Source organism: Panthera onca, chromosome F1 (genome assembly GCF_046562875.1).
Source record: "Panthera onca isolate mPanOnc1 chromosome F1, mPanOnc1 haplotype 2, whole genome shotgun sequence".
Taxonomy (NCBI): Eukaryota; Metazoa; Chordata; class Mammalia; order Carnivora; family Felidae; genus Panthera; species Panthera onca.
In genome coordinates, this window is record NC_138355.1 from 46,266,554 (window position 1) to 46,322,741 (window position 56,188).

Below are 56,188 nucleotides of genomic sequence, written 5' to 3' on the forward strand. Positions count from 1 at the left end.
GTTTCTGCACCGGGCAAACGCCCACCTTGGCCCTAATCCATTGATGGCAGGTTTCCTCCCTCTGGGGTGGGGGTGGGGGGCTGTGGGCAAAAGGCACCGGTGGTGGGGTGACCTTTTTGTGCCCCAAATAGCCACCCATACATACCTTTGCCTTTCCATGCTTGGATGGGGCATCAGCGTTCAGAGAGGGTAAGCACCTCCCTCAGAAACACTCAGCATCGTTCTACCAGGTCAGGCTGAACCCTTCAGGGCAGTTTGGATCACTTTGCTTGGAGGGATGGCTCACAGAAGTTTCTTAGATGAAAAGTCCAGTATTTCAAGGGATAAAAAAAACAAGGCTGTCTTTTAAGCCTGGCTTCCCCTGTCCATGAAGTTAAGCAGAACGTCTAGACTAGAGAGAAAGCAGGCGAGCAGGGCTGACACAGACGTGGTACATGTGCTTCTCCTTTCTAGGACTTTGAGTCGGGGTGGGGGGGGGGGGTTGGGGGGATGGGGGCTGGGGGGGATGGGAGGGCGATCGTCTCTCTGGAGGAAAAGAGGATCTAACGAGGGGAACATTTTTGTATTCTCTGAACAGGTACTGTTGGGGTAAGAATGTAAACCGAACACCAGATATCCACTCCCCCAACTCTTTAGCTGTGAAACCAGGGGCAAGTTTCTTCGTCTGTAACATGGGACCAGTGAGGTTTCGGAGAGGGTTAAAGGGGGGAATGTGTGATGCTCTTAGAACAGCGCCCGGCATATAGTGACGGCCATTGTTATTGCTGTTTTCAGTCTTCCTGGTCCTCTGTTTCCTCAGCGATAACACTGAGATAGTAACACCAGTCTGTCTCATGGGAGTTAAATGTGAGGATTAATTATGAGATCATACTTGATGGGGTGGCTCTAAGGGTATAAACGTTTGTCAAAAACCATCCAACTGTGGATTTGACTGTATATAAATGACACCCAGATTTTTACATGAGTTTAGGTAACTAGGTTTGCCAGTCATGAACATTTCAATGCTCACTCCCTTATTTTATTTTTATTTTTAAGTTTATGTATGTATTTTGAGAGAGAGAGAGAGAGCAGGGGAGGGGCAAAGAGAGAGGGAGAGAGAGAATCCCAAGCAGACACCACTCAGTCAGTGCAGAGCCAGGCACGGGGCTGGAACTCACGAGCTGTAAGAGCAGGACCTGAGCTGAGATCAAGACGCAGACGCTTGACCGACTGAGCTGCCCAGGCACCCCCATACTCACTCCCTTCTTAGGCACTGGCCCTCTCCCCATAAAGAGAGGAAGGAGAGTGAGTGATAGAAGTTGAAGAGAAGGGTTGCCTAGGGAGGGGGTGCTTATGCACAGGCCATATTGATGATGTAGGTGACGGGCCGCCTGTGGAGACTCAAAATATTCTGGATGTTTCCTGTGGCTTGGACATCAATTTCTCAGCTGCCGAGGCAACATCTGGGTAGCTGAGTTGCCTTTAGTGACGCGGCTCCTCATTTCATAACCTCGTATGAGAGAGCGAATGGCACTCTGGTTTGCTTTAAACATCTGTCCCAGGAGCCACATCATCACCACGGCCCCTCTGCAATAACTACCCCTTTGTCTCCCAGACTCCCCTCTGAGCTGCTCTTTGGCCCCTGAACAAAGTGGCATGGTGACCATTGGCTGCAGGGGCTGTCACACCTAATGAAGCGTTGGCCCGGGGTGACAGCTGTCCATCAGAACTGTGTGCCACATTAGAAACGCCTGAGAGATCGCTACAGCCCAATTAAAGAGAAGGGGTGTGCATGTGCGTGCGTGCGTGTGTGTGTGTGTGTGTGTGTGTGTGTGTGTGTAAGGTGACTGAAGGGGGAGGAAAGTAGAATGTAATTAAGAATCAAGTGAAACTGATCCCTGGAGACAGATTACAGACCACAGGCAAACCGCTTGCCTAAAGGAGAGCTGCTTGGGTGAGGCTGGAGATTGGTGCCATGCTGCCGAACGGCCCCAAACCAAAGGGAAGCGTGCCGATCCCTGTTTGTCCTGTGGGGCGATGCCTATCAATAAATGAGTTCCACAATCCATGATCTGAGAATAATGTGAGACTCAATTTGTGATGATCCGTTCTAAGCAAATATTTGGAGGCTCTGGCATGATGTTCACCTCCGGGGGCAGGGAAGAGAAGGGGAAGAGGCGGGACCGTGGAGCACAGGTGGCCATTAAGAGGACTGCCCTAAATGACAGTTCCCCGTGTGAAATCCTGGGGACCAGGAGGCCTGATGCTCAGCCCAGAACCTTTCCGATGATGAAAACGACTCTTTTGGCAGTGGTCTGATATTAGGTGATGAAATTAAGAAAGCGTGTTCCGGTTGAAATTAGCAAGCTGGGGTCCAGGTTAAAAAGCAAACAAAGGAAGGCAGCCCGGAGTCAGCTGGGGTGCTGGGATACAGATAAGTCACAAAGCTGGCTTTATCCGCAGGTGTCAGGATTGATCAGCCCAGGGTCTATTTCCAAGGCTCTTCTCTACTCAGCCACCTCCCCTCCCAAAAGAAAGAGGCCCAAGCTGAAATAAGAAAAAGGTGCGGGATCTGAAATCCTGCCTAATTTAAGCTCTGCTCACAAAGAAGGCCAGAGAGCACAGGGAGGGGTGGAAATCAAGTAAGTAAATGTCAGCCCTGTAGTTGGGTAGAAGCCATTAGCCAGGCAGAGCATCCAATTAGAAGGCATTGAATTAGAGCAGTAAAAGAGGGGGCCTGACATCAGAGGGCACGGCGGGGAGGGCCGGGCGAAGTGGGCAGGAGGGAGCACGAGGCAAGGCAGCAGTCGGTAGAGGATTAGCGTAAGATGTGCAAATGGCGGGAGCAGATGCCTCCCAAACGACAGAGCCCCCATCCAGACACCCTTCATAAGATGCCCACACGATTCCTTTGTCCTCCCCCAAATCCTGTCTCAGGGAGCCCCGCCATCTCACGGCCTCTTTTGGAAAAGATTTCTCCCTTCAGCCTGAGCCCAGAGACAAAATGGGTAGCTTTCAGCCACTCCAGGGTTCGCACAACAGACAAAGGAAGGGAGCAAATCCCTTGGCAAATAGTGCCCGGGAGATTTCATTTTTCCACTTTTCAATCCAAACCTACTCAAAGAGATTCAGAAATACAGCTGTCTGCTGCACACGCGAGAAACGGGAACTTTGTTCGCATGGAGGCGTTTTCGTTTAATGCTGTAATAATTCTTTTGTAACGTGTTTGCCAAATTTAAGTCTTTTTTTTTTTCTTTTGCGTAAGCTCTGTTCCTTTGTCCAGGGGAGGAAAAGATGAACATCTCTCCCTTTTCTCCTAAATTGGAAGATTTCAGATTAAGTCTCTTAAAAGCCACATATGCCCACGTGCCACTGATTTCCAGGATTGAAGTGGGGGGAAACCCACTCTGAAAATGAAAAGAGAAAGTAGCTCTGATTTAGGATAATCGAGTCTCATATTTTTCACTTAACAAATAGCTAACGGGCACCTCACAAGCACAAAGAAGGAATGGTCTACCAGAGGTCAGGGATGGTCTGTGTGCTTAGGAAGCTTCTAGGCTCCCGAGGGTATAAAACACAGGACTTAGGGGCACCTGGGTGGCTCAGTCAGTCAGGCGTCTGATGTGGACTCAGGTCACGATCTCATGGTTCGTGAGTTTGAGCCCCGCGTTGGGCTCCGTGCTGACCGTGCGGAGCCTGCTTCAGATTCTCTGTCTCCCTCTCTCTCTGCCGCTCTCTCTCTCTCAAAAGTAAATAAACAAACATTTTAAAAAACAACAGACCGGCAAACAACATAGGACATACATCTCCAGAGTGGAAGGAGGCATGTGTTAAGTGACACATGATTGGTCTGCTCTTCGGGAGTGGAACGGAAGAAGAAATCATAGTTATCTGAGAATGCCAGAGAACACCTAGTAAGAGAGGTGGTCTTTGACCCAGGTCCTCAAAGGGGTGTCAGATTTGGGCAAAGAAGAGTGGAGGGCATTCAGGCAGAGACAAAGTAGATCCACGTTTGCAGACTGACCATAGATTTTCAGATGAAATACAGGACACCTGGTTAAATTTGAATATTTACATACGCATACTAAAAATTTATTTGTCATTAATCAGAAATTCTGATTTACCTAAGGGCATCCTGTATTTTTTATTTACTAAATCTGGTAATCCTGTGACAGGAGCAAACGACCACTCTCACAGGTCAAGTCCCTGCAATATTCCAGGTGCTTAAATGTGTTATTTGTTACCCACTGCAACTATCTCTACAAAGGCAGCGCCCATTGTACAGGTGGGGAAACGAAGGTTTACAGGGCTTCAGCAACTTGTGACTCTGCTCAAACAGCCAGTGGCAGAGACGATTTCACCCTCAGCTGGGCCAGCTCCCAAGATGCCTTGCGAGTACCGAAAGGCCAGGGGAGGGGAGGGGAGGGGAGGGGAGGGGAGGCGGGGGAGGCAGAGCTCTCCTCTGAGCAAGGGAGTGAAATGATCAGAGCAGTGTTTGGAATACTGATCTGGCAGCAGACTGCAAAATGGGTTTGGGCCAGGTGGGGGGGATGGGAGAGAAGGACGCCATGCAGTTTTCCTTTCTATGGTGCTTTGCGGAGCACCCGCTAGGCACCAAGGGCATGTTGATGAAAAGGAACAGCAAAGTCTTTGCCTTATAGCCTAACAGATTGACAAGCAACTGATTTCGATAAAGAGTGATGGGTTCTTTTTTTTTTTTTTTTTTAAGTTTATTTATTTTGAGAGCGAGAGAGGACATGGGGTGGGGTGCAGGGAGAGAGGGAGAGAGGGAGAATCCCAATCAGGCTCTGTACTGTTTGCACAGAGCTTGATGCAGAGCCTGATGTGGGGCTTGAACCCACGAACCTCGAGATCATGACCCGAGCCGAAACCAAGGGTTGGAGGCTTAACCAACTGAGCCACCCAGGCGCCCCAAGGGTGAGGGGTTCTATGAACGAGGAAGTTGGCCTACTTTGAAGATTGTCCAAGCAGCATACTTGAGGGGACAGGAGGGTTGAATTAGAGTCATGGAAACGGGCATGTACGTTGCTTTTGTAAACCAAGATTTTAAAATATATTTAGGACATGACCAAGTGATTTAATTCTTAATTATAAGGATAGTTGGAGGGGAGTGCCTGGCTGGTTCAGTCGGAAGGGTGTGCAACTCTTGATCACAGGGCTGTGAGTTCAAGCCCCACGTTGGGTGTAGAGATAGCTTAAATAAATTTTTTTTTTTTTAAAGGAGAAACAGGGGTGCCTGGGTGGCGCAGTCCGTTAAGCGTCCGACTTCAGCTCAGGTCACGATCTCGCAGTCCGTGAGTTCGAGCCCCGCGTCGGGCTCTGGGCTGATGGCTCAGAGCCTGGAGCCTGCTTCTGATTCTGTGTCTCCCTCTCTCTCTGCCCCTCCCCCATTCATGCTCTGTCTCTCTCTGTCTCAAAAATAAATAAACGTTAAAAAAAAATTTTTTTTAATAAAAAAAATAAAATAAATAAAAGGAGAAACATAGATCATTAAAATCCAGTGATCACTCCAAGTTCTAATTACATGCTCCCCCCTCCTCCATGGGCTGTGGACGTATTTGTGTCTATTCAGACACCAAACAGTAAAGCATAGTGGCTAAGAGTAAAAGCTCCAAAGACTTAAATGTAAGAGCTGCAATTATAAAACTCTTAGACGAAAACAGAGGGATAAATCTTCGTGACCTTGGATTAAGCAATTTTTTTCAGATTTATTGAGATACAATTGACATACAACATATGTAAGTGTCACATGTATAAGTGATGATATATATATATATATATATATATATATATATTGCCAACTGATTACCACAGGAAGATTAATTAACACCTCCATCACTTCACGTAATTACCATTTGTTTTGGTGGTGATAACATTTAAGATCTATTCCGTTAGCAACGTTTTTTAAAGACTTTATTTACTTAAAAAAATTTTTTTAATGTTTATTTGTTTTTGAAGGAGAGAGAGAGAGAGCATGAGCAGGGCAGGGGCAGACAGAGAGGGAGACACAGAATCGGAAGCAGGCTCCAGGCTCTGAGCTGTCAGCACAGAGCCCAAAGCGGGGCTCGAACTCACAAACCATGAGATCATGACCTGAGCTGAAGTAGGATGCCCAACAGACTGAGCCACCCAGGCCCCGCTCCTAAAGATTTTACTTTTTTTTTTTTAAGTACTCTCTACCCCCAACGTGGGACTTGAACTCACAACCCTGAGACTGAGAGTTGCAGGCTCCACTGACTGAGCCCGCCAGGCGCCTCATCTTAGCAACTTTTAAGTATGTCATGAGGTACCGCTAACTATAGTCATATAGCGGTTTCGTGGCTATGACACCAGAAACAGAAGCAACAAAAGAAAAAAAATCATTTGTTCGGTACTTTATTTCTTTTTCCTTTTCTTTTCTTTTTCTTTTTTCTTTCTTTCTTTTCTTTTTTTTTTTTTTTTGCCTTATAATATTCCATTGTATTGGAAGAATATTTCATTCCATTGACACATCTTTTTATCTGTTCATCGATTGACAGACGGGGTTTCTTCTGGGGGTGATGAGAATGTTCCCACACTGACTGTGGTCAGGAGTGCACAGCTCTGTTTGGTAAAAGCCACTGAATTGTACGCTGTAAATAGCTGAATTGGATGGCATGTTAATTGTTTCTCTAAAGTTTTCGTTTTTGTTTTTTATTTTTCTTGTTTTTTAAGAGCAAAGCTGTGGCGCGCCTGGGTGGCTCAGCAGGTTGGGCATCCGACTCTTGATTTCGGCTCAGGTCTCCCGGTCCCCCGGTTTGTGGGATCGAGCCCCATATGGGGCTCCGTGCTGACAGCTCTCTCTTTGGAATTCTTTCTTTCCCTCTCTGCCCCTCTCCCGCTCTCTCTAAACAAACAAACCTAAAAAAAAAAAAAAAAAAAAAAAAAGCAAAGCCAGTAGCATCATGTAGATATGGGTTTTTGTATCCAAGTTCTTCATTTGATCTTGAGTAAATCAACTTTCTGGGTCTCAATTTTTCTTCATCTGTACACTCAGGATTATTATAGTACCTATTTCACAGGGTTGCTGAGAGAAGTACATGAAATAATGCATGTGAAACACTTAGCACAGTTCTGGGCATACGATAAGCTTTTAATTAGTGTTAACTTAGGCTGCTAAATTTGGGTCAGTACCAACTTGTTGTGTGACCACGGACCACGCTTCATTCTAGCACCTTAACTTGTCCAAAAGTATGCTTCGGAAGCTTCATGGGACTGTGCGTACCTTTAAGGGAGTTAACAGCTGTATCATTCCATACAGCATTTCAAAATCAGGAAGTATATCTCTCAGTTGTCGAAATGCAATCCTCAAAATTAAAAACAAAACCAGAAAACACCCGTGGTTCAACTTTGGTTAAAGGTCTCATGGCAAACTCAGCATGGGGTATTTATATTAACGTCCTACCCTTTGGGTGGAATGCTATGAAGACATCGTTGGTAGGTGTGGGACCGAGGAAAAGACGGTATAAAGGGGTAACCGGGACCAGAACGGCAAGAAAAATTTCTTTAGCTTCCACATAGGGGTTTTTTTTCCATCGTTTAAATGCGAACCCCTGAACATGAAGCGCTTGTATTTTTACACGTGCAAGTGATGCTGTGAGAACACAATTGCTTGTGCACATATGCGAGGATTGGAAAATACTGTAAAAAAAAAAAAAAAAAGCATAGAGCAAAAAAGAAATCATTCAGAGTAGCAACTTTAACAGTTGAAATTTCTTCTCATCCTCTTGTCTGACTTAAACGGAGAAAGGCTTACCGGTGCCGAGAAGACAACCAACTAAAGGGCTCACAATTTGGGCAAAAGAAACACTACCTGCGTTAATAAGACACACTACTTTTTGAATACGTGCCATGTACAAAGTATTTCTCATATATTATCTACCGCACAGAGCCCACGCAGGGGAGGGGGACTTATTTGAACTCCCATTTTAAAGGTGAGAAAATGGTGTTGGGGGGGGGGGCACCTGGATGGCTCAGTCGGTTAAGCGGCCGACTTCAGCTCAGGTCATGATCTCGCGGTTCGTGAGTTCGAGCCCCGCGTCGGGCTCTGGGCTGACAGCGCAGAGCCTGGAGCCTGCTTCGGATCCTGTGTCTCCCTGTCTCTCCGCCCCACCCCCGCTGGCATTCTCTCTCTCTCTCTCTCTCTAAACTTTAAAGATAAAAGAAAACAAAAGCTCTTTAAGCAATTGTTTTGTTTGTTTTTTGCTTTTGCCCCCAGCTTCTTTATGGACAGGAAGATCCCTAGATTATTTTTTAGAGAGAACGACAACTTTCCCAGGCATAGTCTTTCTATGTCTCAAACGTGGATGCCTTGTTCTTTGAACCACGGATTCGTCCCTGGCTCTTATTTATTATTTTTGTGTCTTCACGTGATTCTAATGGGGAGCCAGACTGAGGACCACTGGATCAGGGGAACCTGTGTGGGAATGATTCTGAACCTTCAGTCCAAACTTGCGTCGTGCTGGCCTCCGAGGACATGCTCCGTCTCCACTAGCGTGGCCAGATCAGATCTGCCCAGAAGCTGCTGGGCCTTTAAGATAAAGAAGAAAACTGCCCCCTTACTAGGACTCAAGGCAGCCCAGCCAAGACTCTTGCATGGGAGGCTCCTGTTAGATAGATAAGAAGACCAAACCCGGGCTCTCAGCCAGCAATCCCGGGGTCAGGCAGTTGTTTAACCAGTTCAATAGTTGTGTGAACAAAATGTACCACTGCGAGCAGTTTGTGGAATTTGATCCCAGGAAAACCAGCCCTCCTCCTGCCCCCGCCTGGCGGCCTGGACCGTAAACACGGCTGATTAAGCATCCTAGCTCTCGCATCTGACTGCTTGTTCTTGGAGCATCGGATGGCTTGGGAGGATTCGACCCCAGACAAGCTGGGAGAATCTGTGTCACTTTGGGAAACAGAGGAGAGAAACATCCAAGGAGAACAACAGGAGGGCAATCAGCAGCTACAGAGTCTCTTTCCACTCATCCCCAAGGTGACGCTCATGGTTATGAGGTCAGAGACACATACGAGTTGGCAGGGAGGCCCTCGTTTTACCGAGGAGGAGACAAAAGGGAAAACCTTTCCATATACGCAAAATTATATTTAAGATTCTTTGCTTAAAAAGGCAAAGAGGTATGGGGCGCCTGAGAGGCTCAGACTTCAGCTCAGGCCATGATCCCATGCTTCGTGGGTTTGAGCCCCGTGCTGGGCTCTGCGCTGACAGCTCAGAGCCTGGAGCCTGCTTATGATTCTGTGTCTCCCTCTCTCTCTGCCCCTCCCCTGCTTGTGCTCTGTCTCTCTGTCTCCCCAAAATAAATAAACATTAAAACTTTTTTTTTAAAAAAGGCAAAGAATTATATAACATTTCAGGAAGATTCTACCGAATATGGGTCCCCATAACACTGCCACGGGCCGGGTTCCCTAGGAGCCGAGCCTGAGATAGGCACTTGGGGCCTATGACTTTTTAAGAAGCGTTCTTCAGAAAGGTCTGTAAGGTTCTAAAGCAGGATGAAGGGGAAAAGCCAGGCAAAATCCAGCCTCGGCCTGATTCCCGGTGGATGTGTGGGCGGGTGGGGTCCTCTGGGTCATAAATAAAATTGTAGAGTTGTCCTCTCCCCACCTTGACGCCACGGGGCCAGCCTTTCGTTTTTCCATGTCAGTTAGTCTTTGGCTGCGGGCTGCCCAGGGTGGGTATAAACTGAGCAGGAAAAGTGGCCCTAAGCAGCTGAGGGCAACTCTCAGGAAGAGGGGTCATGAGATTTCAGCAGCCAGCCCACCCAGCAGAGGAGGGGGCAGAGAGGGTGGCAGGGGGCACACTGGGCCATGGAAGGAAATCTGGGCCGAGCACCAAAACAGCATCCATGGACACACTCTGGACAAGGTATACTCCTCTGTCTGTGTCTTTGGTTTCCCCACTGGGTCATGGGCTTCTGTGTCATTATAGCCCAGTTTGTAGCACAGGGCTTGGCAACTAATAGGCTCTCTGTAAATTTCAGCAGAATGATTCACTGGAGGCAAATTGCCCCTGCTTTCAAAGAGGCAGACGATAGTTTATCTCAAAAAAAAAAAATGGCTAGCTAAGTGAGGTATCACTGGGCTTAAGGTCACGCTGGACCACAAGGGAAGACAGACAGAAGACTCGTTGAATACAAGGCGGCAAACTTCCATCATGAGCCAGGTTTGCTGAGGATGCAGATCTATTCATCTGAGCAGTACTGCTCCCCCACTTTGGGAGGGCATATCACATCAAAAAGAACCTTTTGATGGCTTCTCAGAAGCAGGAGCCATATGTGCTGTCACTGAGAATTAATTGTAGAAATCCTAGCCTAAGGAAATGCCCACATTTCTCCTTTTTGCTACCGGATTTGATATAAGCAAGAAGTAGACTGGCAGATGATTAGTGATGTGTTTCCTACACCTCTCCAAATGGCCTACTTTTGCAGGCAACGTCCCACCTTTAAATAAAGCTGCTGGCAAATGCAGAAAGCCGCCTGTGTTCTTTTGCCAAGTTGCAGTACTGGAGTTATAAGTGAAATACAGTACAGGAAATCTCTAGAATCTGCATGGCCGCCACTACTCCGATAAAGAGAAACCCCTTGACCCTGGGATCTCACATCCTGGGATGCACTTTCACTTTGCACACCTGTCAAAAGTCAAGCAAGATGCATGATACTGTCTGACTCCTAAATACGGCTACGAGAATGGATGCCGGAGACCGTGGGCAAGTTGATTGGTTTCGAAACAAAAATCAAGAGATAGAAGCATTGAGAAGGGAACTGTTAAGGACTATGTCACCAGGTCTCCATTAAAACAAAGCAAAGTAAGGGTGACCATTAGTGGAATTTGGGGGATGAAAGTGACTTTGGGGCTAGAAAATGCACGAGGACCATAGATTTCAGATGGGCTCTCTAGAATCACCACGATGTTGATGCGAGCGCACTTGCCTGTTAAGCGTGCCTGAGCATGCTCTTCCCGTTCTGGCGCGTTCTGGTTGGGGTCTGATGGGCACAAGGGGGAAAGTCGAGAGGCTTATCCAGGTACAGCTTGTCTGGGCCACAACCTGTCATTGAGAGAGAAGGGGTGGGATGCTGGCAAAGAAAGAAGAAAAGGACACCAGCTGATACAAACTGGCACTTACACAGAGGGAGAAGGCTGGAGGTCCATAAGGAGAATGTAAACGATACATGTATTTCATTTTGTTGCTTTTTTTTTTTTTTTAACAAATTTTGAATGTGTTGCCAATTTGAAGAATTCAGAGGTTTCACCTAAATATCCTAAATGTTTGTTTTTCTTGAAAAATCTAACATGGCAAATCTTGGCTAGGCTGGCGAGCACTTGTCCCCTCTGGCGTGATGTGAGCTCTGCACTTTGCTGGGCCCACACCTCCCTTTATACACCTTGCGTGGCCCTGGTGGGTGTGTGAGTTTGAGACCCCCAAGACTGTGAGCAAATGCTGTGGATAATTGCTTTGTTTCTTTTTTCTTTTTACTATTTTTTTTAAAGTTTATTTATTTATTTTGAGGGAAGGGAGGGGCAGAGAGAAAGAGAGAGAGAATCCCAAGCAGGCCCTGAGCTGTCAGCACAGAGCCTGATGCGGGGCTTGAACTCAGGAACCCCGAGATCATGATCTGAGCAGAAATCAAGAGTCAGACACTTAACCGACTGAGCTACCCAGGCACCCCTCCTTTTTCTTTTTTAAAAAATGTAGTAAAGTATACATCAAATTTACCATTTGCACCATTTTTCAGTGTGCAGTTCAGTGACTAAGCACACCCACATCACTACGCGACCATCATCCCCATCCATCCCCCAGAATGCCTTTCATCCTCCCGAACAGAAACTCTGTACCCACGACACAACTCTCCACTCCCCCTTGGCAACCACCAATCTACTTCCAGTCTCTGTGAATTTGACTCTTCTAGGTACCTCCCGGAAGGAAGTCCTACAGTGTCTGTCCTTTGGTGACAGGCCCATTTCACCCCGCACAATGTCTTCAAGGCTCACCATTGCTTGGTTTCTGGTTCAAAATTCTGGTGCTCAGTTTATGGTTGAAACTGAAGCCCCAGGAAAGCCCTCCATCCCTACAAGCGGCTGGGGGCAGAGCAGGGATTGGAACCCGGACCCTCTCAGTCCCTGCTCAGGGCACTTTCCTCCACGTCGATCTTCTTAGACCAGATTTCCACTCCCCAGTAGTATAAGTGGGAAAGACGTGTTCTTCATAGCAGCAGGGTGAACCTTATTCACACGGGCGTGAACTTGCCCTTCTCCTGGCTTGCCCCTCGGAGGGGTTGCTCCGTATCAGTCTTGTGGAAGGGGAAAGCCCTCTAATCAGGACGGTGATGGACATTAATAGCCCAGCCCCCTCCTAAGGGCCTTAACACAGTCACAACCAGAAAAGAAAAAAAAAAAAAAAAAAAGACAAACTCACTCTGTCCCCTCCACGTACTTTTAGCGAATCCTTGAACTCCAAAGAGGATTTTAACAATGGCTCTCTAGGAAACTGTAGCTGTCACACCGTTCTCGTTGCCAGGAAATGAGAAGAGCCGCCCTCATTCGTGTCTGAGTGTTTCTAGAATAACCCCCTTCTGGCTCTCTGGAGATTGATTCATTAGGTTACCTCCCCCCCCGCAGCCCTCCACACACATGAGAACATTCGCGGGAGCCATTATTTCACAGCGAATGTGGTCCTGTAATGCCAAGAGAGAGCTCCCAGTAACAATACTAATTAGCACGTATATTTTCTCCCACTCCACCCCTGCAGCACCTCCCCGTATTTTTCCCTGCACTCACCTGCTCTGCCAAAACGCACCGGAAGGAAGGGTGAGCGTCCTGCCTACACAGGCGGCCTGGGAGCCCTGGCGTTCTGTGCCCTCTTAACAGGTTCATTTCTTCTTGGGCAAGCTTGTTAAAAGTTACAGGGGGCTGAACGCAAGCTAACTGGCTTCTTTTTCATTTTCTGCCATCCAGGTTTCTTTGGGGAATCTTCCTCAGGATCAAATGCTATGTTGGTTAGGCACGCTCTTATTTTAGTCTTGAGATCATTTCTTGCTTCAGGAGAGAGTAGAGTTTAATTTTAAAAACATCAGCCCCTTCACATTACTCTCATCGATGACTTTTCTTGGCTGGGGGTGGGGGTGTGGCTTGGGGAGAGAAGGAAAGAGAGAGGGGAAAGGAAAAAAAAAAAAAAAAGGCAAGAAAAGGCAACCTCCCAAACGTCAATAATCCTTTTCCCTGCATGAGGAATTATCATCAGCTGCTATGGATGTGAATAATGTGGTCTAGCACTTCTTTATTTATGACTGTGGCAATGAAAATAACTTGGTACTTAACCAATTATTTTTAAGAGGTGGTAGCACAGTGTTTCTTTGTCGAGAACCAGAAATAGAGCCTTTAAGAATTTCTTCCATCTGCCAGCTTGGATGTTGGCTGCGTAGAGATTTTAACAGCACACATGTGATAGAAGGGGCCTCGTTGCCCCATATGCAGAACACAGCCCTGCAACCCAGCCCCCCGTGTGACATACAATTAGCTGAATTCTGCTTCGCCAGCCAGTGCTCCGTCAACAGCTCGCCAGTGGGGTGGGGGGAGAGCCTCCCCTTCCTGGGAGGTAGGTCGTGACATTTACAGGAAGGAGCACTGTGATGCTCTGGGAGTGGCAGCCTGTTACGGGGGTAAACACTGCATAATGAGGTTGATTGGGAATGCCTTTTAGCAGCAGCTTGCTCATTTTAGGAGCTTCGCTCAGGGATAAGGAGGAGGCCAAATCTGGGGTATGGGTTTTGTGGTTTCACGTGCCTATTTGGGTTGGAAACGGCTTAAAAAGGAAGCGGGCTCATTCTGCATCCAGTGAAGCCGGCACTTTGAGAAGACATCCAGAGATGATGAAGATACAACCCAAGGAGCCCCAGGATTTGCAGGGAAGGCAGACGAGCCGTGAGGGTTGGAAAACAACAACATCCTGATGGCTGGGAGTTTGCTCTCGATAAGAGGAGAATAGATCTCTAGACAGAGCCCCTTCCCATTTCTGAGACTAGCTGAGGAGGGAGTCCTGCCTGGGAATTTGAGCTGGCCCAAGGTCAGGAACATCTCAATGTCACGGCTTCTGCTGGATCTGTGTGGAGCTGGAGGTGGGGTGGGGGCAGGTAGGTGGGAAAGGCACCCAGAGAGGCTCCGTTCTCTCCTGCCCACATCTTAGCTTCCTCGTTATGTCTGAAATTTCAGAAAAGCCTGTCACACAGCTTGTGTAATTCTCCATCATGGAGAACGTGGGGACAGGGCAGCAACAGGGAAAGTGGCCTTCTCCACTCCAGCCCTCTGCTGAAGTCAGCTTGGTGGCTTGGTGGCTTGGTGGCAGTTTCCTAGTGAGGACCCTGGTCCGGGGAGGACAGTCAGCCCCACTCCCCAGACGCACTTTCCCCAGATTACCACGGGGAGGTGAGCCTTCCAGAGAGGGTCATGAACTACTCAGGTCACATCATAAATATTCACAAAACAGGGCAAGTGCCTTTTCAGTGGTTTTAACTGGTTCCTTTCATCCCCCACCCTATTTGCTCTGGGCAACCGTGGTCACTCCTTCTCTCCCTGGGCGTCCCATGAAGGTGCCCCACGTCAGCTTGCCATGAGCACACACAGTTGTCTCCCGATGTCTGCTCGGCCGTCCTTGCTTCCATTAACATTGCTAAGTTTGCTCCCTCGGCTCGAGCACACGCGGTGAAACGCATGTCACAGTGTGCCGCCTCTCACGAACACTGGGCCACCTGCTCTTGGTGGGGCCAGGGCCCAACATAGGGGTTTTGACGAATGGCTCCTTTGGTTGGGCCGCCTCTTTAAGAAGCGCTCTGTCCCTAGCTCTCAAGGGAAGGCAGGGAAGCCTTGGGAACCAACTGGGTTGGTCCAACCAACTGGTTGGACAATCAGGGAGGCAGGGATTGTTAGTTCTTAGAGGCCCTCCTCTTGTCTGGATTTAGCCTCAGGAGTAAAGTGCAGACTCCTCAGTATGGTCCCTAAGACCCTCCGTGATTTGAATCCTGCCTTCCCTCTGGCCCCATTTCTCACCACGCCCCTCATTTTCCTTGGGGTTCCTCAGACTTGCCTGCTGTCTCTCACATACTAATCTCCCCTTGGCCTGAAGGCATTTTCCTTTAGCCTCAGCCACTTTTCTCTCCCTTCTTTGGACTGCCTCCTATGCTCGTCTGGGATTCGGTGATGATATTTCTCCAGAGAGGTACCCACGGCCACTGCCAACATCTGAGAACGTTGCCCTCTCACGTGCTTTCGAGGCACCCTGTCCTTAACTCTGTAATAGCCAGACCGCATATGCCTGGAGAACAGGGAAATTCTTTATATTGATTTTATTTGTCATTCTATTGAAAGTATGCACGAGGTGCTAAATAAATTGCTGAATGAATGAGTAGTGAAACACTTCCTGGAATTAAACTTGTGTGCCTGCGTCTCTTCCTTTTAGACGAATTTTTCCCAAAGGGGGACCCAGTCCTCAGAGTGCATAGGTTCCGAATGGACCTGCCACACAGGTCCTCTGGCCTGACCCTTCGGATCAGCCTGACTGAGGTTTGAATTTGGATTCTTCCTACGCAAGCATCTGATGGGGATGGGCCGCAGGAGTGCTTCTTAAACCTTAATATGCATGGGAATCCTGGGATCCTGTGAAAATGCAGGTTCCAGCTTGGTAGGTGAGGGTAGGCCTGAGATGCTAATGCTGTTGGTCGGGGACCCACATCTTGGCACTAACCAGGTGCCCTGTGCTGTCTCTGTGAGTGATTCCAGGATTCTGATCTATAAACACTGGCAAAACCAGAACGTACTGAAGCAGCCTTTCTAGAAGATGTTTATTTGGTTTTTATAATGCTTAATTATATTAAGAACAGAAGTGTCTTTTGGGGGGCATCTAGGTGGCCTAGATAGCTAAGGGTCCAATTCTTGATTTGGGTTCAGGTCATGACCTTGCGGTTCTTGGAATCGAGCCCCGAGTCGGGCTCCGTGCTGATAGTGCAGAGCCTGCTTGGAATTCCCTCTCTCCCTCTCTCTCTCTGCCCTTCCCCTGCAGGCACGCTCTTGCTCTTTGTCTCAAAATAAATAAATTAAATTCAAAACAAAAAGAAGTGTCTTTTTTTTTTTTTTTTTTAAATTTTTTTTTTTCAACGTTTTTTATTTATTTTTGGGACAGAGAGAGACAGACCATGAACGGGGGAGGGGCAGAGAGAGAGGGAGACACAGAATCGGAAACAGGCTCCAGGCTCCGAGCCATCAGCCCAGAGCCTGATGCAGGGCTCGAACTCCCGGACCGCGAGATCGTGACCTGGCTGAAGTCGAACGCTTAACCGACTGCGCCACCCAGGCGCCCCGAGAAGTGTCGTTTTTTAAGCGCATGTGACCATCACTGTGGGTTGCTCCCTTCTATTTTTCTAGCCAATTCTCTTCTCCCTTGTCTGTCTCAGATAGAGACTGCTAAACCTTCACATCCTCGCTGTCCCGGCCTCCCTTACTGTTCTGGATGAAATACAGAACACAGATGCTATGTGGTTAGCCCTTGAGTTCTGCCTCAATGCCAATGCAATGGCGGGAACTGCAGGACTACTTTCCCAAGTTCAAAGATGGCAGGCCAACGCCTCTGTGGTTCTCTCAGGCTTCCTCTCATGCTTTTGATCTCATGGTCACAGAATAGCTGCTGCTGCTCAATAAGATCAAATCTTTCTCTCTCTCTCTCTTGTTAAGTAATCTCTATACCCAGCGTGGGGTTCAAACTCATGACCCTTAGATCAAGAGTTACATGCTCTACCTTCTGAGCCAGCCAGGCAGCCCCACACATCTTTTAGTATCATTGAATATCTAGTCAGTTTCAAGCTTTTTTGTTTGTTTTGTTTGTAGAGAGAGAGCACGCGAGCTGGGGAGAGGGGCAAAGGGGGAGAGAGAGAGAGAGAGAGAGAGAGAGAGAGAGAGAGAGAGAGAGAGAATCTTAAGCAGGCTCCCTGCTCAGCAAGGAGCCTGACTCTGGGTTCCATCCCATGACGCTGGGATCATGACCTGAGCCAAAATCAAAAGTCAGATGCTCAACGACTGAGCCACCCAGGCACCCCTCAGATTTTTTGGATCATAATTTTTTCTACAGTCGGTTTATTTGAATCAGAATCATATTACATTTGGTTATTTTTAACAATACTACATGTCTTAAGCTCCAAATTTCTTTCTATGAGATAAAAATAAAATTCTTACTTGTTTAAGCCCCCTCACCAGAGTTTTATGTTGCTTGCAGTTGAAATGTAGAACGGTATTACCATTTTTAAATATTAAAATTTATTCTCTCTCATTAGCTTGCTTATAGAAATCTTTAGATATGTGGAAAAGGAGGAATCAGGAAAAGGGAATCAGAGTCGGAGAATCCTATCATTGAAGTACTATTAACATTTTCAAGTATTTTCTTCTGATGTTTTTTATACAGTTGTGATAACACGGTAATAACAAACCTGTGTCTTTTTTTGTGTGCCATCAGAAAAAAAAGTAAGTTTAGGGGTGCCTGGCTGGCTCAGTCAGTGAAGTGTGTGACTCTTGATCCTGGGGTTGTGTGTTCAAGCCCCACGTAGGGTGTGGAGATTACTTATCTTTTAAAACCTTTTAAATGAATCAATCTTTTAAAAATAAAAGATAAATAAAATCTTTAAAAAATAAATAAAATCTTTAAAAAAAAAGAAAAGAAAAAGAAAAAACGAATTAAAATTTTTTTTTCTTTAATTTTAGGTAAATTACAGGTGGGACATCTGACTGGCTCAGTCAGTAGAGCATGTAACCTTTGACCTTGGGATCAGGAGTTTGAGCTCCATGTTGGGCATAGAGTTTACTTAAAAAAAAAAAGAAGTAAATTAGCAGCGATGAAAATATTCTAAATATGAATATATTAAAAATCATTGTATGCTTTAGGTGAATTGTATGGCATATAAATTATATCTCAATGAAGTTGTTATTAAATTTTTATAAATAAGCATATTCTGTTGTGATAAATTCATTGTTAGTATTTTTAATTATTATATAATTATCTATCAAGAGGATGTACCTCAATTTATCAGACTATTCCCCTATTGTTGGATATATGGGCTGGTTCTACATTTTGGTTACCATAAAAATTGCTACAGTCAACTTCTTTGTACTTAAGACTTCTCTAGGGACACCTGGCTGGCTCAGTCAGTACAGCATGTGACTCTTAATCTCGGGGTCATGAGTTCGAGCCCCACAGTGCATGTAGACTTCACTTAAAAAAAAAAAAAAAGTACTTCTCACTCTTAACTATAGAAATCAAACTGATGGGTGGGGAGATGGGTAGAATGGGTGATGGAGATTAAGGAGTGCACTTGGGATGAGGACTGGGTGTTGCATGGAAATATTGAATCACTGTATTGTACTCCTGAAACTAATATTGCACTGTATATTAACTGGAATTTAAATTAAAAACATTTTTTTAATGTTTATTTATTTTTGAGAGAGAGAGAAAGACAGAGCATGAACGGGGGAGGGGCAGAGAGAGAGGGAGACACAGAATCAGAAGCAGGCTCCAGGCTCTGAGCTGTCAGCACAGAGCCCGATGCGGGGCTTGAACCCATGAACCATGAGATCATGACCTGAGCAGAAGCTGGATGCCTAACTGACGGAGCCACCCAGGCTCCCCTAAATAAAAACTTTCAAACAGGGAGGGAAAAGTCTTGTCTGTATCTAGAATTAGCTCCTCCAGGGAGTAGAAATATTGTCCCAAAGTGAACATTGCTTGAGCATTTCTTGAAGGCTTGCTACCAATCAGTTGTGGACCACACTAAGTACTTTGTATGCATTATTTCTTCACATTCTTCATCCCCCTAAGAGGTCTATTCTATCCCTATCTTCAGAAGTTGAAACTAAAGCTCACAGCTTTGTGGGTTTGAGCCCCGCATCAGGTTCTGTGCTGACAGCTCAAAGCCAGGAGCCTGCTTCAGATTCTGTCTCCCTCTCTCTCTGCCCCACCCCTGCTTGCGCTCTGTCTCTTTCTGTCCCTCGAAAAAGAATGAGCGTTAAAAAAAATAAAAAATAAATAAAGAGTCTGAAAGTCTTTAAAAAAAGAAAGAAAGAGAAAGAAAGAAAGAAAGAAAGAAAGAAAGAAAGAAAGAAAGAAAGAAAACTAAAGCTCAGACAACAACTAACTTACCCAGGGTCACAGAGCCAATAAACAGAAGAGCCAGGTACCTACCCAGCCCTGCCCTTCTCCCAGAGGCCACGATCATAACATTCCCTCATCGGGCATTAATTTTTTCAAATCTTGCTACGTTCCAATGGCGGAAAAGCTATCTTGTTCTAAACCGTTTGATGTTTGCCAAACCAGACACATTTCCTTTTTTGTTAATTACCTGTTGTGGCCTTTGGAATCAAGTGGGACCTATGGCTTATCACCATAGTTGAAAAGAAAAACACCAGGGGCGCCTGGGTGGCTCAGTCGGTTAAGCGTCCAACTTCGGATCAGGTCATGATCTCGCGGTCCGTGAGTTCGAGCCCCGCATCGGGCCCTGTGCTGACAGCTCAGAGCCTGGAGCCTGCTTCCGATTCTGTGTCTCCCTCTCTCTCTGCCCCTCCCCATGCATGCTCTGTCTCTGTCTTAAAAATAAATAAAACATTAAACAACAACAACACCACCAGGCACAGTTTCCTCTTTATAAGTATGCCAACTGTGGAAGCATTTAATGATGGCCATCATCGGGGAAGTCCCTGTCATTACGCTTTTTTACACAAGTGCCTGGTTCTCTCCCTCCTCCCTTCCCAGCCTTGGATTCTGGTCTCCGTTCATTGTGACTTTTCGCACTTCCCTCAACCTCCCTGGCCTGTTTCCTTCTCTTGAAACATAAGTGGTGAACTAGAGAGTACATAAGGCCTCTTCAGCTTCGAAATGATGAGCCTGGGTACAGATCTGTGAGGGCACCATAGCGCAAGGCTAGCAGGCCATGGGGCCCGGCATCCCCCTTTGGAGAGGTCTTTCCTTTCCGATACTCAGGTGCTCACTCACTGTTCTGCCCTAAAGCACTTAACCAAAGAACGGCTTCCTTTCCACCGTTATGTAGACAAATAACACAATGATGAAGATGCCAAACACAGCAAGCCTCAAGGCCACCGGAAACATTTCTACGTTCCAGAACTCAATAATGTTGTTCACTGTGCAGTAGTCTGTCTCTCCAGGGCTTCTCCATTCTTTGAATCTGGTGCTTGATGCTCTTCTCGTAAGCCTGCAAAAACATTAGTGGGGTTGTGGCTGGCTAGGACTGGAGCACCCCCTTAAAGTATCTGGCCCTTGGGCCCCAAGGGAGAACCATGGTGGGGCTTTCGGGAGCAGCCCTCTACTCATTTAAAACCTCTGCAGATTTCAACAAGGGATCACAGGGATGTGAGCTTGCTAAAATCCAAAAGGGCGTTTATTAATTATTATTATCACCCACCTGCATAACATCTTTCAGGGCTGGCCCAAGGCCTGACTCAGGGACTTACAGGGTCGAGATGGGATGTGCTTTTGAAATCTGCTAATGTCATGTTTAAAAGGACAAGATGGTGCTCTCTGAAATCTTTCAGCGAGAGTCTTATGTAGCCACTCGTCTAATCCTGGAAATCTGCCTCACTTTATTAGAAGTTAGGGAACTTTCCAGAAGACTTTACTCTCTGACCAACAAATAAAATGGCCCGTTTGGGGCTTTTATTTCAACTGCCTACTTCTTTTTTTTCGCTCCGTTTTTTCAAGACGCAAAGAGGAATAAATGTCCCCAAAGACTACAAATCGAGACACTTGGATTCTGGTCTCAGTTCAGTTTGACTTTTGTCACCCTCCTCAACCTCCCTGGCCTCTTTCCTTATCTCCAAACATACGTGGTGAACTGGACAGTATACAAGGTCCCTTCAGCCTTGAAAGGTCCTTCAAGGTCCCTCTAGCCTTGAAATTATGAAATAATCCTTCTTTCTCCACAGATTCTTTTCAGCCTCAAGCCCTTCACAAAAATCCGAACAACAAAACTTTTTCCAGGAGTTATATATAAGACAACAATATGCTAAGAAAAGCATTACCTTATTCCCTCAGAATGCTTATAAGCCAGGCAGCAGCTATCTAGAGCTTTTGGTCTCGTGGTGAAAGCCTCAGGTCTCTAATGAACAGAAAACAAGAATTTATTGTTGTTCTCTAATCAACAAGAATTTACTGTGTCCAATGTCTTCTACAAAGGACTTTCTTTTTTGATTCTAGAAAAAGTCGTATCATCTGAGAACTGATAGAAGTTTTGGTACCTCAGGTATTCATTACCTCAGAACACAAACTTTTAAGTTTGCCTTTCCTCAGTAGTTAGCAAAAACATCCAAGTTCCACGGCATAATATTTTGCTCGAGTGACTCACACTTTAACAATAGACACACAAGTAACTAGGGTCACATGATGCAAGCAGCATTCTGGTCTTAAATATCAACTCTCTATTTTGTTCTTATCTGGACTTTTTTTTTTTTTTTATTGCTTGGAGCTTTTTTTACGAGCATGCACCAGTTTTATAAAAAGACTAAGTTATTTTAAAACACAGGTCGGTGGGGCAGCACCTGGCTGGCTCAGCCGGGAGAGCATGTGACTCGATCTCGGGGTCATGGGTTCCCACGTTAAGTGTAGAGCTTATTAAAAAAATAATAGTAATAAAATAAACAAAAAGCAAGCTGACTGTGAACAAAAAGTGATCTCGGAAAATGATAATGTTCGGTGAGAGGGATAGAAGTCGGGGTAATCACGTTTTCTTTTATTTTCCCCAAAGTTTCTTTCATGTGGTTATTTTTCCAAACAAAGTGAAAAGCTATAGCTCTCTATGCCTTTGTTTCCTCCCTGTGAAATCGACTTGTAAAGATTAAGTGACTTAATATATGCAAAATGATTCAAAGCTCCCCTGGCACGGCGTAAGCATCCAATAAATGTTAGCAACGATGATTATGATCATGGTAATTATTATTAATTGCGTGTTGCTGGTTTTCCTCATATGTCTGGTTTTCCTTGACTGTCCATTCCCCAATTATGATTCAGGCCTCAGCATCCTCGAATTTCTGCAGTGTCCAGGCCGGGTGTCTTCGGCAGGTCCGACCGTCTCAGCCCAAGGTGGGGCGGGCAGGGCATGGCCTGTCGTACCATCACCTATGGCTGGTCACTCCCTTCCCAGTCCAGGCCACGGATGATGAAACAGCCGCAGCCTGCACCCCATGCCTCCGCTCCCTGCCTCACCTTCTAGAAGATGATGTTCTTAACAGCGGTTTAATGATACCCAAGCGGGCCCTCTGTGGATGGTGGGAAGCTGTGGGTAGAGCGAGATGTCACATCCAAGGAAGCGCTGTGCCCAGCGTAGACGCTGCAGGTGTGCAACCCCCTACAACTGCCTGGAAGAGGGGGGCTGTTGAGGAAAAGGGGCTTTGAAAATTCTCACCAAGTTGCCAGGGGGGCTAGTGGCGGTTCGCTCACCAAGAGACACTTCAAACTATTTCCAAGGGCGAAGGGAAAATCGTTTATAAGCACATTCTTTTTTTCAACCTTTTTAATTACAGAAAGTTTTGAGCGTATACAAGAGGAGACGATGGGATAATGAGCCTCTATGTACCCGTCACATGCGACTTCTTTTTAATTCTCTTAAATGTAAAAATAGATCTGTTAAAGAAAACATTTGGGGCAGAAGTCTTTTGCAAAATCAAATTATAGGATTTCACAGCTCTTAGGCAATCAAATACTCGTCCCCTCCTCTTCCCTCCTGCCATAACGAGATTTAAGTCTTGATTGCCTTTTCTTTTATCATTTCTTTACTATCACTCACATGTGGGGTTCTCCGACAGCATGTAACACGTGGGCATTTTGATTTTCAAAAACGGAATAATTATGGCCTCTCAACTTGACTGTGCAGCCGTCGATAATAATAATTATAAAGTCAGGGGAAAAGGTTATTGATCCCAATAAACAGAGTATAAAATTGTATGTATACAATGGCCACTGGGTAAACACACACCGAAACAAACAGAGTATAAAATTGTATGTATACAATGGCCACTGGGTAAACACACACCGAAACAAACATTAGAGGAAAATGGAAGCGATGAAATAAATCAGTTTTTGTGTCTGTAGCATGATTCATTTTTCATTAAAAAAAAAAAAAACCTTTAATGTCGTTAAAATATGGTTTTCACTATAAACAGCATTTACAGTGGAACTGAAAAATACCGTTGTTCATTAAAGCAATGGCTGAGTGGGGGCGCGTGGCCCCCATGGGGGATGTAATGTTCCTTTCTCCCTTTTTCCCAGAGCAAGAAACTGCAAAGCTGGCTGCTTTCGGCGCGCTCACAGAAGAGGGCCACGAGGGAATGCGTGCCCTCTTCGCTACAGTCCTGGCATTCGATTCAGAAAGTGACACCCATCCGCCTATTATCGATCACAGCTGTCATTAGGATGTAAGCAACTCTGAGATGTGCCAATGCAATCGACGATGAGTGTCTTATTATAATCCCAGCGGACGCTTCTAGAGTATTTCTGTGCGCCGGGCACCGCTCTGAGCATTTTACCTCAACAAACTCATTTCAGTCTCAATACCACCCTGTGAAGAAGGTGTTTTCGTTATGCCCATTTCGCAGGTGACAAAACCGAGGCGTGGAGGGTTTAAATCCTCGGTCACACAGCTGGGGAGAGAGTGGAGCCAGGAGTCAACCCAGGTAAGTGTAGCCTCAGAGTCCCTGCTCAGAATCACCCTGCTGTCCTCCAGAGTGGTAGATAATGCTGTTTTACTAGAAAAGAATCAGAAAATACCGTGTTCTGCTAGTCTGTTATCTTGGCCATTCGACATGCCCCAGTCCATGGAATCTTCCTAACAACTCTGTAGTGACCATTTTACAGATGAGAACACGGGTTTATGGAGCGAAATTATTTGCCCAGGTTACACAATTAGTGAAAGGCACAACTATACTTAAACCCAGATAGTCTGGCTCTGATGCCCTGTGTTTTGGTTTTGTCATATTTCTATTGGGGAAACTCATCCTTAAAAATAGAGCAAAAACATATGTCTAAAATGAGGTTTTCGTTAATTAATAAGTGATCAAATCACTCATTAATTTCCCATGGAAGTAACACTTGTAGCCATCTGATCGCTTCTTAAATATTGTAGATAAATTGGTTTTTTTAGGAAGATTTTTCTTGGTAGGCTAATTTTGTGCTCATTCTGGCCTACTTATTACATCCATTGAATCTGCAAGCGGATTGTGAATGAGATATTATGGCATACTGTATTATAGCGACTACAAAACGCGGGGCTAATATCCAGAACCGGAAGAACAATGATCAACAATCTCTTTAAGTCATTACTCATCACAACATGTATTTGGTTTTTGAAAAATGATCTACCTTGACGGAAGCCATTCATTTTTGTGCATAAGGAAACACAAGCTTGTTTGCATTTCCGCAAGATGTATATTTTCCAGGGTAGACCCGAACCTGGCCAGAAATGTGCTAGCCTGACACCTACAGTGACAGGCAGGCAGAGGAGGGCGCCGGGCTGAGTGCTGGGTGCCTTTCCACTCCTTTCTCTTACTGTTCCAGGACTTCTTCCTGCCGGCCTCGGGGGAGTCAGGAGGCAGTGCCGCTCCTGGAGGTGGGGAGGTGACATCTTCTCCTAACTGCAATGTATTACACTTTCCAACGGCTCTCTTTCATGGATGCGGTTTTTCTAAATCGGCCTATCTGTAGAACCAGACATTTGTATCAACAACTTGGCAAACTGTCAGTTGTGACCCTACTCATGGGCGGAAAAAATCCTTTTGATTTAGAGCTCTTGAAAATTGAGTTAACCTCAAATCCCTTTGTTGACTAAACATGATTCCGTTAATAAAAGATCCTACAATAATTTTAGACTCTTACTTCATTGTCTATACGTCAACCTTGATTTAATAGAGCTCTCATTTTCAACATTGTGTTCCTTTAACCTAAGTCGCGATTTTGAGTTAATTAAAAGCCTTCTAAAATAATCTGTAGCACATTAATGAAAGAAGGGTTAAAAACCTTATGATCATCTCCATTCCTGATTTTTTTTAAAAAAAGGCATCTTCTAGCAAATCAGAAATAGAACGGGAACTTCTTTAACTTGATAAAAAGTGTCTTCCACCCTACGACCCAGCAAGTGCACTACTAGGTATTTATCCACGGGATACAGGTGTGCTGTTTTGAAGGGACACATGCACCGCCATGTTTATAGCAGCACTATCAACAATAGCCAAAGTATGGAAAGAGCCCAAATGTCCATCAGCAGATGAATGGATAAAGAAGATGTGGTATACACACACACACACACACACACACACACACACACACAATGGAGTATTACTCAGCAATCAAAAAGAATGAAATCTTGCCATTTGCAACAATGTGGAATGGAACTAGAGGGTATTATGCTAAGCGAAATTAGTCAAAGACAAATATCATATGACTTCACTCATATGAGGAACTTAAGATACAAAACAGATGACCATAAGGGAAGGGAAGGAAAAATAATATAAAAACAGGGAGGGGGCAAAACATAAGAGATTCTTAAATATAGAGAACAAACTGAGGGTCACTGGAGGTGTTGTGTGTGTGTGTGGGGGGGGGGGGTGGGCTAAATGGGGAAGGGTCATTAAGGAGGATACTTGTTGGGATGAGCACTGGTATTAAATGTAGGGGACGAATCACCGTATTCTACTGAAATCATTATTGCACTATATGCTAACTAACTTGGATGCAAATTAAAAAATAAATAAATAAGTTATTTTTAAAAAGTGACTTCCAACACCTACACTCAAAGGTAAAATACTAAAAACAGTTCCTTTAAAATCAGAACCAAAGAGGGGCGCCTGGGTGGCTCAGTGGGTTAAGCGGCCAACTTTGGCTCAGGTCATGATCTCACGGTCCATGGGTTCGAGCCCCGCGTCGGGCTCTGTGCTGACAGCTCAGAGCCTGGAGCCTGTTTCAGATTCTGTGTCTCCCTCTCTCTAACCCTCCCCCATTCATGCTCTGTCTCTCTCTGTCGCAAAAATAAATAAATGTTAAAAAAAAATTTAAAAAAAAAATCAGAACCAAAGAAAGAATTCTTATTATCACTCTTACTTAACACTGTAATAAAGGGGTCTTAGGCGGCGTAGTAAAACAAACACAAAAATTAAAAGTCTACAAACTGGGTTAAAAAAAAATCTACAGAAAAATTATAATTGCAATGAGTCATTATTAAAAGATCAATATGCAAAAGTCAATTATATTTCTATATGCTAGCAACAGGCCATTTAAAACATAATTTTTACAAAGATACTATTCCCAATAGCAACAAAAATTAAAAGTTTAGGCAATATAGCTACCTACGAAAGCTAACAAAAGATAAGCATGACCTGCAGTGAGAAAATGATAAAATCTTACCAAAGAACATTAAAGAAAGTTTGCATAATGTAAAGAATGTGAACAGGAAGACTCAACAGAGTAAAGTGTAGTTCTTTCCAAATTAATGTATAAAGCCAGTAAAAATTTCAGTCAAAATTCCAATCTGAATTTTTCATGGAACTTGGTAAGCTTATTCTGAAATTTACATGGAAGGGCAAAAGGACAAGGAAAATAAAGGCACTGTTTCAAAACAACAAGAAGAGGGACGCCTGGCTGGCTCAGTTGGTTGTGTCTGATTCTTGATTTCAGCTCATGTCATGGTCTCACGGTTTGTGAGTTCGAGCCCCACGTCGGGCTCTGTGCTGACGGTGCGGAGCCTGCTTGGGATTCTCTGTCTCCCTCTCTTTCTGCCCCTCCCCCATCCTCTCTGTCAGAAGCTCTCTCTGTCTCTCAAAAAGTAAACTTAAAGAAAAGAAATAAAAGAAATAAAACAACAAGGAGGTTGGGGGCTTGCGAAGGTAATTGAAACATTCTGCTATCAGCACAGGCTAGACAAATTGATCAGAATAGAGACCGTGTTGTTCTCATGGCTTTTGTTTTCTGGGGTTTATGATGCTTTAACGTCGTCAGGTGATCAGAGCCTTGCTAATGCATGTGAGCAAGCCTTTCCTGGGCAAGCCAACCAACCCAAAACCCATAATCCCAACCACTTCCTTTTTCCTTCACATACTAAGCCAATACTTCCTTTGCTCTGGTTCAGTCCAGGGCCAGATACTGGCCAACTAGGAACCACCTTTGTAGCCTGGAGCCCACCGAAATCATTCAAATTAGCCAGTCCTAAAATGCTTACCTTGCCTGATCAATTTCTTCCTGCAAACCCACAATAAAGTTGGGTGCCCATACTTTCCCCTCACTCTCATTCCCTGCTTGACCTTCATAATTCCCCATGCGACTCTGCATGGCATGAATTGGGAATAATAGGTAACAAACTCCCCTTTCAGGGTGCCTGGGTGGCTCAGTCAGTTAAGCACCTGACTCAATGTCAGCTCAGGTCATGATCCCAGGGTCATGGGATCTATCCCCACATTGGGCTCTGCACTGACAGTGTGGGGCCTGCTTGAGATTCTCTCTTTGCCTCTCTCTCTTTCTCTCTCCTTCTCTCAAAATAAATAAATAAACATTAAAAAAAAAAACCCTGAGATGACACAAATATTGGAATTATCTGACCAGGATTTTAAAGCAGCCTTCATAAAATGCTTCAAGGAACAATATGAAAAGGTTTGTAGCAAACAACAACAACAAAAAATTAACGACTTACAAAGAAGTAGAATATGTAGAGAAGAGCCAACATATAGAATAGAATATAAGAGTAGAATATATAGAGAAGAGTAAATTTAGAAGTGAAAAAAATGCAACAGCTAAAATTAAAAAAAAACTCACTAGATAGGCTTGGCTTGACAGAAAAATTGAGAAGACAGAGGAAAGAATCAATCTACTTGAAGATAAAACTGTATAAATCGCCCAAAACAAAACACAGAGAGAAAACAGAGCAAGCAAACAAACCAAACCAAAACAAAACAAATGAGGTCAGGCTGAAAAAGGCATTTGAAGAAATAATGGCTGAAAATATCCCAAATTTGGCAACAGCCACAAATGTACAGAGTCAAGAAGCTGAGTGAATTCCACACAGGACAAACGCAAAAAAAAATCCATGCCAAATACACGTCATAGTCAAACTTCTGAAGATCTTTGTGCACCAAGAGATATCATCAAGAAAGTGAAAAGGCAACCCACAGAATGAGAAAAAATATTTGCAAATCTCATATCTGATAAAAGCTTGGCATTCAGAACATACAAGAACGCTTACAACTCAACAATAAAAAGACAAGCAACCCGGTCAAAAAATGGACAATGGGCCGGACTAGACATTTCTCCAAAGAAGATATAAAAATGGCCAATAAGCACATGAAAAGATGCTCCACATCGTTAGCCATTAGGAAAATGCAAACCAAAACCACACTGAGGTACCATTTCATGTCCTCCAGGATGGCTTCTAAAAACAACGTGGCGTAGAACGACAAGTGTTGGCAAGGATACGGTGCTACTGAAACCCTCAGACATTAGCGGGAATGCAACGTGCCCCAGCTATTGCGGAAAATGGTTTAGCCATTACTCAAAATGTTAAACACAGAGCTACCTGATGACCCGGCAATTCCACTCCTAGGTGTATATCTAAAGGAATCGAAAACAAGTATTCAAAGACTTGTCCTTGAATTTTTATAGTATCACTTCTCCCAATATGCATGGGGTGGAAACAATCCAAATGTCCATCAACAGGAGAATGAATAAATAAGCAGTGGTGTATTCATATAATGGAACATTAGTCACTTGAGTGTCAATACAAATACAGGCTGTAATGTGGATGGACCTTGAAAACCTTAAGCTAAATGAAAGAGGCCAGCCACAAAATATCACATCCTGAGTGTGCCACTTATAGGAAATATCTAGCAGAAGTAAATCCATTGAAACAGAAAGCAGATTAGTAGTTGCCAGGAAGGAGTTGGGGAGTTACTGCTTAATGAGGACTGAGTGTTATTTTGAGGTGATGAAATGTTTTGAAACTAGATAGTGGTGGTTTCATAGCATTATGAATGCTCTAAAGGCCAGTGGATTGTGCACTTTAAAATAGTAAATTTTATGTGAATTTAATCCTAATAGAAAAATGTATGATTCTTGTCACTGTAGTATGAATATCCTTATCCTTTAGTCTAAGGAAATACATAATGAAGTTTTGGGGAGGGAGTAAAAGATCATGATGTGTACAATTTAGTCCACGAAAAAGATAAAATTATTTTAAAAAAATGGTAAAATGTTAAAAATTGGTAAATCTGGGTGAAGGCCATATAAAATAATTTGTTAGAAAGAGACACCTGAGTAGCTTAGTGGGTTGAGTGTCTGACTCAGGTCATGATCTCAGGGTTGTGAAATCGAGCCCCAAGTTGGGCTCTGTGCTGAGCATGGACCCTGCTTGGGATTCTCTCTCTCTCTCTCTCTCTCTCTCTCTCTCTCTCTCCCTCTTTGCCCCTCTCCCTGTGAGCGTGCTCTCTCTCTAAAATAAAAATAAATTAATCCATTTTTAAAAAGAATTATTTGTTAAGACTTTCTTGGGATCCTTAGGTGGCTCAGTCAGTTGAGCATCCAACTGTTGATCTTAGCTCAAGTCATGATCTCACAGTTTGTGGGATCAAGCCCCCATTGGGCTCTGCGTTGACAGCATGGAACCTGCTTGGGATTCTCTCTGCTTCTCTCTCTGTCCCTCCCCTGCTTACGTGTGCATGTGTGCTCTCTCTCTCAAAATAAATAAATAAACCTTAAAAAAAAAAAAAAAGAAAGAAACTTTCTGTACTTCCTGTAAGTTTGAAACTATCTCTTTTGTTACTTTTTTTAAAAGACACCAAGGAGAGAGTGAAAAGATAAGCCCACTGGTGGAGGATGTTTATAATGGGGGAAGCTATGCATGTGTGGGGTCAGGGAGTAGATGAGAAATCTCTGCACTTTCCTCTCAATTTTGCTGTGAACCCCAAACTGCTGTAAAAACAAAAGATAAGCCTGGATTACTAGAAGATGTGCGCTATAATTATGACTGACAAAGGATTAGTATCCAAAATATATAAAGAGATCCTGTAAATTAACAAGAAAAAGATAACCTAATAGAAAAATGGGCAAAAGACACGAACAGGCATTTCACAGATCAGAAAACACAAATGAGCAACAAACGTGTGGGAAGATGGTCAACCTTATTAACAACAATAAGCAAATTGTAGTTTTAGTGAAATACAATCTTACACCCACCACTTTGACAAACATGACATCCGGCAGTACTACATTTTGAAGAAGACTGAAAACGAAGGATCTCTTAATATGTTGTTGGTAGGAATGTAAGCTGGTGCAGTCCCTTTGTAGAGTGAGTTCACATGATCTCTAAAGTTAAAGAGGTCTGTGTGTTGGACTATTGTAGCAATTCCATTCCTAGGTGTATTCATGCAATTAGAAAAAAATTCCTGCACGTGTACACAATGGATCCTGTATCACAACGTTTGCAGCAGCTCGTATCAGAAAAGCTTGGAAACAATCCAAATGTCCAATAAATAAGGAGTGGATCGATATATATTTCTAATAACTACACAACAGTGAAAATGAATGAACTAGGGCTACAAATATTGCAAGAAGCCCAGGACATAATGCTGAATGACAAAGGGAAGTTATTCAGAAATACTTACGTGATGATATCATTTAAATAAAATGTAAAATCAGGAGACACTAAAGTTTGTGGATACTATAAAGAAAAGGAAAAGAAAGAAAAGTAGAGAATTCAGGGTAGTGGTTACCTTGGGGGCAAGGGAGGAAGGAGGGCTCTATTGGAGTCTTGGAGTCTTCAACAGAATTGACTTATTTTTTCGATCTCTGGAGTGGGAATCTAACTGCTCATTATATGATTCTTTTTTACCCTTTTAGATGCATAAGACATATTAGGATAAAATGTCAAAAATATTTTCAGGTTTGAGGTTTTTTTTCTGTCCACTTGGGCAAATCCGTCTGCATACGTGTCAACCCATTTGAACTGTGCTGATTTCTGCACCACAGCTTTTACGTGTGAATGAAAGTGTCACCAAAAAATGCCTCATAGGGACTCTCATTACAAAGCAATCATCGGAAAGTAAGCCTCTGTTTCCACGGGTGAACAGATGTCCAGGAGTCCTTCTGAGACACTGCGAGAAGAGACACTGGGGGGAGCTGTTTCACTACTCAGGTGCCTGGTTGGTTTTCCTCCCCTTTGGCAGCCTGATACAACAGAAAGGGCAACAGAATAGAAATTAGGAGGCTGGAATTCTATTTCCAGTTTTTCTGCTACCTCTCCGTGTGGTCTCTGTAGTCTTGGGCAAGTCATATCCACTTTCTGCCTTGTTTCCTCATCTGTAAGATGAGCCATGTAGCCTCCCTCAAGAAGCCTTTCAAGATAGGAAATCCCATGATCAATAATTATAATAAATCATGCCTGGGCTCATGAACAGTGATAAATAGTGCCTGGTGCTTACAAAACCTTAACAAGTTCCAGGAGATTAAAATAATCTGGGGTTCTCGTACGGGAGGTACAACAGGAAACCCCTCTCCCTAAAATAGCTATACCCCAAAAGCAAATTATAAATTAGCTCAAGTCAGTAAGGTTATATTCTGAAATGAAAAAGAAAAGCTGAACTTTCTAAGTAAATTCATATTTTCTTTAGAAAGGGAACACTACTGCTCATAATTCAGTTTTATGAAAATAAATTTACCTTTGTTATCACACTAGAAGCACTGTAACCAGAGTTTGGTTTCACTATCTCTTCCTGGGGCTCTCATGCCTCAAAAACTGGGTTCCGATACACAGAAAGAATCAGCATATAATCAATAAGATAAAGACACATTGATCATTAAGCATATTTAAGCATATCTACTAGGAGGTCAGCATTTTTATAGGGAGAATGTTAAATTACATTCCTTGTAAAGACAGCATTTATTCCCATTAGCACATGTTACAGGTAAGAACAAAGGGCTTATTAAGTAGTTATAGAATGTGTAATTTACTCTTCACTTTGACCCAACTAGAATATACAACTACTAGTGGGAATAGGGATGTTTTTCAATTAACTAAGAAATTATTATAGCGATGTTTAATGTCAGCTCTCCTAAAAACTTTACCTGCAACTCAACTGCACGCTTAATATATATTCCCTTTAATACATATTCCCTTGGCACACTGGGCCTTCTGATTGCAGCATTTGGGGTAGGCAATACACAGGCTAATTATAGGCTTACAAAGTATCTTATCAGCAATAATAGCAATGGAGACACAGAGAGTAAAAATCCTATTGAAGTCTTGGCACAAAGATATGGAAACAGACCTCAGAACAGGAAGCAAAAGGAGACCTGAAGCTTTCCTTACCTCTCTTCCCCTCTGCACTGTGTTCTGCACTGGTGGTAAGGCAAAGGGGACATAGACACAGACTGTCAGCATGTCCAGAGGCCAAAGAAATGGAGGTCAGGGGGCTGTGCATGTAGAGGGGAGGTACTGAGGTGCTCGGTGGTTGAAGAATGGGAGGGGCAGGAGAGGGGACAGCATGGAGGCATTAGTGTGACCTGTGCCTTGTGACCAGGGAAGAGAGACATGGCTGGCATGTCTAGTGGGCAAGGAAGTGGTGATGGGGGTTATGCAGAACTGGTGGCGGCTGTTATGACGGGAGATTTGGTCACACTGAGAAAAATTTTAAAAATTGAGCAAAAAGGTAGATATAGGGGCGCCTGGGAGGCACAGTCAGTTAAGTGCCCGACTCTTGATCTCAGCTCAGGTCGTGATCTCGGGGTCATGAGTTCAAGCTCCACATGGGGCTCTGTGCTGGGCAGGAAGCCTACTTAAAAAAAATTTAGGGGCGCCTGGATGGCTCAGTTGGTTGAGCATCCAACTCTTGATTTCAGCTCAGGTCACTATCCCAGGGTCATGGGATCAAGTCGTGAGTTGAGCTCCATGCTGAGCATGGAGCCTGCTTGAGATTCTCTCTCTCTCTCTCTCTCTCTCTCTCTCTGCCCCTCTCCTGCACTGGTGTGTTCTCCCTCTCTCTCTCTAAAATACATTTTTTTAATGTAGATATATTGAGGATAATGAAAGCCAGGTGTCTCACTGTCATAGGAAGGGGAAAGGTTATAAGGAACACTAAAATGTTGGATTGGAACTGGAGATCAACATGAACTCATGGCTTTTTAATTTTATATATATATATATATATATATATATATATATATATATATATACGCACACACATATACACGTATATGTGTATACATATATACATATATATGTGTATATATACGTATATACATATATATGTATATGTGTGTGTATATATATGCATATATATACATATATATATATACATACAGAGAGAGAGAGAGATGAAAATAGTTTTAGATGTGTATGTGTATGTGTACATATATATACATTTATTTTTTAGCTCTATTCACTGAGAGGGCCTGGAAGCAATGACTCCCCAGTAGCAATGAGCTCCCTAAAGTCCTAGATTTTGGTTTCCAAATACCATCCTGCAGTAAAAGGAACCAAGGCTCCTTGGGCAGAAAAAGCGCAAGAAGGGTCTGAAACATCTTGTGCCAGAGATTAAGAAAACCCTCAAGGAATAATGAGGACATGTTAAAAGGGCACAGTATCCATTTTGAAGGGGCTCCCACTAGCCAAATCTGGAACAACTTGAGCATTAAAATGATATCAACGAATACAACCTACTGAATCAAAAGGAATCAATGAGTCCATACTAATATATATGAATGAATGGATAAATGAGAAGGGGAGATCTTCCTTACAGTAGAATGTCAACTAATAAGTATAGAAGGAAGGATAGAAATAGAAAATCTTTGGGGCACCTGGGGGGCTCAGTCAGTTAAGCATCCGACTCGACTCTTGATTTCGGCTCAGGTCATGATGTCACGGTTCATGAGATCGTGCCCCACGTTGAGCTCTGGGCTGACAGTGGGGAACCTGCTTGGGATTTCTTTCTCTTCTCTCTCTCTCTGCCTCTCCCCCTGGTCATTCTCTCTCTCTCTCTCTCTCTCTCTCTCTCTTTCTCTTCCAGAATAAATATACATTAAAACAAAGGAATAGAAAATCTTTTTCTTTTTCTTTTTAATTTTTTAAAGTAATTTCTCTGCCCAATATGGGGTTTGAACTCATGACCCCGAGATCAAGAGTCCCATGACCTACCAAGTGAGCCAGCCAGGCACCCCTAGAAATAAAAAATTTTAATGGGCCATCGTCGTAATGGAAGTTGAATCAGGCAGTCATCATGGGTGCTAGGGCTACGGATGAGATTTGATGAGGAACGTTATGTTGGCGTCATTTCAGAATATTTCCCCACAAAATACGGTTCCGTTACAAAGGGAAAATGATGGTCTTTTGGAGAAACCTGACAAACACCAACTTTTCCAGGTGATTAAGGTTACCCTCATCACTGGGGAACAGGGTGACATGTTCCCCGGAGTGATGCTCCGAGAACAGCACAGCATCATGTCTGAGGAATTTCTGCCCAGAAAGCGAGGCCTCTATGAATAGTCAAAAGGAAAAATCAGGCAGAAAAATCACCCTACAGAATGAAAGGCCTGTACTTTTTAAAAATAGTCAAGGGCATGAGTGACAGGGAAAGACTGAGGCACGGCTCATCCAGACCGAAGGAGGCTGCAGAGAAGCCATGTGCATTTTTGGATTGCTCATGGATCGGAAAGCAAACGGGCGGTTTCGGGACAATTGGTGAAATTTGAATGGGGTCTGAAGATTAGACAGTAGCATGGAATCAATGTGAACGTCCTTATATGGAGCATCACGTGGTGGTTACGTAGGCATGCGTCCTTTGGGGGTGGGCGGAGACATGGCGGGGAGCTAGGGGAGGGACTTCCTGTCTCCAGTTTGCTCTCAACCGGTTCAAGGACGCGATGGCAGGGCGCGCGCGTGCGCACACAGAGAGCAAGTGTGGTAAAGCTAACACCCTGGACAATCTGGGTGAAAGCAATATGGGAGTTCTTTATACCTTGTATTAATCTCGCCACTGTCCCTACGTTTGAAGTTATTTCAAAATAAATTATTTTTCAATGTTTCAAAAGGCAGGGGAAGGATTAGCATAAGGTGAAGAAGCGGCCTAGGAGGGCACATATGACGTTTTTTGTTTTTTTTTTTTAAGGTTGGTCTGCCTCATTCAACACACAGCATTTACAGAGAGCAGTCTTTAATTCTATCTGTATATTTAATTATGTGAACATATCCGCAGGCACTCCGATATATCATTCTGCAGCACTTAGGAGTTCAATACTGAGGACTCGCTTGCCATTATATTATTTCTCATTAGGTATTTTGCTTTGTTTTGTGGATAATTAAATATCATGCTTTGTACATAGTATTGATAAGAGAGCCTGCGTGGCTCAGTCGGTTGAGTGTCCGACTTCGGCTCAGGTCATGATCTCGCAGTTTGTGAGTTCGAGCCCCGCGGCGGCTCTGTGCTGACAGCCCGGAGCCTGGAGCCTGCTTGGGAGTCTCTGTCTCCCTCTCTCTCTGCTCCTCCCCTCCTTGCACCCTCTCTCTCAAAATAAATAAATAAACATTCAAAAATAGTATTGATGAGAGTAGTTCTTATTGTACTTACATAGCTCCTCTCGCGTGCCGTCAGTACTCTGTTTTATATTTTGTAACTTAATCCTCGCCACGCCCTGCGAAGTTGAGTCCGTTATTAATTATCCTGATGTATAGGTGAGGAAACTGACAGGTCAAGTGTCTTGTCCAACTGGGTGGCAGAGCTGGGATTTGAACTCAGGCCGTCTGGCTCTGGCGTCCGTATTTTGGATACACATACTTTTTGTCTCCCGAGCTCATTTTTAAGTTTCTTGGGGACGGGGACTGTGGCTCCTGTTACACCTCTTCTCTTCCTCAGAAAGGTCTAGCACAACGCCCAGTATAGATAAATAGTTGTTAACTCACAGGCTGAGACTCAGGGGTGGAAGTTCTCTTGCGACCATTCCCTGGGTGGTCATCAATTCACTGTGAGCTAAGCGTTGTCTCTCAGGAGAATACATTAAGGTATGTCTAAGATACAAAGGAGGTGGTACAGAATAGGAGGTCAGAGAGAGGGAGATCACCAACATCCGTGCACAACAAAGGCTCCCTTCGCCTCAGCCAACAAAGACTGGGTAACTCCCTCTCCCTCCCCCCGTATGCCTGCCATTGAATGCAATGCAGAGGATTCAAAGACATACGTTTTCACCCTCAGCGTTTTACACGCGAAGCAAAAGCTCTTAGGAGGAGGGTGGGAGTTGGGGCTGACTGAAAAGGCCGCCTGCGAGGTGCAGACCGAGGGAACACATTTTTAGAAGCTCCTAGTGGAATGTGTAGGCTAGGTGACAAGAGAGAAGAGAATCTTCCAGGCTGGGAGGACTGAGTGAACTGGGGTTCCGGCAGGAAAGAGCATGTTGTGTCTGGGAGGGAACAAGGAGATGCCCAAAGGGGCCAGGAGCTCTGGAAGCCTACCTCCCGGGGTCAGCTGCCCTCTGGGTATCCAGTCCTCGAGTTAGTCTGCGCATGCCAACACCTTCACCCAAGGAAACGTGCCTGAGCCAGGGCGTCCAAATGCCCTGGTTCGCCAGGACAGTCCTGCTTGACTCCTGGTATTCCCAAGTCCCTTCTGGAAGCGTCCCCTTTCATTCTCAAGAGCATCTTGTTGGGGATGTAAATGACATGGTCACCTTACTCAAAGGCCACTTCATGCAACGTGACATTGTAGATTATTCTGCCTCCCTAACACCGCAAATCCCATTTTCCCCTCTTTAGTAGAAGGGACTTAGAGCCTGTGTTACACACACGGGCTCTATTGCCTACTCTACCACGGGAAGCACTGGAAGGTGTGCCTGGAGTCCATGGGACAAAAAAAGTCCCCAGTTAAAAAAACATATATTGCCCTGGGGCGCCTGGGTGGCTCAGTCAGGTGAGTGTCCCACTTGGGCTCAGGTCATGATCTCACAGTCCCTGAGTTTGAGCCCCGTGTAGGACTCTGTGCTGACAGCTTGGAGCCTGGAGCCTGCTTCAGATTCTGTGTCTCTCCCTCTCTCTCTCTGCCCCTCCCCCACTAATGCACGCTCTCTCTCTCTCTCTCTCAAAAACAAACATTAAAACATTTTTTTTAATTAGGAAAAAATTATTGGCCTGGGGTGCCTGGGTGGCTCAGTAGGTTGAGCGTCCGACTTGGGCTCAGGTCATGACCTCACAGTCCGTGAGTTCGAGCCCCCCATCGGGCTCTGTGCTGACAGCTCGGAGCCTGGAGCCTGCTTCGGATTCTGTGTCTCCCTCTCTCTCTGCTCCTCCCCGGCTTGCACGCTCTGTCTCAGAACTATTTATTAAAAAATTTTTTTTGAAATATTGGCCTGACTTTCTGAGTGGTCTTAACCACCAGAGCAGTGGGGCTGCATACATGATTTGATACAAGACACACATACAGTATCACAAAGCTTCCAGAAGTTGACATAATCCAAATCTCAAAGTGGTTTGTATGCCACTGGAAGCCTAGGATGGGAGAGGAAAATAGGTGTTCATTTGTGTTTCAAAGAAATGCGGAAATACTACCTTTCCAGGTACTTAGAAGACTGTTAGGCACAGACCACTGCTCTTAAGTAGTTAAAGCCTATGGTGTTAGACAAGTATCTCAATAAACACACTTTTACCACCTTTTATGTGGAAATTTAAATGCTTATTTACATTTACTTTAGAATTTAAAGTTGAACAGATGTCTTGAGGCCCTTCTGAGAATCCAAGTGGCTAATATAAATCCTCCAGGGTCAAAACGTTTCATGCCATCACAGACTTTCTGCTTAATTCTATTGCCAATTCAAAATATTGATGTGGTTTTATTTCAGGTTTATGTAAAGCAAGGACTGAAGGGCATTGGTCCCATCCGATGCATTTTAAATACTCTGGTTGTTTTTCCCCCCTCCATGTCTTTGCCGGAACTATTACAAAGGGTTTGTGTGTGTGTGTGTGTGTGTGTGTGTGTGTGTAAATGAGGTTTTCTGAATGGAAAAGATTCCTTTGATGAACCATTTGGAAGATCTTAAAAATTCTTTTAGAAAACCTGATAAGATATCAGAATTACTTCATCAAATTTGAGTTATGTTCAAATGGGAAGCTAAAGCTTATGGCATACTACCAGAATATTTACTTGGGGGCTTCCTTTTCATTTGTTGAAATGCAGCAAGTAGTTTAAATATGAGACCAGGGGCACCTGGGTAGCTCAGTCAGGTGAGTGTCTGACTTCGGCTCAGGTCATGATCTCGCGGTGGTCCCTGAGTTCGAGCCCCGCGTCGGGCTCTGTGCTGACAGCTCAGAGCGTGGAGTCTGCTGCGGATTCTGTCTCTCTCTCTCTCTCTCTCTCTCTCTCTCTCTCCCTCTCTGCCCCTCCCACGCTCATGCTCTTCCCCCCTCTCAAAAATTAAAATACTAAAAACATTAAAAAAAATTTTTAGAAGAATTACTAGACCATATTTGCAAACTAACCTATTTGTCACTAGAGCTGCCATGGCAGACTTGATGAGGTGAGCTTCGGGCTCCTAGTTTGTGCAAGAGCCTGTGACAGCTATTGAAGGGGATAAATGGCAATTTTAAGGGGAGGCCCAGGCATGGCCTTTGAGATCGTCCTTAAACCATCACAGGATTTTAACCAGAACAAAAATGGCGGGGGTGGCGGGAGGGGGGGTGGGGGTGGTGGTAATAAGGCATGAGATGAAGTTATGGGACCTTCATCGTGTGTGGGAAGTTTGCGTCTTGTTTCCAGGCATGATTCAGTCTCTGCTTGTAGATCTGAACTAGAGTCAGGAAAGACCAGAGGCCCAGGACACTTAGGAGGATATTACAATTGTTGAAATAAAATTAAAAAAAAAAAAAAGTAATACGGTGCAAGTTAGGATGTAGCAGAAAGAAAGGATGGATTTTCTTCCTTTTTTTTTTTTTTTTTTTCCCCTCCAGTAGGCTCCACACCCAACGTGGGGCTTGAACTCAAGATGCTGAGATCAAGAGTCACGCGCATGCGCTCTACCTACTGAGCCAGCCAGGCACCCCTGGGGGCTGGATCTTTAAAACTCATGACTGAAATCCATAGGATTGGCAAGTGTTTACATGTGAGGGGCCATGGGGAGTGGGGGTTCCAAGATGACTCTTGAGGCTTTGAGCCTGGATGGGAAGGTGGTAAAACCATGAAGGTGAACAGAGGCCACAAATGCAGGTTTGGAGTCAACAGAAATGAGTTTGGTCCCCGTGTCCCACGTGAGGAGCTGGGAAGTAGAGACAGCCACGGGGGAGAAGCGTAAATACACTTATGTAATCCACGAAATGTTCATGATTATAAAATTTGTTGCGTGAATGCAGGACAGAGGGGAGGGATGAAAGGACAAGGAAGAGGAGGGGGCTTTCCAGGAAGTGGCTGGTTAGGCAGGCCTACGCCTCAGGGGAATGGGAGGCCAAGGGAAATGATGCAGAGCAGGAGGGGAGGGGGGCCTGCAGACCGATCTCCTTTAGAGGCCAAAAGACGAGTCAGAATGGGCACAGAGGTACAGAACCAAGAACTGGGCCAGCATGGTGTTGTTACAATTGAAGGAGGCAGGCGTCTCTAAATACAGAGGGACCGTGGTCAGAGGACTGAGAGCTAAGTCCCTGGAGTTGACATCTTGGAGTTCATTATATGAACTAATTATGTGCCTCGTTCTAGCGCTTTCCCTGCACAGCCTTTCACTTGACACCCACCCTGCGAGGTAGGCAGTGCTTTCACGGAGGGGCTGGAGGACCGTGCTACTGGGGGGGTGGGGCGGGGAGAGGGTCTTGAGCCAGAACATGGAAGTAGTTTCACAAAACAGAAACCTGCATTCAAAGGAGCCTCTTTAAGCGAGGATCCTACCCGTCACAGAATGTAGCGACTTGCTATTTCCTTTCTTAATACGTGCGAAGAGTGCTAGTTCCTATATTTAATATATGGGTAAAAGTATTCATGCATTAGAATTGTACATACTTTTTTGGGTCCCTTGTGTTTTTCTGATGAGAGAAGGATATTTCCTTTCAAAATGATAGTGGTCTTAAGCTCTGGATCACGGGAAACAAAAGGAAAACAGGGCCATGAGAACATACGAGCGAGCAAAGGAAATAAACACCAATCGTCGGGGTGAATTCTCTCAACTGTAGGGCAGAAGAATTTGGGGAGGGGAAGAAAATTCACTTTGCCCTTCTGAGGGAAAGAGCGTCTCTGCGGTGGCCTTTGTGCGATGCGCTGAGGCCTTCCCCCCGGGGGGGGGACACCGCGGGGGCTCCTGACAGGAAGGCTGTCATAGGTGTATGTCTCCGAGAAAAACACATTGCTGCGTGCAAGCTGGCTGCTCCTCTGGGCGGCTCTTTTCAGTCTAGTCAGTGCCCCTTCAAACTAGCTGCAAGCCTCATACATCCCTGAATATCAAGACAGGGCAGGAGGAGTTTCTCCTTCTGTGTCCAAAGAAGCCCCCCGCCCCCTTCCCCAGGAGGGAAGGCCAAATCTTGGCTAAAAGGCTTCAAAATCAGGGAAACTGCCAGGGGAAGGAAAGGTGGTTGGTTGTTCATCAACCCTTGGCTTCAGCCCGTGGAGAAGCATTTTGATAAACCTGGAGCGATCGTGTGCCACTGCACGTTCAGCAGAACCGTTGGAGGGGATTTTAAATGAGCTCTCCAACTCAAAAATATTTGGGAAGCTTGAAAAGAGGTGCAGTCGTTAAAGCTATGCCCACTGGGGGCCAAAACAATGAGGGGCAACGAGGAAAATCAAAGCTAGCCAGGTTGTTTGGATAACCTAATGCCTAGCCTCAGGTCGTCACTGCCCCCTGCCGCACACTCCCCTCAGCAACCCTGCCCCGGGGTTAGGTGTTTCTGTGAAATGCCCAAGACGGAATCTCCCCGGGAACTTAGCAGATCTGCATCACCCCCTTCATTTGAATGGCACCAGGGTCTACGAGGCTCCTCCAGTGAGGGAATTCAAATGTCTGATTCAGACCTGACCCGGAGAAGCAGTCATTTCGTACTTGACCTAATCACCATCCACTGACACAACAGAATTGCATTACAAGGGTAGGACTGAACCAGAGCTCCCACCTCTGACCGGATCGCCTGCAGCCGGCTAACAGCAGGTGGACACAGTCTATGAAGCAATGGCAAAGCTTACAAACCGAAGGGCCCGTTTTCTCCTCGCCTGGGCGTAAATGCCCCTCCACGGAGGGCTGCGTGCCGGGAACCAGGAGAGCTTGGCCTGAGGCCACAACAGCTTGGCCGTGCAGCTTTGACCTGCGGCACTGGGCGGCTGTGAGCTGTGAGTACACAAGCCTTCCTTTCTGGAATCTTGCACGCTGGCACTGCATTTCATCAAAGGGCTGATGGAGTCCCTTCGGCTCCTGTCGAGGGCAGGAAACACAAGCAGTCCCAGGTCCGGGATAGGACTCGGGACACATTGCACATCCAGAAAGGGTCTGGGGTAGCCACTTGCCCTGCGGCACCCTGGTGCTAACTGTCCCACTCTGGGGTCGGTGGGGTCCGTCTCCAAGCCCTGCTGCTCTTTCAGATGAGGCCAGCCATGCCGGACTTAGGGAAAACCTTTAGAACCTGCACCTCTTCCAGTACCAGGCATCACAGGGGATTTTTCAGAAGGCCCAGGCACTTATCTTATTTGTTAAACTATTCCATTTGAACTGTTTGAAATTGCCTTTTTTTTTGTAGATCAAACGTGGTCAAAAACACAATGTGCTCATCCTCACGGTAGAAATTGTGGAGAGAGACGGGGCGCCTGGGTGGCGCAGTCGGTTAAGTGTCCGACTTCAGCCAGGTCACGATCTCGTGGTCCGTGAGTTCGAGCCCCGCGTCAGGCTCTGGGCTGATGGCTCGGAGCCTGGAGCCTGTTTCCGATTCTGTGTCTCCCTCTCTCTCTGCCCCTCCCCCGTTCATGCTCTGTCTCTCTCTGTCCCAAAAATAAAAAAACGTTGAAAAGAAATTGTGGAGAGAGTGTCAGGCACGTGGTAGAAGGAGCACGACGATGAGAACCAGACCTGGATTCAAACGTCGGTTCTGTCACCCTCTTTCAACAAACATTTCCTGAATTCGTGCTATGTGCTTAGTACTAGTAGTACTAAGCACCTAGTACTTCCAGGATCTGGACGTGTAGTGGCGACAGAGACAACGGACCTTGCTCTTCATGGCCCACTCTGGGGCTGCCTCCTAGCTATTTGATGTTGGGCCGGTCACTTGGCCTCTCTGGACTTCAGCTAGAAGCGTGGGGGTTGAATGAGATATTGCGCATTAGAACAGAGATGCATCGGTGGCCTTCAGTACATGGTAGTTCTATTATTTGACTGTGGCTCATAGAGGACTCCTAATAACTCTTTATCGAATGAAACAGCCTTGGAGTTGATCGTAGGAGTCTTCAAGCCCACCCCCTACGATTTCAAGCCAGACGCCCCTACAGAAGAATGCTGCACATGGGGCAGGGGCCACTGGAATGGGAGCCCCGGGATCCCAGAGACCACAGCTCTCCACCTCCCCTGGGGCCCGGAAGAGACCAGCTGTGGTCAGCGCCTACGAAGTCGGGAAGGCAGTAGGCATAGGAATTCAGGAAGGTACAGTTGGCTTCATCTTTCTGAATGCACTTGAAATCATTTAATCCGAACAAAATCATTGCCAAATGTATTGATTGAGGCAAAGCAGAGGTTGAGACCTCAAAGGAGACGGGAAAACTACCTGTAGGAACTTCTGGTTTTAGAAATCAAACCCAGATTTGGTTCTGGTTAATAAGAGGACAGTGCCTCCCCTCCGGCTTTCCTCCAGTGGGGTCACCGGCATGGACAATGGAGTATTGGGTTCCTTTGGCAGCCCAGGGGCCTAGTCTCCAGGCTCCGTGTGAAAACGGGCCATATGGATATTTCGCAGGCCACCCTGCCGCATAGATCATACCAGACAAGGTTCGAATAAGTACACAGTCGCTCTCTAACAGCGCAGCTTCCGACGGTACCTTTAGCGTCATCATCCTGAGCTCTGTCCAGCTCTCTGGATCCATTCATCACAGGTGATGCACTGGGAGGTGAGACCAAGAGTTGCACCAACTTTTTTTCATACGCTTTTCTGGTGGAAGCTGAAGAAGAATGCAGAGAACACAGTCAGTTGTCCTGTTTGTGTATACGATCTCACTGCGTTCAAGGTCTTTCACAGAGAAGGCGCTTATTCTTGTACCTTACGTTGTTGGTGAATCATGGCTTTTACAATCGGGTCGACCCCACAGCTGCTCTCCTTTCCTTCCACAAACACTTAAGGTGGGGCCTCTGTGGATTAGCCACGGAGGCAGGCATTGGACACATCCGAAAGTAAGACTGACAAAACCGTACATCCTATCTATGGGGAATACGAACAATAAATACACAAAAAGCTAACATGGCACACATACTAGAAATGAAACAAACAAACAAACAAAACCCCACCCAACAGGGTGATATCATCACGAGTAACTTGTTTTTCCTTGTTGGAAAAAAACAATCCTTTTTCTCTGGCTCCCTATTTAGTAATCCATACGTAGCATCGGGACGTATTTATCACCTCTTCCCTGTTTATGGTTTTTTGTTATAAAAATTTGTTTTGTATTTCCATTTTGAGGGCTTTTATTGCATATGTTCCTTCCATTGTAAATGATTTTAAATCTCTGGAGGTAGTTTGTAAGTGATAAACGACTAGTCTCTAATATTTGCTGCGTACGTACGTAATATCGGGCCAGGTGAATATCCAAGCTTATTAAGTTCATTCTGTAACTCATAGTCACTCAGACACTTCACATCCACCATGGTGATAGATGTTTGGTCTCTCAGACAGTGGAATCTTTGAAAGAGGAAAACATTAAATTCATGAAGACAACTTCCAAATAAGCACGAAAACTTTACCGAAAGTCCACAAAAGCGCTTCAACCCAACGTCTCCAGGCTTGGAGGCACAGAGGCAAGAAAGCAAAAATCACCGTTTTCCGCCATAAATCTCTCTTGGGTTCAATTGCCTCGATGCGAAGCTTTGGGTAGGTGTCACTTTCCCCAATGCCTTTGGGGTTCAATTATTTCTAACTTTGCTACTCAACTCATGTGAGAGAAGTCTTCTGCACAAAATGAGCAGACGAACAAATGTTTCCATTCCTAGTTAGGAACTCTGAGTAAGACTCACGCTCTGAGAAGATAAGAAGTTAATTAAATACGAAAGAGCTGAGAGAGATTTTTTTAGTGAGTTAAATAAAAGTTATTTATCCCTGCCCTCCTTTTGATGAGAGTACAGAGAGTCCAGAGCATTCAGTTCCTGCTAACAGTAGTAGTTTTCACACTTGTAATTTAACTCTGAACGTAACGAGATGGTAGTTTTTAATTAACCGCCAACAGACTTGGTAATTGCTGAATTGGCATTTGGAAAAAGTCAGCTATTCATTCTCTGGCACATAAATTGATTTATATAGGTTTACCCAAGTCTTGATTGGCTTTCCAGACCTACACTAGCCTCAAGTTCAATCACGTTTATTCACTTGATCCCTTCATTCCCAACCCGCCCCCCGCCCCCGCCCGAAGGACCCCTCCACCTACTTAACAAAATCCTGAAAAAGATACGTCTGTCAAACCTTTTAACAGAGATTTATAATTTAGGAGCTTGTTTATTGTACCTCACTTCTATCATGTTTCTATGCTTTTTAATATTGCAGTGAAAATGACTCAAGACAATTACTCAGCACAAGAGGATCTGGACCAATTTTAAGTAATGACTTTGCCTTTATTGGTGATCAATCAATGTCCAATTAGGAAGAACATTGTATACAAGCTAGAAGAAGCTGTGAATTGTCATGTACATCAGGGTTGTCTGAGAATGCCTAGTTTTCCAGTTTTCCACTTTAAAACTATACTTTTGACCAGAGTCACATTCTGGCACCACAGTAGGTGCTTCGTAAATGGGAGTTTTCTTTTCTATGTGTTGGGGAAGCTGAATTAAAAATTTTGGCTACCAGTAAACAACCTAATATAGAAAGGAAAAGGACAATGCGCCCCAGACTTTTTTTTTTTTTTTTTTTTTTTTACTAGAAGCTAGCTTAGGCAGATCCTGTGACACTTGTTCCCAAGAACAGCTGTCTGTTGTTTCACCAACTTCCCCAAAATAACCTCCAAAAGAACCCTCATCAATTTCAAGTGACACTAGACAATTGCCTAGAGGGAACACACATATGGAAGAAAAATATTCAAATGGAATCCAACTGGATGATTAATTCACTTACCCCTTTACATGGTTGTCTAAAGTCTATGCAGTTGGGTTGGTTACTAAAGCCGGGTGAGTTTCACCCAAGGGTTTCTACTAGCAACCAACCCCTTTTTGCCTGTTAGATATCATGGTGATCATAATACAGACAGTGTGACATCAGTCAACCCCATAGCAACAGACTGATGTGGAAGTCAGATGATTAATTTAACCTGAGTTCAGACAGAAGGAGGCACTGGTTGATTTTATGGGCAGCCTGCCACGATGAAATGTCAAGAGATGCAGAGAAGTTATCATCATGTACAGGAAGTGAAGGGAAAGAGATACTATGGCACCAAACAGTGCCAGGAAACTGGGAAGATAAAGGAAATGTCAGACAAACTCAGGTGCCAAGGTCATCATCAAAAGATCGACAGTAGTAGATGGGTGATTTGGCCATGTACTCTAGGGAAACTGAGAAAGTGGGAGAAGCTATATTAACTTGTCAAAGAATCCCTCATTTAAGAATGAGGAGATCCTTCAGACCGTTAGCTGGAGTCTTTTTAAAAAGACCGCTGAGACTTTAAAAACAATTATGTAAGATGAAATGTAAGGACGGGAAAACACACTGTCTTAATTAAATGCCAGGAGTGGGAGGGAGTCACCCGAAAGGGTTACACGGACAGCGAACCAGCCTGTCTGGAGTCAAATCCCGGCTTTGCCTCTTACCAGCGGGGTGACATCAGGTGAGATAAGTTACTAACCTCATTATGTCTCCTTTGCCGCCTCTGTAATGGGGATGAAAACAGACCCACCTTACGAGGTTGTTACTGGACGTCAAGGAGTGTACAATACACAAGAAATGCCTAGCACGTAGTAAGTCCTGTCTAAATGTTTCCCATTGTTCTAATTATTCGTGAGCCATGTCCTCAAAGTTTCCACACCCAGTCCCTTCCTCAGGAGGCGCCATCCCATTTACACTCGCCCATGGGACTCTACCATTTCAACACCATCCGGATTCTGGGAAAAGATTAAGCAATTTTGCGTGTATTGTCAGGGAGGCTCATTGAATGATTCCAGGCTGTGGTTCTGAGGGCTACAGCTCCAGAGTTTCTGAATAGAGCATCAGTTTCCAAACAAACATGTAATGCAAACATTTGCCAACATCCAAACATTGGATTCACCAAACAAAGACTTGGAAAATTGACACATTTGTTTCAATCAAAGCAAATAAATGATAGGCTTGGGTTATTAGGATGCATACGCATTTTGTTTACATTTCCCGGAATTGCTTTCGACAAAAAAGCAGCCAGCAGGTGGAACTGCTTCCATTTAAACAGTTAGACTATTAGGATGAAACAGGCATTTCTAGAATATTTTCTTAGACCTCTGCGGTTTCAAAGAAGCTAGGTTGACAAAGGATTCAATCAGATGATCTGATTGGGTTGAGCCTCCTATTATGCACAAACTATTCTGTCTGAAATTATTCCCCTGTAGATCCCACCCAGCATATCCGTGATTCTATTCTCAGCATTATTCTGTTTAAGAAATCCTGTACTCTGCAGTATCCGGAAATACTCGGTTTTGATGGTTGCGGCACCCATTTCTCTTGGTTTTATCTGTGAAGTCCCGGGCATTAGCTTGTTTTTTTGTTTATTATTCCTCCCATGGCTGTAAAGATATTTTATTCCATTTCTTGAGGGAAACAAGTTTTAATTGCCAATTGACGAGGTATTCAACATGATAAGGTATCTAAACCCTGAGAGCTTCCTCTTTTCATTAAAATGTAGATCCAATTTCTTTTCCCTTAATGCCACATGCTGTTATTAAACTGAAATAACGGAAATAGTAAAAGCCAGATGTCACTTCGGTCTCAGGTTTGACGTGGGGCACAATTTCCTCTCCTCAAGTTTAATCTGCCGTTATTTACTAACCCCATCCTTTGGAAGAATGCACAATTTAAATGTAAATGCAATTTACATAGGGGAGCAGATAGTAGATTTGCAGTTTCAATTGCCAATAACCATTTGCAAAGGGGGAAATCAACTAAAGCAAAGATCAGCAGCTGTCAGGCTGAAGTCTGCATCACTTGCCATTATCCTAGACTTTCCTCCTGAAGACACCTGCCTCTGAGCCTCAGCTAGGCGGGCAGAAGGAAGCGGAGAACCGAGGCATTTCCCCAGATATTTCAAACTGCATCTACTATTGACTAGGGGAGAAAAGAGGACGTTTGGGTTTCAATGTGCAAATTCAATTGGCATCATCATTGGAGTCATTAACTGAGTCATCTCTTTCAACAAATATTTATTGATCATCTCCTGTAGGACAGACAACATGCTTGGCCTAAATTAGAAAATGGTAGAGGGGCGCCTGGGTGGCTCCGTCAGCTGAGTGTCCGATTCTTGATTTCAGCTCAGGTCACGATCTCACGGTTGTGTGATCGAGCCCCGTGTTGGGCTCCGCGCTCAGTGTGGAGCCTGCTTAAGTCTCTCTCTCTCTCTCTCTCTCTCTCTCTCTCTGTCTCTCTCTCTCTCTGCCCCTCCCCTGCTCACTCTCAAAATAAATAAATAAATAAATAAATAAATAAATAACGTTAAAAAAAGAGAAACTGGTATAAGAGAAGACAAAGATACAGCCCTTCATTTAAAGAGCTCATTGTCTCCTTCAAGAGAAACAAATGATTTCGAGAAAATAAGGTAAGCTGTTAACAGAGTGCTCCTGTAAACCCAGATTTGGAAGCCCTTAGGGTTGAAAGATTCATTTAGACTGAGACTTCCAGAATGATCGGTCGTTTGCCCTATAACAAGGGGGCTGAGGACAGCCTGTTCTAAGAGTGTGGTGATAGAAGAGACAAGAAGAAAATGAGTGGGGGGTGGGGGGGGGCCGGTAGGGGAGCGGATGGGTCAGGGCCAGCTTCTGAGCCGTGCTGAGGAGTTAACCCTTCACCTCTAGGCACATTTGGAAGTTTGTAAGTAGGACTTGGCAAGATTACATTTGTTGGACGCTGGCTGTAGGGCTCTGTGTTTATGCATCCGATACGATTTAGGGTGGATTCGGAGTGGATGTGAGTTGATAGTGCAGAGTCTGGAGGCTATTGGGAGAATTCTTACAACAGTCCAGAAAAGAGTGGATTCAGACTTGGACCAGGCCAGTGTGGGGGAGGGCGGCAGAGGAAGTCACATGACTCATGAATGATTTAGGAGCTGGAAGAGCCAGGGCAGGGTGTCTCTTTGGATGTTTCGCCCCTTGACCTCACTCTTACAGGCACGAACTCCATCTCAATCTTTTGTCTCAGCCATGAGCCCACTTGGAGTTTGGTCTACACAGCACTGATGCTTTAATTATTCTGTATTCATCTAGTCAGTGCTTGATTATCCACACTACTTGAAGGCAGCAGTGTTGCAGACAACCCATAACTCTTCTATTTGGCTTCGGAATTAATTGCACCTTTTAGAGCAAATTTGCCTTCCTAATTAATCTTTCTTAGGCTAATATTAAAATTAACTAAGGGGCACCTGGGTGACTCAGTCGGTTAAGCGTTCAGCTTCGGCTCAGGTCACGATCTTACGGTTTGTGAGTTCAAGCCCCGCATCGGGCTCTGTGCTGCCAGCTGGGAGCCCGGAGCCTGCTTCGGATTCTGTGTTACCCCCCCACACACACACTCTCTCTCTGCCCCTCCCCCACTTGTGCTGTCTCAAAACTAAACATTAACAAAATTTTTAATGAAAAAAAATCAAATGAACTAATACTCCCCAAGCCCAAAACAGCTGGGCAGGGGAAGGGGCGAGCAGGGCTGAACAGCAGGAGAAAGCCACTTCACCTTAAAATTCAGGGTGAATCATCCACAGGGGCCACGAGCTGGGTCTAGCTCATTGAGAGGTGGCCATATAACTAGAGACTTCAGTGCTTTGGGGGTTCGGTTGCCAAGCACCTACTATGCACTGAGCACCTGGCTGAGCCTGAAGATGGGAAGATAAACACAGCGAAGTCTCTGCTGTTAAGGAGCTGCCTGTTTAACGGGGACAACGGAGGAGTAAACAGATCGTTTAATCAAATGCAGTCAGGGCTCTGGCAGAAGCATCTTCTCAAGAGAATAAGGCATGAGCAAGGTTAATGGAGAAAAAACAAAAACAAAGTTGTATGAAACAAAGGGGGGTGGGGCGCCTGGGTGGCTCAGTCGGTTAAGCGTCTGACTTCAGCTCAGACTTCAGCTCAGGTCGTGATCTCGTGGTCCATGAGTTCGAGCCCCAAGTTGGGCTCTGTGCTGACAGCTCAGAGCCTGGAGCCTGTTTCAGATTCTGTGTCTCCCTCTCTCTGACCCTCCCCCATTCATGCTCTGTCTCTCTCGGTCTCAAAAATAAATAAACATTAAAAAATAATTTTTTTTTAAAAACAAAGGGGGGAAAAGTTGCCTAATTGCTGTTTTATAAACACACTAGCAAATACGCTTTTAATAAAATGTGTGCATGTAGTTTCTTCTTCCAGTAACTCAAGTTTGCAAATTTTGGTGTGATCTTCCCTAGTGATTAAAAAAAAAAAAAAAAAAGTTTACTTCTTTTGAGAGAGGGAGGGAGGGGCAGAGAGAGAGGGAGACAGATAACCCCACATAGGCTCTGCACAGGGCTCAATCTCATGAACTGTGAGATCATGACCTGAACAGAAATCGAGATGCTTAACCCACTGAGCCACCCAGGCGTCCCTTCCCTAGTGATTTTTAATTATAATATTTCAGCACCAAGATTCCCTCCAAGCTGCCATGGAGGGGTGGGGGCACAGAGCAGCCCCACTCAAGGGCAGCCGGGACAACTCCACCCCTGCCTGCTTTACATGTTGAGCTCCTGTGAGGACTACCTTTAAAGGAAGAGAAAATGGCCCTAGACCCAACATAGGTCTAGCCTCTAGCCCTGTTACGAAGACAAAGCAAACCTTGGATACTGACAAATCATGATCCGGAGGGCTCCCTTCCTGGTGTCCTGTAAGTCCTGCCTACAGAGATTTATTGTGCATAAACCTGAAAGAAATAATCTGTGGGTGACAGAGGGATAACTGAAATGTGTTTTTTGTCCTCAAAGGGATCAGGTTCTAGGTGGAAAAACCAAAAACACGCAAGGGAAAAGGTAAATCAAAGTTCATAATCGAATACCAACACAGTGGTACCCATGGGTGCCCCAGGAGTTCGGAAGCAGAGAAGAAAATCACCATTGGTTGGGGGGTGGTAGGCGTTCAGAGAAAGCTTCCTGGAGGAGGTGGAATTCAGAGCGCAAGCTAACGCATAGGCAAGGTCTAGGTAGGCAGGAAGCACGAGGATGGGCATCCTAGGCGAAGACACATCGTGAACAAAGGAAAATGGAGAAGGAACGGAGTAGGCTGGCCACCGCAAAGGATTGCTTTGAGAAGTGGATAGATACAGTTGAACCAGAGAGCCCTAAGATTTCATAGTAAGGTGTAGGCCCCCAGGACCCTTCTTCCTCCAGGATCCTCCCATTCTGGGGCCCGCTGATGCCAATGATGGGTTGCCCCTCGAGGCCGCTGACAGAGGGCGCTCAGTGATGACAGCAGGGCCATCAGGAAGACGAGCCTGACAGTGCAGGCCAAGATGCATTTTGGAAGAAGAGACACCCGCAGGGAGGGAGATGCTGTGGGTTCTTGGCCCTAGTCTCTCCATGAAATGGTCATGAACAGTAGTGAAGGGAAGGCAAGGAGCCCTGGGAGTGCCAGAGTCCCAACTAGGAGCTCAGAGGCCACCAGAGGACCTTGAGAGGTAAATGCAGAGTGGTCAGGAGTGTAGACTCTCCGGTCAGACTGCCTCTGTGCCCTGGACCTGCCACTTACTATAAGCTCTGTTCCCCCGGGCCCTGGCTTTCACGTCGATAAAGTGGAAATATAATAATAGTACCTTCTTCACAGAATTATTGAGGACTGAATTAGTGCATCTCAAGTGTTTAAAACACTATTTTCACTAAGTGCCCACGGGTAAGTGCTCCAAAGTGTGAGTTGTAAGTAAAGCCCCGTTACTATACCAAGGCATTAGGGTCCTATCCCAGGGCTCTTGGTGGGGAGGGGACACAGGTGTGACAGTGTCCCAACCTCATTCAGCGTCCTAGCCCACCTTTCCTCTGGAAGCCAGAGAAACGGAAAGCAGCTTGTCCTCCTGTAAAGAACCATCAGGGATCTGCTCTTCCTCCAAGGAACACTTGAGAGAGAGAGAACGAGAACATGCTGGAGGGGATGGGCTTACAGCGCAGGAGGGGGAGAGGGTTCATTCAGCACCAGGAACACTCACTAAGGAGCAGCCACAGTTAATAAAAGACAAGACAAACCGGGTGGAGAGGGCATGGTGGGAGATCCAGTCCTCTCCCTCAAACCCAGGAAAGGTCAATACCCGTGGCTTAAAGGAGGCTCTGCAGGAGTTTAGGACAGCACAGAAAGATAATCAAGGTGGAAGCAAGAGAAGAAAGAACAAGCAGGAACATAAAACGGAGCAAAGCACGAGGCTAAGGGAGAAGGGAGCCCTAATGGCCTGTATACACGTTTATCGTATCTGCAGGAGGATTTCTAATTTGACCTAGCTTTCCAGCAGCCACGCAAAAATTGTCCATTCCATACTCATAAAATAAAAACAAAATAACTGTTCCAGAGAATTCTATCTGTTCCTGGTACTAAGAAGCGTAGATGTTTCCTGGGGATCCTCTGAGTGTGCAGAGCAATGGGGTGACGGCTGCGGGGCAAGGCTGCAGGTTGGCGGGGGTGGGGGGCGCTCAGCGAAGGGCCCCGGAGGCACCAGGAGCTCTCAGCTTTATCCTGAGGACAGCGGGGGCCAATTTTTATTTCCATAATTTTTAAACCCAATTAATTTTAAACAGTTTCAAGCAGAAGGAAATTATAAGCAAATATAAAGTGAAAATATAATGAAAGTCACACATACCCTTCACTCTGCTTCAATAGCTGTGAACGCTTTGCCTGTCACCAAAGGGCTTTGAGCAGGGGAGTGACATGATGACATTTATGTCTGAGAGAAATGCCTCCAGAAGCTTTGGAGAGAAAGACAGGAGTGGTGCAGGACTGGACATGGGTGTCATTAGGTTGAGGCTGCAGCGAACGTTCATTCATTCATTCGTTCATGCATGCATTCATTCATTCATCCAACAAATATTTCCTGAGTCCTACCACATGCCTGGCAGTGTTCTCAGTGCTGTGGATTTAAAAGTAAATAAAGTAATGGGGTTCCTGCCCTCCTAGAGCTTATGTCCTAGGAGGAGAAAGCAGACAAGCAAGTGAAGCGAACAAGAAAATTTCGGAGTGTGACAATGAGACAGACTGATGTGACAGAGAAGGTCTTGGGGGGGCGGGGGACTAATTCAGCCTGGGTGGTCAGGGAGGGTCAGGCTTGCGTTCCTGCAACAGGAAAGCCAGCTGGCTGCAAGAGTGGGGGAGAGAGGAGACCAGAGGGGCAGGGCGAGAAGGGGTGATGGCTTGGACTGAGGTGGTGGCAGTGGAGGTACAGAGAAGTGCATTTGGGGGGACAGTTAGGAGGGAGAGCCAACAGGACTTGGCGATGGATCAAATGCAGGGGTGTCAGGAATCACTCTCTGGCTCCAATTGAAGGATGATTCCCGGCTCCAATATGTAGGCAGACAAGGGTGCCCTTTACTGAGACAGAGAAGAGGGGTAATGGGCAGAGCTCGGATCCCCAGGGGACCCCCTCACAGCCTTTCAAAGTGAGAGTCTGACAAAGCGAAGCCATTTCTATCACCAGCTCCAGTCAAGAGATCGATTATCCATGCAGCTTCTGGATCAGACGGTTGCCTCAGGAAATTCCACGGGATCACCACCGTCACCCCTAACCCTCCAAAGCTGGTAGTAAGCCACCGCCACTTCGGATCACATAGAGAGTATGGAAGGCTGCTTGCCTGGGCAGTGGACAAGGTGATGGAGATACCACAGCCTCTGGGGGAGGGTGGGAACATTGAGCTGAACCAGAGGGCTATGGTCTCCATGGTGATGTTTCTATCATGATAGCAGGGGTCCTGTGAAGCCACGTCTGTGTCTCACGCCATTTTGGGGCTTGGCTGATCTCAATGCTCCCCATCTCAGGCGGCTATGAGGGCTGAGATTCAAAAGGAGCAGGGTTTTGCTGCTTTTGGAATATGCAGGACTACGCAGGTCTGGCTACAGGGAAGCCCAGCATTAGAATTTCAATCCTGTGACTTTTGCATGGTGCACAGATTAGAAGGGACACAAAAGGTGGCCTGTGAAGACAGTCGGGGCAGGGAGGAGAAAGATGCCCCCCAAAGCAATCTAGACAGGAGACCACCGTGGCTAGGCGGGTGTCTGTTTCTGGAAATGACTTCTCCAACTCTCCTTCGCCCCATTTTTAGCTATTATCAGTCCTTGCAACACCTTGCCCTAGAAGGGCATTTTTTTTTCCAGCTGTCTATTTTTGGGGGGAGGGCAGGGACGGGCATTCGGAGTCATTGTCTGGGAATGAATCCTGGACAGCAGGAGGTTGCTGCTCTCACTCCTCGTCCCCATCACCCCATCATCTGTCACCCAGCGAGGGCCGCGGGCAGCCGGGCTGCGGACTGCCTAATGAAGACAGAGAGGTGGTTCCGGCTGTGCACAGGTGCCGCTTCCCCATTACCAGAGGTGACATTCCGAAACACTCCTCATTACAGAGCAGACATTGGACAGGGCTGGGACACATATTGATGGCAGCAGGGCCAGCCAGCGTCTGTCTCAAATCCCACTGCCCCTGAGAGAGCAAGCGAGAGAGCCAGAAAGGGGCGTCATGAGTGTCAAACGCACAGGCCCCTCACTTTGCAGAGAGAAATTCATTCTTGCGCGCGTTTAGGGCTAAGTCCTTCTCGCCGCTGCCCGCACACCCAAGGGTCCCTATCTTCAGGCACCCCCAGCGCCGGCCAGCTCCTGAAGAACCTTCAGCTCCTCGCGTCCTGGGAAAGGCTGGTGGTGGGAATGGCTGTGGGTGGGTGGGGGCTGGTGCTCGGAATCAGACCTTTATGTGGAATGGGGCCCACGATGTAGCTAGGGGCGATGCAGGCAGGCCAAGGAGAAGAACTTGCAGACTGAGGGCGATCGGGGAGGGCGCAGGGGGAGACCCACAGCCGTGGCGTCTCCTGTGCAGCAGACAGTAAGTGGACAGATCTCCAGCTGGGCTGGGCTGGGCCGCGCGGTCCCCTTCGGGACGGCCGGGAACGGCACACCCGGCCCGCGCCGACGGCTCCCGCTGCCGCCGTAGCTGCGAGCGAAGTGGCTGACGCCGGCGGGGGGGCGGTGGGGGGGGGGCGCGGGCTCCCCGCGCTCGCCGCGGCCCGGACACCCCCGCCCGCCGCTGTGCGCACGCGCGCTCGGCCCCGCCGCCCCCGCCCGCTTCTAAACCCGCAGCAGACGGAACTCGACTTAAAAATAACTATTTTGACAGTTCAGATGTAAATATGTGAACGACGCGTGGGGCTGTTTTTCCTTCACACTTCCCCTCACCCCCTCGCTCCCCTACTCGGCTGAGGCTGAGATGATGGGAGAGCGCCGCCTGCAGGACGCGCCCCAAAATGTAGCGGAGGGCGGGGCGGCGGTGGAAAGTGACCGGTCCGAGAGCACTAGGCCCCTTGCGGGGGGGGGGGGGGGGGGGGGGCGGGGGAGGGGAAGGGGGGAGGAAGAAGGGGGGAGGGGGAGGAGATGGAAGAATCAGAAGTTGGAAGATCCCCAGCTCGCTTTCACCACGCCCCACGACACTGCATTTAGGGGCATCCATATCTATTTCTCGTCTGTTACCGGAGAGAGGAGAAGTTATCTAGGATACAAGTGAGCTAATTTATTAATTCCTGACCTCACCATACGCGTCTTCAATTCAGCTTGAATTGTGTTTACTGAATCTCTATCGTGTTTACCGAATCTCTGGCTCTATCCGGTACCGACACTGTGCCGGACGCAGGGGAAGATGTGAGATATGCAAAACTTTTTGCCATTTGTAACTCTTGTTTCAGGTGACCCTTTGGGTTAACTCATATTTAACCCCTGCTTGGTGCCGGGCCCTGAGCTAAGGAAGCGCTTCAGCACATGCTGTCCTATCGATCCTCACAAAAACTTGTGGGATGGGCGTTATTATCTGCATTTGACATATGCCAAACAAGTTTGGGGAGATTGAGTTCTCCAGGCTACCACAGCCAGGGAAGAGAATTGAAATCAGAATGCGAGTCTGGTGCTGTTTCCCCCAGAGCCAATTGAGAGGAAGGGAGGCAGAGGTCCACCCATCCTACAAGCAGGGAAACCGAGGTCCAGACAGACAAAGACACATGTCTGTCTTACCACCAACAAGCACCTTAGCTGGAGCAGAGCCAGGACAAAAACACAGGAGCTTTAGGATTGCCAGCCCAGGTTTTTGCCAGAGGTTTTCTGACTGTCTCCTTGGAAGGAGGGTAGAGGAAAAGGTAGTTGGAAAGAGAAAGGAAGGAGAAGGGAAAAGGAGGGAGGAGGTCTGGAGCATAAGCAGGCATAGGCTGGGCAGAGCCGTGAGATAGGGGCAGTTCCTTGTCAGACCCCCCAGCTACACCTTTCTTTGTTCCCCTTTTCCCCACCAGGTCGTCCCCAGCCTGATGTACCAGTGATGCTGTGGGGCAAATGCCTGATGACTGCCCAGTCCTTGCCTCCCTCCTGGATTACAAACCCTAGGGGATCAAAGCCTAAAGCAAAAGAGAGGAAGCACTGATGAAATTTCAGGTATCGGACTCTTGGGGAGGAGAGACATTTGGGAGCAACAGGGCTTGCCTGCAACAGAAGAGGCTACGTATAGCTTTTGCTTGCAAGGTCATGGCTGGCTCTGGCTGTGCATATGACTACGGGCAGATGTCTGCAGCTGTTGGCAAGGAGAGAAGGGTCCCTGGGATCTGTGCT

The 56,188-nt window shown here is 45.8% G+C and overlaps 1 protein-coding gene across 2 annotated transcripts; it reads right to left on the reverse strand.

The window, feature by feature from the left end:
* Positions 1-19,672: 19,672 nt before the first annotated feature.
* On the reverse strand, positions 19,673-45,395 carry LEMD1 (LEM domain containing 1). Of its 2 annotated transcripts, XM_060644272.3 has the most exons (7): positions 45,321-45,356; positions 44,037-44,236; positions 43,786-43,901; positions 43,048-43,167; positions 40,042-40,112; positions 21,079-21,155; positions 19,673-20,252 (listed from the first exon to the last, which is right to left on the reverse strand). In XM_060644272.3, the coding sequence occupies exons 3-7, from the start codon at positions 43,865-43,867 to the stop codon at positions 20,054-20,056; spliced, it is 549 nt and encodes a 182-aa protein (XP_060500255.2). In that variant the 5' UTR covers positions 43,868-43,901; positions 44,037-44,236; positions 45,321-45,356; the 3' UTR covers positions 19,673-20,053. The 2 variants fall into 2 exon arrangements, with proteins under 2 accessions (XP_060500255.2, XP_060500256.2); XM_060644273.2 differs by lacking the exon at positions 44,037-44,236 and having other exon boundaries at positions 45,321-45,395.
* Positions 45,396-56,188: the final 10,793 nt, after the last annotated feature.

Bases quoted from the DNA above. Each gene is read 5' to 3' on its own strand.
- LEMD1 (XM_060644273.2), bottom strand. From the start codon at position 43,867: ATGGTGGATGTGAAGTGTCTGAGTGACTATGAGTTACAGAATGAACTT. The intron at 43,168-43,785 runs GTACGTACGCAG...ATTCTTCTTCAG, and splicing joins TTCACCTGGCCCGATATTAC to CTTCCACCAGAAAAGCGTAT. The intron at 20,253-21,078 runs GTAATGCTTTTC...ATGTTTTTGCAG, and splicing joins AAGCATTCTGAGGGAATAAG to GCTTACGAGAAGAGCATCAA.